The sequence below is a fragment of the Cydia pomonella genome, chromosome 16, assembly GCF_033807575.1.
Source record: "Cydia pomonella isolate Wapato2018A chromosome 16, ilCydPomo1, whole genome shotgun sequence".
Lineage (NCBI taxonomy): Eukaryota > Metazoa > Arthropoda > Insecta > Lepidoptera > Tortricidae > Cydia > Cydia pomonella.
The window spans coordinates 9196999-9269087 of record NC_084718.1 but is presented as its reverse complement, the minus strand read 5'-3'; the positions used below and the strand labels follow the sequence as shown (position 1 = coordinate 9269087).

At 37.4% G+C, this 72089-nt stretch overlaps 1 protein-coding gene and 1 long non-coding RNA gene across 4 annotated transcripts; both read left to right on the top strand.

The window, feature by feature from the left end:
* The first annotated feature begins 14367 nt into the window (after nt 1–14367).
* On the top strand, nt 14368–68022 carry LOC133526128 (uncharacterized). Of its 2 annotated transcripts, none has more exons than XR_009800690.1 (2): nt 14368–15807; nt 66872–68022. It is a non-coding gene; the product is annotated as an uncharacterized LOC133526128 (long non-coding RNA). The 2 variants fall into 2 exon arrangements; XR_009800691.1 differs by lacking the exon at nt 14368–15807 and adding an exon at nt 15818–18856.
* LOC133526727 (uncharacterized) lies at nt 38823–44526 on the top strand. Of its 2 annotated transcripts, none has more exons than XM_061863450.1 (2): nt 38823–43753; nt 44049–44239. In XM_061863450.1, the coding sequence occupies exons 1-2, from the start codon at nt 40115–40117 to the stop codon at nt 44091–44093; spliced, it is 3684 nt and encodes a 1227-aa protein (XP_061719434.1). In that variant the 5' UTR covers nt 38823–40114; the 3' UTR covers nt 44094–44239. The 2 variants fall into 2 exon arrangements, with proteins under 2 accessions (XP_061719434.1, XP_061719435.1); XM_061863451.1 differs by having other exon boundaries at nt 38829–40481; nt 44049–44526.
* Nucleotides 68023–72089: the final 4067 nt, after the last annotated feature.

Genomic DNA, 72089 nt, shown 5'->3' with positions numbered 1-72089 from the left:
GTATAGGTAATGTAGAGACATAGGCCATTTAGAAAATAAAAGATTCGATTGAAAGTTCTGTTTCAATGATTAGGCTAAATGGCTGTTTAACTCTAGTTTATGTTCCAGAACTTTGTGACATACTTTTACTTATTAACATGCTCGTAATTTAATAGATTACAATTACTACTACTACATAGTTGAATGTCGATGTTGCACAGTTGCATCGCCAATGGACTTGACTCAGAGATCGTAAATATTTAAGAGTTTGGCGACTGTGCGTTGCACTGTGGCTGTGGGCTGAAATTCAACTCTTATTAACATAGAAACCAAAGTTGTTATTCTCTTTTTTATTGAAATAGGTTTTTGGCATTTGGCACAATATGGCATTAAGAGTGTCGAGCTATGATTTTTTTTTTCAATAACAATGTATGGAGCAGGAACAAAAAATCAATATAATTCAAGAACCGCAAAATATACCGTAATATCCTCGCAAATGGTTATACCACGAATTATTTGTGATTTTTTGGCATACTTAATATTTCTATAACGGGTGCAGTTTAAATAAAACCATTTAATATTTTGTATGGAAAGGACACAAAAACCTAAGTTGTAATTTTACTATGTTTTGGTTGAAATGGGTTTATTATGCATTGTAACTTCTGAATTTCAAACGATTTGGTACAAATAGTTTCAAGTTATAATTATTTAACAAAACAGCAGCTGTTATATTAATAAGAATAAGAATAAGAATAATATTTATTTCAAGAATTTGGCATTACAAGACCAGCAGTACATTGATCCCCACACTAGGCTCAGCCTGTCACGTGGGAATCTCAGAGAAGTATCGAAATGGTGCCGTTCTCATTTTAACAGAATACATTATTTTTAAAGCTAAATTAAATTAGATTTTTTTATTATATGACTATCAAACTAAGCACAAAAACAGTTAAAAAGGTCTCAGTAAGTTGTATGTAAGTGAAAGTGTTTATGTGAGGGTATGTGTGTATGTATGTGAGTATGTATGTATGAATATGTGCGTGTGTATAACTACGAAATGTGAGAGAAAACAAAATAAAAGAAATGTAGCTGTACAAGCTATTCATCTTTCGGGAGCAGACGCAATTGAATATTGTCGTCTACTACAGTCATTTCAAAATATCCTCTGACTCATCATAGTTCCAAGAAAGTAGTAGGGGTTGGATATGCCTTTTTGCTTCAGTTAAGTTACAGTGCCTTATGTCGCAGATTTTTACTAATTTATTGTATAAATGCGGAAAGAGATAAGCCGAGAATCTCATAGCAAAAGCAGTTTTAACAGGGGGCTTGGGAATTTTGTACACTCTTTTTAGTATCATGTCTTGTAGATTAGGCTGACGACTGACCATATTGTGTATGTAAAAGGAGTACGATGTAAAAAGCACGCAGTAAAAACAATCTGCGAACACTTAAGACGTGCGCTTTAATAAAAAGTTCAGAAGTAGAATACCGTCGGGGGAGTCCTAGGCAGATTTTCAGAACTGCTCTTTGTGCTCGCTCTAAAGTGATTAAAGTTGATTTAGCAGAACCACCCCAAGCGAGTATACATAAATAGTATTCCAAAAAATCACAATTAATTCGTTGTATAACCATCTGCGAGGATATTACGAATACGTTTGCGGTTCTCGAGAGATCTTGAATTTTTTTAAACTTCACCATCCATTTATAAAAAAAAAGCATAACTTGATAATTTTCATGTTAAGTCGTCTACAAGTTAGCATATAAATAATCGTAAATATCCATTTCAATAAAAAAAACTTAATATTACAACTGGTTTTGTGTCTTTTCCATAGAAACATTAAACGAAGCAAATCGCAACCGTTACAGAAATATGATGTATGCCAAAAAATCACAAAAAATACGAGGATATTACGGTATTTGTTGGGGTTCTTTCATTATATATATTTTTTGTTTCTGCTTACATTATTCAGAAAAAAACATAACTCTACTTTGTTCATCACAAATCGATTGAAATTCATAGTTATGGGCAAGACCCATAAATTATAAATAAAACTTTAAAATGTCAATTTCGGTTTTTACCACAATTTCATAGAAACAATTAACGATAAAAAACGCACCCATCACGGAAATATGTAGTATGCCAAAAATAAAATCACAAATAATTCGTAGTATAACCATCTGCGACGATATTACGGTTTGTTTTGCGGTTTTTGAATGAAATTGTTTTTTTTTCTGCTATATTCCTTTAAAAAAAAAACATAACTCGACACTCTTAATGCCCAATTGTCTTACATTGAAAAGTTACTATAACAATGCTGGGCAAAAGTTATTTCAATTGAAAATAACAACTTTGATTTCTATATCAATGAGATCCGGATTTAAGCCCACAGTGCGTTGCTGTAGGATGCAGGGTAACGAAAACAATTGAAATTAAATGAAAAGGTGGTTTCGTGTTTTTTTTTCTACTGACCAAACGCTCCTTTTAAAGTTTTGAAATTTAAAACTGCCCTTGAAAATATAGCCTAGTTTCCATGGGAATTATTTCGTCGTTAGGTCAAGGAATTTAATGTCAGTATTATTTGTTATAATATGAACTCATACTCATTCATTTATTTAATTAGTGTTTTTAATTTTATTACCAAGGACAAGAACATTGACAGGTTAAGAAACGATCCTTTATTTTTGTCTTTGAATATATAAATATTACAAATTACATATAATAATGTCCATATTCTGTCTTGATTATATTACAAAAAAGAGGTAAAAATAATGTGTAGTTGCGCAAATCGCGCAAAATGCTACCAGTGTAGGTGCAAAGTTACAGGCATATAAAGTGATTACGAATCACGCTGTACCTATACCAATTGTGTCGCTTAACTTCAAACTCAGATAAATCCATTCGACCCTCTCAGCAAATATCTACCTTATTACCTTTTCATAATACCAAAATCATTTACCTGAGTTTGAAGCTAAGCGACTCAATTAATCTATACAGAAAAGGTCATATTATTTGTAATGTTTATATTGAAAGACAAAATTAAAGGATCGTTTATAAACTCGTAAACGTTCTTTTTTTCTTTTTTTTATGTTAGCATAGTCAGCAAACGAGCAGACGAGCCGCCTAATGGGAAGCGGTTATCGTCGCCCATGGACATAAGCAACACCATGGGAGCCACTTAAGCATCGCCGACCCTTGAGAACCCTAAATACCCGCTTCTTGAAGAATTGCGCAGCGCAAAGGAAATACCTCAGGAGGCAAGTCATTCCACATTCCGCACGTTCTAGGAAGAAACGAGCGAGATGCCGCTTATTCTTGGTGTGCCATGTATCTAAGAAGTGAGGATGAGCTGTGCTCCTTTGGCGGGAGTTGCGATGATAAAAACGTGACGATGGCATCTTTTCCTTGATTATAAAATTAAAATCACTAAGTAGTAAAATAAATGAATGAGTTATGTTTACCATGCGATAAAAAACTCCTATGCCTTATCACTGTCAAACAATTAATTGACAGATTTAAGTGCTGTAGGGCTAAGATGGTCGGCTCTTTATCATTTGTCACCATGCCTGTCACGTTCTAACAAGTATGTAAGTGTGAAAGTGACGGGAATAGTGATAAGCAATAAAAATGGAACCATGGTGCCACTGCTGGAGTAGAAAAACATAATTGTATTCTACTATAAAATTACTTGACATACTGCATACTTATAAGGCACCTGTGCTTAAATGTAAGCTACATTCAAATTCTCATGGCTGATTTTTATGTATGTTTTAGAAAATATTGTTAAAAATTGATAATCAACATTGCCAGACCATTTTCGCCGGCAGTAACTTTACCCAGACACTTTAAAGCTGTCAACATGATATTGTAACTTTACTAATAGTCTCAATCTTGATTTTTATACATGATACTCAGGGAACTATTACTAACCACATCGTAAGTAGCCAGACCAATTGGAGGAGCCCAACCATCCCCCAGACCCACATAAAGTTTCACACAGACACACATATAAACTGATGTTGTTGTTTATCATTTTTTAACAACATTTTCTTAAAGATACATAAAAATGCCATGAGAATATTAAGGAAACTTAGTATTATTATTACCAACCTTTAGCACTTTGTACCGCATAAATGGCCGTCGGGCTAATATAGCAAGTATGCAGACATTAAAAGTACATACTAACACTATATTCCCCTTTCTCTCTTGCTCAATTTACTGACAGTGACATTAAGAAGAACGTAATAGCCATCTCGTCTAATGCCGTTGGAGTCGATAACCTGAGCCGAAACATGATGCTTCCTCTCATTGACGTCATAGCTCCTATTATCACCTGTATCCTCAATAGCTCCATTTCTTCTAATGTTTTTCCATCGCTTTAGAAAGATGCCGACATTATTCCTTTGCCTAAAAAGTCCAGTCCCTCCTCCTTCTCAGACTACCGTCCTATTTCCATTCTTCCTTTCCTCTCAAAAGTCCTAGAGCGTCTAATACATCAGCAGTTTACTTCTTTTTTGAACAGATATGCGCTCATGAACCCATACCAATCCGGTTTCCGTTCAGGCCACAGCACAACTACCGCTCTTGTAAAAATTACTGAAGATATCTGGGCTGGTATGGATAATCGTAAGATCACGGTATTATCGCTTTTGGATTTCATTAATGCTTTCAACACGGTTGACTTCGATATCTTGCTAGGCATATTGCGTTCACTTAATGTATCTCCTGCGATAGTTGACTGGTTTCACAGTTATTTAGTAGGGCGTCGGCAGCGTATACAGGTGGATTCCTCTCGATCTTCGTGGTGCAACACGCTTGCTGGTGTCCCACAGGGCGGCGTGTTGTCTCCTCTTCTTTTCTCTATCTTTATAAACTCTATCACTTCTAATATTTTGTGCTCCTACCACCTTTACGCTGACGACCTTCAAATATACTCTCAGGGCTCTGTTGCCGATCTACCACAGACTATCTGCGCCATTAACACTGACTTGGAGAGCATCTTAGATTGGAGTAAGCGTTACGGTCTCAAGGTAAACCCTACTAAAACTCAGATTATGGTAGTAGGTAGCTCAAAGGTTACTGCCCGGATTGATTTTGGCTCTCTACCTGCCATTGTGTTTGACGGTATTCAGATTCCCTTCTCTCTCCAGGTAAGGAATCTCGGTGTCATGATGGACCAGTCTCTCTTGGGCACCTCAGGTGAGTGAGGTTAGTAGGAAGATGTTTGCTGCAATTGCATCGCTCCGCAGACTTCGAAATTTCTTGCATTACGCCACTAAAATTGCGCTAGCTCTATCTCTCTTACTGCCCATATTAGATTATGCTGACATTTGCTATCTTGACCTTACGCAGGATCAGCTGAATAAGCTTGAGCGCCTCCAGAATCTCTGTATAAGGTTTATATTTGGCTTGCGCAAATATGACCATGTGTCTCAGTTTCGTTCTCAGCTCAAGTGGCTTCCTATTCGTCTTCGCCGTGACTCTCATGTTCTTGCCCTCCTTTATGGCATTCTCTTTAACCCCGCTACACCACCTTATCTCAAAGAGCGTTTCAAGTATCTCTCTTCTATCAGATGTTCTCAGACTCATATTCTTGCTCCTCCCTTATCTACTTCAAAATTTTATAAGAGCTCTTTTACCTTCCGGGCTGTTCGGTTATTGAATGCTTTGCCTGTAGAATTAAGATTAGCTAAATCTCTCCCCATTTTCAAAAATCAGCTGAAACTATACTTTCTATCTCTACCTTAAGTTGCCATTTTATATACTGTATATGTGTAAGTATAAATATATATATATATATATATATATATATTGTATTATATTATATTGTATATTTATTAGTATATTAGGTATTGTTTTAATACTTATATAAGTAGTATGTGTGTTTGTGTTTAATAGTCTCCTTATTTAGCTCCTTGCACTACCTGTTGACTTTTGTATGAGTTCTAAATTTCCTGCTACCTAAAGGTTGTCTGGTAGAGATCGCTTTTTAGCGATAAGACCGCTTGTTGTTACCTGGTTCTATTTTCCTTTAAAATTCATTTGTAGTTTTACATGTATGTAAAATGTATAATTGTTGGAGCAATAAAGAATATTTACTTACTTACTTACTATATATTTTATTCGTGAGAAAATAAGTAAGGTCTGGCGGCTCTTGGATCTTGGACTACTATGGCCTACACTTCTTATTTATAGTAATGTTTATTTTAATCTACCTCTCTGTTTTACATTATTTATTCTGTTGGCTTTCTTCTAATGACGTGTGATAAATTTAGGACAGTTTAAGACTATAAATAGTGGACGGACGGACAAACAACCGTCCGTCCTCACGCCGCGCTCGACGCAGCTATTTTCATTTGCGGTTTCCAACGGAAATTTCGTTAAGGGAATTGATTTCGTGCTTGACCGTAAGCGTAAAAGGGAAAAAACTTACGTAATCTGTTTTTATATTTATTTTAGATACGAGTATTTCACACATTGTATTGTTATTGTTGATTATCATTTTTAAACAATATTTTCTAAAACATACCAAATAATATAATGCCATGATAATATTAAGGAAACTTAGTATTATTTTTACCAACATTTAGCACCTTGTACCGCATAAATGGCCGTCGGCCCAATATAGCAAGTATGCAGACATTAAAAGCACATACTAACACTATACGAGTATTATCCCATACATTTTATTCGTGAGAAAATAAGTAAGATCTGGCGGCTCTTGAATCTTGGACTACTATGGCCTACACTTCTTATTTATGGTAATGTTTATTTTAATCTACCTGTTTTACATTATTTATTCGGTTGGCTTTCTTCTAATGACGTGTAATAAATTTAGAACAGTTTAATGACTATAAATAGCGGACGGACGGACGGACAACCGTCCTCACGCCGCGCTCGACGCAGCTATTTTCATTTGCGGTTTCGAACGGAAATTTCGTTAAGGGAATTGATTTCGTGCTTGACTGTAAGCGTAAAAGGGAAAAAACTTACGTAATCTGTTTTTATATTTATTTTAGGTATTTCACACATTGTATGCGGGTTATGATTGATTTAGGTGGGCTACGCGATTTTTTTTGTTCAAGCATTAAAATCACAAGAACCTACAACTGAGACTGCCTCACATTAATTTAACATAATGGATCTCCATCAAATAAATATATTTATACTTAGTTAAAGGCTTTTACAAAAGCAATTGTTAGCACTAATAACTTAATAACGTTAAGATAATAAAACCTTTATAAGTAATAATAATAATAAGAATTAAGTGTATATTTTCCTGGGGTTATTCCTCCAGAATATATATACTCGTGTTAATTACATAATTTATAAAGACGTCTAGATGAGAAGCATAATAGGTAAATATACCCACCTAAAGTTAGTTTTTACACAGTTTCACGACACAATCAGGTATTTTCAATTCAATTCATTTATTTTAGGTCAAAATAGGCCCATATAGTTTGTGAGTAATTACGTTATACTAGTTTAAATTACACAATTAATTTAAAAAAGAATTTGGAATGGCATTACGTGACGCCTTACCACTATTACATTTTGTAAGTAGCCACACCAATTGGAGGGTCCCAACCCAATCCCCCAGACCCACATAAAGTTTATATGTGTGTCTATATGAATCTACTACTATTACTATAAAAAAAAATACTGAGAATATAAGTAAAGTTACAATATTTTTTGACAGCTTTAAAGCGTCTGGTAAAAGCATGGTAAAAGTTACCTCCTGAGGAAATGGCCTGGCAATGTTGATGATCAATTTTTAGGGTTCCGTACCTCAAAAGGAAAAAAACGGAACCCTTATATAAGAACGATCATATGATCACTCGTGCGTCTGTCTGTCCGTCTGTCACAGCCTATTTGCTCCGAAACTACCGAGTGGCGGCGGCTCCATACAACTCGATTCCCACCGGCTTGCCTAAAAATTATTGCTACATAAAGCAACGTATAAATCATCATTAAAATTAAAAATATATCCATAATGAAAACAATACGTATTACATTACCTTGGAATTGATAACATAAAGGAAAAGATACTAAAGCTTCACTAATTATTAAATTTCAACTTGTTAGCTATAGCGAGCGCGCGAAGTGAAGCTAAGCTTGACTATTCATTCATGAAACACTACACAGATACGTCAACTCACGCACACGCTCATAAAGTTTGCTATAGAGAATCCGTGCGAATTAGCTTCAAAGCATCTCGGTCTTGCATCGAGTTATTCATTTAAATAAAAACCTTAAGTCTAAACATATAAGGTTTATATTGGAAAAATGCACGCACATATTCATAAAGTCCGCAAGTACTGAGGGGCCTATCGCGAACACCGAAGAACAAAATTGCGGGCAAGTTTCTCTTTTACTCCAATCATGGCGTAATTAGGGTGACATAGAAAGATGCTCGTAATTTGCGAACTTCGGCGTTCGTGGTACAGAGGCACACGGCAACATGCTGCTTCATTTGAATTTAAACCTTAAATACAAAAGACTTATATTGGAGTGTAATATTTCACAATTTTGAATTGAGTGGCGTTTGCCGCGCGTATGGTTAATATTGCTATACAAGAACATTGAATTGAATAAATTGGTATAATTATATTGTATTTTGCTATTGTTAGTACCAAAGATAGTAAAAACCTTTTAAACAAAAAGATGAATTTTATTACAAAATCCAAGATTATTATGTAGTTTCAAGCTTAATAATTCGATAACGTGCGTTTATTCAAAAAAAGTACTGTTTGTAGGTTTGTAGTAATAGGTTCTAGAATTCGTGGGTGAAAATGGAATAATGTTACGATAACACTCCCGGTTATTATTAGAGTTTTCAATGTTTTTATATGATTTTACGTAGTTTTGTGTATACATTTCTACATATAAAGTTACTAAACCAGTGAAATTGTGTGTATACATATAATACACTAGCGCACGCTTCACTTTTATATCATGAAAAAAAGTACATACTTAATGTTAAGTTAGGCGTTTTTTTTTGTTCCGAGTTGCCTAGCCAAAATTTCCACGCGCCGCGACTGAGTACCTACTGGACCAATTTGTTTGAACTTGGTACACATATGTAAATCTGTGATCCAAAGACGGACATGTAACTTAAATAAATAAATCTCAAACATAGGAGCCACTATTGGGGGGTAAACGAGAAAATTAAAAAAAAAGTTTTGCAAAGTATATCTTGTTACATGTCAAATGAAAGGGCTTATTATAATTTTAAAATAATTAGCTTCGAAGTTATTCAAGAAAAAAGGCAAAAAATGACCATTTGGTATGCATACATAAAACATGCATGTCGACAGAGCAGTAAAATAAAAACTACAAGAAAAAATATTTTTAAGGTACCTCCCATAGGTAATGGGGTTTTTTCGCTTCAACCGTATGGGGTATCGTTGGATAGGTCTTTCAAAATGAAAAAGTGTCCATTTTTTGATAAAATGAATATTTTCGGAAATAATCGCTGCGAAAGAGAAAAAATATGTCTCCCTCTCTAACTTTTGAACCATGGATTCAAAAAATATGGAAAAAATTGTAATATAAAAGATTAACAAATAGTGTCAATGAAAACTATAGCGAGCATGATCGGTCCAGCCGTTTTTGATTTACTGCAAAAAGTTTACGTTAGTAAAAATACGTACAATACAAAGCGCTGCGAAGGTACTCCCTTATGCTTGTACTGTGCATGATCCTTACTAATAGCCCATAGCCTCTATTTAGCCTATTCTGACATAATGGTAACTATAGAACCCTATACTGAGCACATTCTGGCCTTGGCCGATTTTTTAATAACTAACGTAAAAAACATAACAAAAACGAGAACGATTGCATATTTTATTATTATTCGCTGAATCTCACTAGTTTATTAGTGATCGCCTGTACATTAACGTCATTTAACCTCGTTATATCTATGTATAGCAACCTGATAGCAACCTTGAAGTCAATGAACTTAAAAATAGGGTTTAACCAAATATAAGGTGTCCATTGTCCTGTAAAATCGCACACGCGCCCTAGGCTACGCGTTATATTTTTATCTCTGCGAACATAAGGATCTCTTTCGAAAATGAGCAATCTTTGTGCAGATTATTAAGGGCTCTCTTTAAAATGTATTTTATTTTTCTACTTTGTTTTCTTTCCTTAGTCATAATTTATTACTCGTGAAACTTTTCATGTCAGCGAAAGTATTTTTTTATCAGGGTTTTGTATGTGAAATATACAAAATCATTTATAACTAATGCCTAAATATTTATTTAACACGTGATACTACTACAGGTGCTTATACATATCCGCATAATATATCTCTACTATAATTTTAATTTTATTTTGTTATATTCATAGTTATATTGTAGCTTAATTTCTTTTGAAATATTTTAATTGTCTTTTAGATATTTTTTAATTTTTATTAAGGCGCGGTGTATAGTAAAATGCGCTATTTTTAAATCGATATTTACAGGCTTGTACAAGGATTTCATCGATTATTTTCTAGTATGTATAACTTCAGTCTTTGAACTAGCCGTATGCTTGTCAGAAACACGATGGCTCATCTTTTTCTCGATAGATTTTTGCTTTGAAAATATGCTTAAAACTGTATTTATTTCGATATTTTAGAAGTACTATGATGAATATCAATGTGAAATTTACTTCATTCAATAGCTTTTAAGTAACTCTAACATTTTGCTTGTCAGTTTATCGATGCGTTAAATTTTTCATTCATAATTATGAATTCAACATTTTGTCTACTAAACGTTACCCTGCGCGGCAATACCGTCAGTACGCCAGTACGCCCGTGACCACTGTCAGCGTCGGACCTGTGCTAGTTTAGCGGACGTTACATAAAATGGATAATCACACTATTAATACACAAATATGTTATACACACAATGTTTTCATCACTCTTACGAAGAAAAAACTAATTTTTAAGCTAATTGATTCTTAAATACGGTGACATTTCAGACATCCATCCTACATATTATCTTTTTTGACAAGTTTTACACACGCACCTGTCCGGCATACAGCCACGATTAACCAAATGATGAAATAGTGCCTTGCACCCGAGTTGAACACTCTACTTTTTATTTTTAATACGAGGAAGGTAAAATACATGTACATTTTAAAAAACACTGCTAAGTATAAAATTCAGTAGTACTTATTTCGTGAGGGGTACCTACTTTTAATTATCAATTTAGGTAAAATTATATTTTAAATGGCTATTACAGTAATAATCAAATTGAATACCTATTTTTAAACGTAAACAAATAAAATTAATCCGCTTGTTTAATTTATATAAGTCATTGGAACAGCTTCATTTTTAACACATACAGGATGCAGGAGATATACTGGATTTAAATATGTGGGATTTAAATAGTGCTTAGTGAAAGGTACCATTTCACGTTTTTGTGGAAGTGCTCAAATGGCTGTAATAGTTTATGTTATAAGTGTTGAATTTGTTTGGTATTTCTAGTTTATTAACTTTCATATGGTATACACTTAAGACTTTATTTACAACATTTATCAATTATTTTATTTTGTAAGGTGAGCAGGAGTGATATTTACCCTTCTAATTCCATTCAAAATTTTGCAAGTACTCGGTTCGGAAGTTCGTATATATTTGTACCTCTCGCCAATATTTTTATTTCACTGGTTAATTATTCTGTAAATTCAAGAATGTCACTAAATTCCATTTTTGATAATGTTAAACATAAAGTCCTTTGTAAAAGTTTGGTATAATACTTTTATACCATGCTATTTCTGTTTTGTATGAAATGAAAACTGGTGACATTTTATTTCTTTTTTCAAGTATAAATTTCGATGACACTCTGCCGTCAATTTCAGGTCTCAGCCAATTTTACCTTCTTCTTTAAAACCTTGGACCTTGTTATGTCTTTGTGATATGCTTTTACTATTTTTCCTGCCAATACAAAATATAAGTGGAAAAATCGATCGAAAGTTTCGCAAAATATATTTTCTTCATTTTTGCATTAGGGTGCTTATGTGTAATATGTATATATTAAAATAGTTTATTTTGAAATGAATCACTAGTCAAGGCCTATAGTATATCCCTTCAAGTGGCAGAAGCCAAAACGTAAAAAGTAGTCACGTGGCGGGGCCCCGTCGGGTGTTCAGCGCGGATTTAGAGAATATTACAAATTCAACTATTTAAGCTTATCTATGTATAAAAGTATATATTTAAGCATATATCGTTAGAATAAGCACTAAATACGCTATTCGAATAGAACAATTAAATTATTGTCTTCTTCTTCTTGGTCCCTCAATGCTGAGGATCGTGACATCATGTCCTTCTGTTGAAGTTGTCCTTGTTGTTGTTAAATTATTGTAATGTTTATGCATTTCGCCACATGCACCTAACTAATCAAACCTAGCAACAGTGACAGTTTTCCATTTTCCTTATTAAAAATTACTACCACCACAAAACAAAGTTATGATTGGAGGTAATTGTTAATTAATTTTCTACGTAGGGCTTAAAATTCAAAGGTTAAGTCATAAAAAGTGCCCGTGAGGAAACGGATTTTTTTTTACCACGTATTCCTGAGGTCATAAGAAGAATTTCATGTACAAGTTTAAGTCAATTCCGCAAAAAAAATTGTTTTTCTTTTACTTTTTGTATGTTTTTAAACATATTAAGTTCATGTTCTTGGAAAATTTATGGATTAATATAAATTGGTACATTTTTTTTCGTAAAAATTAGTCTATTCAAATGGTACCTTGTCACTTTGATATCTGTCAAGAAGGTAGTTTAGACTAGGTCCCAAAGTGGCGACTGGCGACATAGCCATCAAAAAGGCGTTATGCACTAAAACACAACGAAAAATATTTTTTTAAATTGGTATTAACTCTGAAACTAGGCGAATTAAAAAAGTTTATATGACATTTTTGCCTCTAAATACGATCCGGAATATACTGTTAAAATCTTTCCGTTTCCTCGAGGGTACCGTGTATTTACAAAATAACCTCTTTAAAAATCAAGACAGAACTCGACCTAGGCGTTCGATCCCGGATGAACGGTCCTTAGCAACCAAGCGTTAACAAGCGTGTGTATGTATGATTTCCTTGTCTAACTTGCTAGCTACTTTTGGGCGCTAGAAGAGCGTAAATATACTTCAAAGCCTTTAATTTTGCCACTAAATATGGTAACACCTCACTAACCACCCTCTGTTGGCCGACAGCTTTCTGGCTATCACATCGACCCGTGAGTGGTGGGCCACCACTTGAAGGAATAAATAACATAGTTGACGATAAAATAATTTTGTTCATCGGAAAGTTTAGTATGTTAATTAACTTTACGGAACAGGTCTTAACTGTACTTCTTTCCAAAGGAAAATAATACTCATTGAGACAATTCTAACAACCTCAAACGCAATTTGGTTGCGATATTTTGACACAGAGTTCCTATGGCCACCTCCTCTCTCATGCATCAGATCAGCTCGATGGTACCATAATATTTCATTGTCACCCTACTTACATATGTATGCAGATTTTCAACTTCATCTGAAACCTCAGTGGGTCAAATATACTTGTAATATTTGATTACAGACAGACTAGACAGACAACAGACTGATTCCTTATTAGACATTAATTAAAGTCAGTCAATTAAACTCATTACTATATAACTTCGAAGTAGTAGTAGTAGTATAAGTGCATTTTTGCCATTATAAACTTTAAATAATAAATAATAATAGCAGTTTTCTCGACTTTTGCATTTAAAATTTATAATCGTCTTCATTGTCGTCAATTCAAAAAATAATATAGAAATAGTCGTTACAGTTAGAGTCATGGTCCTTTTTTGAGAAGATAGCATAATTTATCTACTTTTTCGAGCTACATATGCTTGTGCATACCTTATGCTTATGTTTTCAGTTATCTCAATACCAGCAAAAACATGCTACCTTTTTACGTTCACTTCCACAAATTACTTAGCTTTGCTAGTATTCTTCCTTTTTTCACTACTTGCCCGAAATTGACTTCTATTGCATTTTTAAGGTCAACTAAGTTTTGAATAGGTAATTAGGTATCTATATATGATTTAAAGCAGACAGTTGTAACTTTTTTCTGAATTAGTAAGTAATATTATTTCGACACAAAACGATTTGGTATCATTTTACTAGGTTCTCAATTTGCCGCGGTATACTCTAGTATTATATATAATTATCAAATTTTTAATTTCATTAAGTTTAAATCATAATCAATATAAATTTCCGGAAAAGATCCCAGAACTAACAAACCAGAATACGGATGGCGTCAGAATAAGGACGTAGGCTTGCTGCGAGCGCGGCGCGCGGGGCGCCCGCCTGCCTGCTTTACCACTTCGTCTGCTTCACCCCCTCAAAAACCTAAAATCTGTCTATAAGAGCGCCTTAAATATATTAACTAAATACGGCTCAAGCCACCCTGAAGCACTATTAACCTTCAGGGAGGAAAAAAATCTTCTCCTCGGCTTCCGCAGCGCCCGCAGCGGCACATAAAGATAAAAGAGATTATCTTTCGCCATTCCACAACGACTCAAGTCTTGGTTTCTGGTATATAGACTTAGAAGTCCACGATTCCCTTACAATGAAATCGTGAATAATAAATACTTATTTTAGGTAATCTCAAAAACAACCCCTCAGATCAGGAATTTATTTTAGAGTGATAATTAATAGTAACAATTATTGCAATGGTTTTATAAAATAGACGGGTATCCGTGTGCGTATCATGAAATAATAGTACATTATTGCATAGGCCGGGAAAAGGCAATTCATGGATGAGGTCCGAAGCAGAGTCCGACAAAGAAGACGAATCCGCGAATTACTATTCCTGCCGAGTCATATATTGCTCTTTTCTCCAAACATGCGAGGAAATAAGGTAAAATAATCATTATTTATGCATCAAGTATTACTCAAATCGAATCGTCATATCAAAAACGTCAAAAACAATTTCCCCTTTAAATCAGTTTTTAAAAATAAAAGGCACATTTTATTCTGCCATTCAGTACCATTCAACATAATTGTGCAATATATACTGTAACCTTAAAAAATATAAAAGTTATATAGGTAGTTTTTGAATGTATTACGCAGAATTCTTCTTCAGGTCTTGTAAGAACGAGACGTGTAAGGTCGTTTATCTTACTAATTACAATGATAACTTCCCGTTCGCTAAAATAGGACAACAATGGTCTGATTTTTTTTAAACACCGTTTGTCCATAAAGAAGATCTTCCCGTACTTACTGTTTTTGCTACAATAAGGTGAATTTCCAAGAAAAAGATTATTACTGTCCCATAATTAAAACCGGTATTTTTTCTGGACACTAATTTAAATCGAACAGATTTAGTGTTAGAGAAGTCTGCAACGATTTTGATAGCCATACGCAGTGCAAGTGTTATTCATACGTCATAATTTCATTGAAGTTTGACGTTTAATATACAACACTTGCACTGCATGCGAGGGCTATAAATTGTTGCATTATAACGTAATATCACGTTTACATAGCACCACTGAATAAGACGTTTAGCCACTTCATAGCTATTCACAACGCTTATACAAATTACCATATGAAAAACAATATAACTCTGACCTCCGAATAGGTATTATTTTTACAAATCTTAAAATCTAGATACAAGCTTACAGTCAATACAAAAGGTTTCTTGAATTACCCTACAGGGTTACCTATACACTTTAATGTATAGCGTAAGATTGTATATTGTGACTCGTTACGTTAATACAAGCGTTGAGGCTGCGCAGTAGGGCGGGCGGGCGCCGCCGCGAACACTCCACCGCCCAAGCCTCGCCGCGCGCCCGTGTTCACCCAAAATCCAAACACCAAGTGAGTCTAGTATTATTAACTTAATATCGATCAAAACCTCATCATAAAGTGTCAATTAACGACTAACTGCCGTCGAGCAAGTGATTAACAGTTCAATTAAACATTATTTAATCGATATCGTTTATAAACGCCATTGATTGTTTACATGTGGGTTTTACTTAACTGTTTTAAAGTAACATTCAGATATGTCTTTTTTTCTTTTGTTTTGTGTTTATGTACAGATTAGTTGATAAAATAACTATAAAAATAATCATTTGTGTTGCCTTGGAAATTAGTATAATAATAATTATTTGTGTGTTAATTAGTATGAAATTTTGTCACTTAAATCTGTTATTTATTTTAAAGTTTAAGAGTAGGTAGACTAGGTAGTAAATTTATTACCCATGTTGATGGTTTGCTTTTATGAAAAATATGCTATGGATAATAATCTCATTAATAACCAAAACATTTAGGCATATGCTTTTAAATATTACTTTATTCCCAGTGCCTTTCAGTATGACAAAAAAAGTGTATAGCTAGTTCATACGTCGGTGTCGGTACCCAATCTCAATACCTAATGTACCTATTGATATAAACAACACATATATTTTTTTAACTAAAGTGAATGTGGCTATAATGGGTTTGTGTTTATTGTACAGTCATCTGCATTAATATGTTACTCTTCAAAGGCCGCAAAAATATGGAACACGCTCGTATGGCTCTACAAATAAGATCGTGTCAGAGGGCCTACCATGTTCGACCGACGTGTTGCCTCCCTGTCACACTTACGTACGAATTTACAAGTGCGACAGAAAGGCAACACGTCGAACGTAGTTTGCGGTAGGCCCTCTGATATATTTGCGACCTTCGTTGTGTAACATATTATTGCATGTAACTGTACCTACATTATGACAATCATGTTCATGTTTTTTTTAGTTTTCATCAGTTAACAGTTATTAACTTTGAATTAAAAGTATGGGAATCTGTTAACAAAGGATAACCATTGTTTCGAGTCTCTAAAAGCTGTGGATCAAAGGTGAAAAGGTTCAAAAGATTGCTTGGGAACATGGGAACACGCCCGGTTACATAATTTTGAAAAGTCGATAGGTCCGCTGCAGGATGAATGAGACCCGGCGTGTCGGAGGATCGTAACGGGGTCAATGGCCGCGCTTAGCCAATTCAGCACGAATTTCGCGATATCCTTGGAAGGCTTTTCAGTTTGGCGCCCATTCAATTTAAGGAGCTCCGTGTGCTATTTTAGGAATTTCTGGGTTATATAGATCAGAAATTACGTCATAGTAACGAAGCTTTCTAACAATCCTTTGCCATAAAAGATACCTGCGTAATAATTGTTAGAAAATAAACTATATGTTTTTACATTTGTTACAAATTGCTTGTTCGTGATTTGCATATGCTTGCCTAACATATTATTGGACTGGTTTTCTTGGCATTGTTATAATATATTTTTAAAAACTCTATTATTTTATTAGCAATTTATCACTAGTAGACTATAATGACCAGAGCTCGAACAAATCATGCGGATGACGCAAAAGTGGCGTAATTTTGCACACAGGTGATGTTTGTATTTAAACCACCGCCGTGTGACATGTCGCATTTTTAAACATTTTAGGCAAATAGCGAAATCTTAGGTTTGCCGTTTGCTTCCGTTGCTATACTTACTGTTTTTGCATATTCACCATCAATGCATTTCTTAATATTTGCTGCTATCATAAAATTTGTAAGGTTCATATTAGATTCACTTTGCCCCTTTTTTCCACGTTTCCGACATGTTTGGTTGTCTCCAAATGTACTTCCTAGAACGGAAAATTGCAACAATATTCTATTAAAGATGACATTTTATAGCGTCTTTTTATACAATAAGTAGTAAAAATAAATCCTACCTACATATAATCATATACATATAACAGCTAAACAATAACAAAGTCAGTTTATTGTTCCTTGGATTGACAATGTCAGTCAAAGACGTATCATTTGATAAAGAGGTTGATAAATAATGTGGTAATTGTTTATGGGTGATTCTCGGAGCGTTTCAACCGCTTACAGTCTCCTGTTCGCATTAACCTTTCTTGTTCAAAATAACCAAAACTGATCTGACTGACAGCGGTTGAAATGCTCTGAGAAACACCTATGAAAAATAAAATACTATTTGAAATCACCTATGAGTGGCTTGACGTCATCGGCATGATTTGTTCGAGCCCTGCTAATGACGTTGACGTTTGCATTGCCACCAAAGAGCATATAATCACTAGGTTCGTTCTTGCCACCAGCGTATGAAAGGTGCAGGTAAGGAATCTCCATATACCAAAAAGTGTCATCAAAAAACCTTAAATAGGTGGCGCTTCAATACCTAGAGTACTTGAACAAAAAATCAAATCATAGACAGCGCAATTCACTCCGTCAATAACGCCTAGGTTCTTAGCTACTCTAGCGCTACTCTAGAGAGATTTGGAACTATTATTTATAGCTGACAGCTGGACACTTTTGCAACAGTTCTACCATAAGAGATGCCACTCCTCTTAATTCCACACTCCATACACCAGCGGCTGTAGCACGGTCGCATTTTTATCACATGTCACTATGCGTGTCAAGTTGTAACAAGTATGTAACTGCGAAAGTGACAGAAATAGTGACAAGTGATAAAAACGACCGTGCTGCAGCCGCTGGTCTTAATCTGACCAAAGAGTATAAGTAAGTATATTAGAATCTGGTCCAAAGAATAACCAACCTATTTCTTTGTTTTTGTGTTCTTAATTAAAAAACTATAATAAGTTGTGTCGTTATCTGTACCGCAAAAAATGCACCACGTAATTCGTGCTCAGCGCTCGAAATGTCACTCCAAATAGGATTCCGACCAAGCGCACGGTTCATAGAGATGTAATACTAAATACTACAGTTGCTGGTCGCTAGTAGAGACGCACAGTCGTTCCGTACGCACGCGCTGAAACATTCCCTGACTAACCATAGTGCACGATTTCAGTCGCCGTGAATTTAAAAAAAAACTTTGATTAGTGTTTGACATTTTGTTGTACATCTGGTTATATAAAATCACGTAAGTAGCTTACAGTTTACAATTATTTTTATTATATTCAAATTGTGGTTTAACGTTTTGTTTATATCAGCATCAATATTGAGTCAAACTTAGATTTTTTCGTAGATGTTATGTTTTTCGAAATATTTCAAAGTGCTTATTTATTTTTACCGTTTCATAGTTATTTTGATGTGTCCTAAATCCTAATACTAACCATAGATACTAACTTAAAATTCGACATCTGTTGCCAACAGGAAAACATACCTGTAGAATAATATATAGCCATAGTCCACCATAACAAGTGTGTCACCAACCCAACTGATTACCACCGGCTCGTCGGCCTTGTACTGATAGCACAAATTAGACATGATTGGAAATAAGGCCACAGATTTGTTACGTTTTTGAAATAGTCAGCCAGCCAAGCTGATCTACATTATCTCTCTATAAAAATGTTAGTAGTAATGACTATATCAATGATTGCTAGTTTGCTACGTAATTAACTCATTTGTGAAGTATGTTTAACAGGTAGATTCTTAAAAAAAAAATCGGACAGACAGACGGACATGACGAATCTATAAGGGTTCCGTTTTTTGCCATTTGGCTACGTAACCCTAAAAAGTTAACTATTATAGAATTACGGCAAAAAATATATACAAATATTCGATTCACTTGCGTTTTTTAAGGTAGGCCAGACGCTTAGCATTCTGGCGGTATTTATTTTCTGCAGATATTTTTTTGTTTTAGGACCTTTCAAGAACTTTTCTTTTCCTAACTTCATTAAACATGATAGGTAGACAGGTTAAAACTTTCACAAAGTATTTATTGGGGCATCCTTTGCTGGTAGGTATAATAATAAAATTTAAAACATAAGATGTTGCTAAATGTGCAAAATACGTCGTTCTAGTGTATGAACACCCCTGTTCATTCACTGGAATCAGCGGGTTCTGAACTCTAGGTATAGATACAGGTTTAAAAATAACTAATTATTAAATTCAATTAAAACTAAAGGTAACGACAATAATAAGAGCTATGTTTCTTCGTATATGTTGTATTTCTGCAAAGAAAAATATACATACCTGCTGTATAATAACAATAAACAAACCCGGTCAAGTGAATAAGGTTCTGTCCTAACGAAATACAATAAAACGTACAATTTATATTATAAAACGTATGTAGGTATATATTTATCATTTAATATAATATACCAGCATTAAATGTTTCTTTATTCAAAAACAGAAAGTTCAAGCGTTTTAATTAAGGATATAACAGTGTCACTACGGAGCTCCCACGGTCCAAGCGAGTTGCCCCACGCCACACCGCTGATAACATCGGCCCTCCGAACCTTACGCCACTGTCAAACAAGACCTACTTTCTTATCAAATGTTTCCTAAATCATACTAAATGTTTCCCAACACATGAAAACTGGGTTTTTATGAAAAACATCCAGAATTTTTCCAATTAATGATGAATATAATCATCTTAACTCCTACCCAGCTCCAAAAGTAGAGTCTAGAATTATTATGTCTCACGTTTTCTCAAAAAATTTGTATCAAATATGTAACAGTATAAACTATTCATATTCACAAATGGTATTGCTCCTTATATGAGCTAGTCTATCAGCTATCTTATGTTCTGCGAGTTGATTTTGTCGTAATATGTATCCGCTAAATAATTCTCTTTGTAAGTATCTTTCATCTTCGTGGGGATTACTCCCGCCCGCTGTTCAAACAGCACTTTACCTTCCGAACAAATGTATTATGCATCTTCGATTGCCTCACTGCCTAATATAAGTACTGTAACAAACGTCGTTGTACAATATCGTCGAGAGATATATATTACACCACAGTGACCAGTAATATCATGGTAGTATACCTAATTGCATACCGATAACTACTCTGTATAATCTTAATAAAGCTTAAAATCGAATATCAGATTTCGAGATAGAGCCTAAACTGTTTACGGATACAACATTACATCACTTTATCTCACACCTTCCATAATGCACTGGCATTACAAATGATGCTCTCAAACTGTAATAAAATTATTTAAACGACCTTTAAAGTATAATGCTGGATTAAATTTATAAATTATAACCGAAAAAATAATCCAAGAAAAAATAAGAAATTGCATATGTTACCCAAAAGTGGAAACAAAAGATGACCGACCCTAGATGACCGTTTAACTTTAAAATCAAAATAATTCAATCCTGACGTTTTTAGTACAATTTTTACTATAGCTCTAATCCTTCCCCGTATGCGGCCGTGAGCGGTCGCCGCGTACATGTTTCGTGCCAGAATCGTTTGTATGAAAATAAGATGGCCGCTTCAAAATGTAAACCTTATACCTATTACGTAATGAAATAGTAGGTACATATACTTATTGACATGACTTTTCTTCGTATCTAGATTTTAGACTATTTTTCGAATCTTTACATTATTCAGAATTTTATTTTTTAATTAATATATGAGAAATGGATGGTTTCAATATCATGCCCATACCAATAGATGAACAGTGTTCAACTTATACGCAAGGCCTAGTTTTTTTATGCCTTCACTAGTTCTCTGCAAAAAAAATAGATAATCTTCTGCTGATCGTTGATTTTTAGCCAAAAATTAACGTAACCTTTATATCTAACACCGTTATTTTAAAGTTTGTTTTAGACGGTTCAATTACTTCTACTTATCCCCAAAACTTGAAACAAGAAAATGTACTAGTTCAACTATTAGATTTTATTCCTAAAACTGAACAAGGATTGGCCTACTTGATTTGTTAGTTCATTTATTCACATCATGACCAAAACTTGTATTTTGGTTCATGTTATAGGAGTGATCTAATATGATTTATTTATAAAAATATACAATTTCACTTACGTTCACGCATTTTTTAACTAATTTAATTACTAGTGATATTGCTTTCTCTAGGCAACATAAAGTCATTGATTTCTATGAAAAGCTCTCTTTTGATCACTATAAGATCATTTTATATTATATGTTACATTTTTATACTGAATCCTATCATTTATACTGGCCCAAATTGTTCATAATTAAAAAGGGCAAATTGTACATCTTCTGGGGAAATTGGCCTATTCAATAATTAATTGATTTTATAAAAGTACTAGATAATAATAAGGGGGTTTGGAATCTTCTTCCTCGCGTTGTCCCGGCATTTTGACACGGCTCATGAGAGCCTGGGGTCCGCTTGGCAACTAATCCCAAGATTTGGCGTAGGCACTAGTTTTTACGAAAGCGACTGCCATCTGACCTTCCAACCCAGGGTAAACTAGGCCTTGTTAGGATTAGTCCGGTTTCCTCACGATGTTTTCCTTCACCGAAAAGCGACTGGTAAATATCAAATGATATTTCGGACATAAGCTCCGAAAAACTCATTGGTACGAGCCGGGGTTTGAACCCGCGACCTCCGGATTGCAAGTCGCACGCTCTTACCGCTAGGCCACCAGCGCTTCGGGGGGTTCGGAGTCGTTTAATCTAATCTCTATTATATGCTGAATCATATTAAAAATAAAAGTTATTGCAAATGCGTTCTAACATATAGAAAAAAAACTAAATTTTGGGTAGCCGGTTCATTGTTCATTTATTGGTGCCAAAATTTCCTCATTCGATTACATAACAGTCTAGATAGGTAAAATTTATTTGCAGTCCATTAGAAAAAAGTAAGTACGTTCATAGGTGCACAGATAATTGGGTACCTACCTTAGTGTTGTTAAAAGACTAGTCTTGAAGACTTTGAAACCTTAAAGACTCTCAAACCTTGGAGGTTCGAGCTTTGAAGGGCTTTGAAGAAGCGTTAGAGCTCAAAAACAGTTCGGAACCTTAACGACTCAAGTTTTTTATGAGCTCTTAAGAGTAAGTCTTTAAGACTCAGGCTTCATAGAAAGATCAAGCTTTAAAAACTCGGTCCTGTATTGAAAGCTCAAACCTCCCGAACCTCGAAGGCCTTAGTCGAGCGTTAAGAGCTCAATCAATGAGCGTTCTAGGCAGAAAGTATTAGTGTGTTTTTTATTAAGAATATTATAAACCTAACTACGTTGCCACTTTGTAGATAGTCATGTCTGGGTGTAGTGATTAATAGATCGCAAAAAAACTGATGTCACTCGTAAAATTGATCAGCAGTCACAAAAAAAATCTTTAACTTTTCATTTAGAGGTACCTATTGTTTATCCACTCTAATTGATATTTTACAAACAAAAATGCGATAGTTTTCCTTTTTTTTTCCCTATCTCACAAAAATTGATACAATATTTTTTAATTCTAATGACCCCAGGATTACACTATTAAAATCTCTCGGGTTCCTCACGAGCAGTATATAACTATCAAAAATGGCATAGATTGAACTAATTTGTTAAAAGCTTTTTACGACTTAAATGCTCCAAACCTTATAGACTTGAAACCTTCAAAGCTTAGGAGGCTTTAAACTTAAAGCTTGAGGCCTAAAGACTCGAGATTTCTGTGATCGTAAGCAGCAACGTGAACTTAGGTATTAATTGAGGCTATACGGTTGAGGCTTTAAGGTTCGAGGCATCTAGACTCAGCAGTCGTGACTCAAGTCTCTCAGCAGTCGCGACTCGAGTCTTGTAGTTTACGCCCCGAAGCTTAAATTCACAACACATACCTGCGTGACAAGGTGACTGTTTGAGTGGTGACAAAAATCAATGTAAGACAATAATTACAAAATCATTACAAGTATTTTACAGTTTCAGCAATTTATTACCAAATTTCATGGAATTTTTAACCGATTCAATTCATACCTATTATTTAGAATCGATCTTACACAGTTGTCAAGTTTTAAGGTGCCGTAATTTGTAGGTTCAGAAAGCGGACTTTATGAAAAATCGTACCGGTTTTTTAGATCACAATACTGTTGCCAAAAATGTAATTAGCAATCTTGAGGAATTTCTCTAGGGACCTACTAGGGACGATTCGAATCCAGTTTTTTCGACTTTCGCTCGATAGAAAAATATCACGAACATAGGTCTAAAACGCAATTTATGCATAAAAGCTAAAAATATTAAAATTGCTTCTAAAATGCGCAATTTGATTTTTGAGAGGACTCATCGATTGTTTTTTTTATGTTTAAACTTAAAATAAATTAAAATTCAAAAACATGATATCCGCGGTATTGAGCACGCACATCCATCTCGCTCACATTTACGCTCAGTGAGAGTGAGAGAAGAACACGAACCTACGAGGGCTTAAATAAAAAACCGGCCAAGTGTGAGTCGGACTCGCAAAGGAAGGGTTACGTACCATTATCTATAAAAACGGTCACCCATCCAAGTACTGACACCGCCCGACGTTGCTTAACTGCGGTGATTGGATGAGAACCTCGAGATTGCAAAGAAATATTTATTTTATTCTGTTTTTAGTATTTTTTGTTATAGCGGCAACAGATGAACATAATCTGTAGAAATTTCAACGACGGACGGACGGACGGACGGACAGCGGAATCTCAGTTTCTCAGTTTGACCCTTTGGGTACGGAACCCTAAAAATACAAGTACATGTTAGTTTTATTTACACATTGGAGCTTCGATTAGGTCACGGCCGACAATGCCAGGCTCTTGATTTCCTTGGCCTTTCCGTATTCGATCATAGATTACGTTGCCAGCGACAAAGACCCGTCTTCTAACTAAATTGCCGGAGAAATCTTGGCGGCGATGCAATCTCGATCGCAGTTGCTACCTATTCTATTCAATAGGTGAATATGATTTAAATTAACTAAGTCCCTAAACAATGCAATTTACGCAGCTTAATTGCAACAATGTACATACCTACGTACATAAAAATGTAATTGAAACACAAGGCAAATTTATATTTCGTGTGTATTAAGGTTATTTGAATGTAGTTGAATGAAAATTGAATGTTTGTTATCGGCATAGTTGCTTATCTCGTCACGGGGAGCCAATCAGCTGACAGGAAATTAGTTGTTAGATGGAGTAAAGGCCGAGCTGGATCTAAGTGCAATACTGATTACAGGCCATGAACACGCACCTTGGCCGTAATTTCTTACTGCATAACTGCATTTATTTAACAAAATATATATTACCCTTTTCGTCCTGGTGGTCAAGGTCATCTACCTATACTAATCACCTACACAAAAAAACCTACAGTTTTCCTTTTTATTAGCCATAAGCAAAGTAGGTATACAATACTCACTAGGAGGAGAACGATAACTCCAAACAAAAAAATGTCCCTTTCAAAAGTTCGTTTATACTAGTGGCGCTCTCGTTGTATCTCAAAAATTTACAACCGGTTTAGCCTGGCGGGTTTTGGTAGGTCGTGATCCAGTTCTAGCTAGTGGTTCTGGGTTCGAATCTCGGCGACGGAGTTTTTTTTGTATTTTTTGTTTTTGTTGGGGTGAGGTTTTTAAATTAGCATTTCACAAATAGAAAAATATTATGTCACATATTAAACAAAATCACAGACATCTTTTGTCCTAAGAGATGATTTATATATTTTGAAGTTATTTCAATATAAAAGGTAACAACAGTTATTATCATGTTATAAATATTTTTATTCCTATTCTTCTTTCTTTTCTTTTATTTTTATTACATGTAACACATGGACACATATTTTCATTAGTAGAACTTACAAACTAAGGGGTTAGTAGGTACAACAAACACTAATTTAAAATAAAACAACACTGATGGGGGAATGCAATCCCTCACAGTGCGACAAGTAGGGACAGTCGACCCTATCCGCTATCATTCGTAGGATGCTGTTGGGACTGCCACGCACCCGGCGCACCAGGGATGCTGCGCGTGAACGCATGGTAGTATAAAAACAGTCCACGCGCGCCGTCACGAACATCCCTGATGCGCTACAGAAACGGGGCAGCCCCATCAGCACCCGGAACGCATTGTTGTACTGGACCCTAAGGGCCCCGTATGCCCGTTGCGTATACTGTGCCCACAAATTGCAAGTGTAGAGGGAAGTGCAAAATGCCCTAAACAGTGTGACTTTAACCTCTTTTGAGCACTTTGCAAATCTGCGGGCGATCATATTCGCCCGGACCGACAGGGCCCTTCGTTCCCTCTCCATATCCAGGTCGTCCTTGAGGTCGGTCGCGAGAACATGGCCTCGGTACTTAAAATGGTCCACTCTATCTATGGGGGTACCATTGAGGCAAATAGCAGGAATATCCATTGTCTTCTTGCGACCGCACTCAAACACCATGAACTGACTCTTGGTTGCGTTATATTTAAGACCATGATTTGAGACATACGTTTCGCAAATTCGCAACAGTTTACGCAGCCCACACACCGACGCGCTCAGCAGCACCATGTCGTCCGCATAGCTTATGTTGTTGACACAAACTCCATCCACATGACAGCCGACATGGGTTCTACTGAGCGCCTCGATTAGTCCATTAACATACAGGTTGAAGAGCGTAGGTGAAGTCAACCCCCCCTGTCTCACCCCGCACTCCAACCTGTACTCATCAGATAGCACGTCTGCCCATCTAACGCAGTTGACCTGGTTTCCATACCAATACTTAAATATTCTAATGGTTTCCTGCGGTACACTGGTATTCTCCAGCTTCTTCCACAGTATATCATAGGAAACCAGGTCAAAAGCCTTAGACAGGTCAAGGAAACAGGCCACCACCGGGGTTTTACTTTTGGCATAATACCTGACAGTGTGCTTAAGACATAGGATCGCAGACTCAGTAGATAACTGTGGTCGGAAACCTAGTTGGTTATCATGCAGTTTCACATGGCTATTTAACTGGGAGTTAAGCACACTATCAAGTATTTTTGCCATGACTGTTGCCAACGAAATGGGTCTGTAGTTACTCCTATCTGCCAGGTCTCCGGTCCTGTTTTTAACAATAGGTACGACGATCGTCCGCATTAGATTATCTGGCAGATAAGAATGCCTGATACACAAGGTATAAAACATTGCCAACACTCTCGATATGTGGGGACCAGCATGTTGGAGGTGCTCAACAGAGAGACCGTCGTATCCCGGGGATTTACCTCCAGACATTGATTTTATAATTTTAGCAATGTCCTTAGCAGTAAGGCTAGGACCCACACTCTCTATCTCAGCCTCACTATTTAACCCCTCCAACTTCGTTGGGCCTAAAGCCGATTTTATAACGAAATGGTCCTTAAAGAGGTTAGCAATGCTTTTTGGGTCGCTAACGCCCTCAACGCTAGCCGGGTGACTAGTCAAAGGTTTTAATTTGTTTGTGGCCTTCCAAAAGGAGCGGAAATCCTTCTTTGAATGATGAGAGGTAATAATGTCCATCTTTATTTGATCTTCGTGATCTTGGCACCATTTCAAGCGCGATTTAAAGACCTTGCGACTTTCACGCATCTCATTAAAAAGAGTACCACTTTCAGGCTTTCCAGCCATTATCCAATCACAATACCTTTGTCTAGCCACCCGGTGAGCGGCACTAACATGTTTGTTCCAACCTACAATCCGTTTCTTAGCCCTCGGTTGCCTGTCTCCCCGACCGACAGTTGCTGCACTCTTAAGCGCATCAACGATTTCCTCATATAGCCGGTCCAAAACTTTTTATGTCCCTGTTCCTGACAGTACCTATCGGCACAGGACTCTAATTCTATTGGAAAATTAATTAAACGCAGTCTTTGATGACATTCGTCGCGATAAACAACAATTTGCTCCGTCGTTCTCTCCCCCCATATTACATTTTTATCTACGTGAACCTGTCTTGTTATTCTAGAGAGTCTAGAGACTATAACATTAAGGTCACATTCCAAAAATATAGGAAAATGGTCCGACCACGTAACACAATTGTTATTTACATAAACATTGCGAACGGAGGGCACCGCCGACTGCGATAGTACAAAGTGATCCAACCATCTCCTACATAAATGCACATCACTAAAAAAAGTGTAAGTATCTGACGTAATCCCCAACTTATCCACGTCCATACAGCACCATTTTTGTTCGTCGCAATGATTAATCAGCTCACTATAGAAACGTTCGTGCGGATGAGCGTTAAAATCGCCCATTATGTATACTGATTCTATCCCACACTCATCAATTATCGCACTCACCGCTCCCAGGCAGTCCGTGAATTCGCCCAAGTTGTCACTGCAGTCCGTAGGCATGTATACACTGACCACTAATATCGGTTGATTGTCATTTGTCATAATTTTGATCGCGCACAAACGAGCATTATCGCACTGCACAACAGAAACATTTTGAAACACCGATTTACGAAATAAGAGGCCAACCCCGCCGTACGGGCGACCGACCATCATGCCCTCGCTGGTATTCATGGCAGACGTACCAGTTGCGCAGAAATCTTCATCAATTGTATTCAGGAATACAGTATCTTCCGGCAGCGGCGTAGCGTATGTGTTTGCCGCCCGGGGCCGATCAGAAATTTGCCGCCCCAAATTACGACCAACATCACTTAGACAAGTCATAAGTTCAGTCACAAAGATTTTAACTGATAAAAAAGTTATAGGTACAGTTTTTACAGTTTATTCTATTTAATTTTCGAAGGAAATGGTTTAAATTTATATTTTTACTTTATTAGGAACACTAAACAGATATCGTACAATATCATGAAAAACATACAATTGCATATGATGGCTTAAAAATTAGCACGAGATTCAAAACAACACAGCATGCTTTACAAGTAAGCGCAAATGTATAAAAAATCATGAAAAAAATACGCGGCCTCTTTAAGGTGATTTTGATCCCTATTTATTAATTTTTCTGTTTTACATGGTTGAATCGTACATAAAACAAATGTTGGGTCTTTTATCTTTCCTTAGATACTTAAATCATGTGTATTGGACTGGCAAAATTGCAACTGTACATGTTTTACCAAACCTACTCGTTGAATGGCAGTCAAAAATAAGCATGTTACTGAAAAGTACCCTAAGTATGAAGGTATTAGCTGAAGTATAAACTTGTCGAAGAACTAAATGCTGGTGATAAAATAGCGTTATAATAAAGTAGGTTCATATAAATAAACAATTGTACCTATTTTATTTATGCGACACTGATTTTTACTCCCTTTTGTGAAGTATATTTTTTCACAATCCAGCCGCGTATTCGCGTCTAACGACAATCCCAAAGTAAACAAGTAGTAAATAAAGTCGCGATCTCAATTTTAAAACAATTATAATACGTTTTGATCATATAAAACAAGCTTTCAAATCATGGCTAACTTTTTTATCAAAAACTTTGTATTACATATTATCAGTCAAAACCTTTGTGACATAACTTATGACCTGACTAGACAAAGTTGGGTAAAAGTGGTAAAATACAAAAATATGTTCAAAAACCAAAACTCGACTACTGAAAATCTGGCTCATAAAAGCATGAAAAAAGAAAAAAAAAATCATCTGAAGTAATCACGGAGAAAATATTGCATATTTACATCTTTTAAATAAAGAAATACAATTTAATATAATTTACTAATTTTTGAATACAATGTGGGAACGAGTAACCCCACAGACTTTAACCACGTATTTCTGACGTCATATGGAGTTTTGATCAAATTCGACAAAAATGTGTGTGTATTTGCACACGACACGTTATTTTTTTTACATCTTGGTAAAAAAAAAACATTACAGCGAATGTAATAGTTATTTGCTTTACAAGGGGGCAACGTTGTTGTTTAACCACTCGTACTAATATTGATACCCGAGCAAGCGAAAGATTCAAAAATTGAAGTTCGAGCAGTGGAATCGTGACCGTTGCGAGGGTTTCAAGGTTAAACAGACTTTGCCTCCGAGTAAACACAACATTTTTCACCACACCAATCAATGCGAGGAAAATACTAACTATGAAATTAAATACCAAAAAAATCAAACCAAATCAAATTCAAATGAACGTAATAATACATTTATCATTGGAAATGATAATTTAAAAGTAAACAACACTAGGTAACAACTCACAATTTGCATCTGATTACTTTGCCTCACATGCATGTGGATAAAATTCAACTTTCTCATTCGTTTTTGAACAATCAAGAGAGCCTTTACCCGTTGGTGTGGTGAAAAGATTTTTTTTATTATTTACTGATAATTTTTAAGGTAAATTATTATTTCAGATGAGAATGTTTTCTTGTTTCATACGTTTTAGAGCGCAATTTTCAGTAGTCTGCTTTTATATTTGAAAGTTTTTTATTTAATTAATTTTGGGGTTATAATTTCATAATCGATTATTTAAAATCATTTTACATTATTGGGGCCTACCGCAAAAACCGAAATTCGCAAATTGCGATCATTCTCTTTTACTCTCAGTAAGACGTAATTAGAGTACAGAGAAAAATGCCCGCAATTGACGAACTTCGATTTTCGCGGTTGTAGCCCAGCGAACAATCGTGTATGCTCGGCGGTGTAAGCACTCCGGCAGCGATTGACTGCCGTGCGCTCTCGCGGTGCATTGGTTCGTTTCGTGGCACGATTTGAAAATATGGATTTCTTAATTTTATGTTTTTTTATATACCGTATTTTGCCGCCCCCTCTCATGTGCCGCCCGGGGCTATGGCCCCCCTAGCCCCCCCCTCGCTACGCCTCTGTCTTCCGGAGTTAGCCAAGTTTCTTGCAAAGCGACAATATGGCAGGATCGGCACAATTCCTTAACAGTACCTATTGAGCGCTTTACGTTTTTGCAGTTAAAGCTAGCAAATTTATATACACCGTGTTTTTTTTTATTTGCGTTAATTTCAAGGGTGCATTCCTGAGCTTAAATTAAGTAACTTTCTCAAAGACACCGGTATTCTAATTAACTCCATTTCGGAGATAATCCATATTTTATTTTTATCTTATAAAGCCCTTACGAGTGTGTACACTTACCTTAGGGCCCGTTCACATATTGATTAGTGTTTAGTACGGGTTAATACATTTGCTACTAAACGTAAGTACTATCTCGGACGATCGATGTTCGAAATGACATTGACATGTCACAGTTTTCAATTGTTTGAAAACTGTGACATGTCAATGTCATTTCAAACATGTCATGTTTGATAAATGTAAAGCCCGTGCAACAACAACGCTATATGCAACATTTAATTACTTTTTATAACAAAAAAAATGTAAACGAAAATATTTAAAAAAATTTTTTTTAGAAAAATTAACTATGTCATGTAGTTTCCTTAAACGTACTTACCAATACCCCGAAGTTAACGGAATTCAATAAAAACACGGTGTATATTAGGATCAAAAGAGCTTGATTCGTTCGAAAAACATACAATAGGTAGAAAAAAAAGTCATGTTCTATACAAAATGTATCTGACAGGCTTGTTAAACTAACTCTGACACTTGCATATAATATCTACATAACTGTATGAATTTCAATGAGACCACAGGTCGGTAATTTCGGTTCATTATTGTTGTGGCTACCAAATAATCGCCTATTTATTAGCGCATTTATTATTAGCGCGCTATTTTAATTCCCAGATTACCTTGATAACAATAAATAGAAGTCATTAAAAATCTTCATTGGTTTTACTCCATAATTGCAATTAATGTAAATTGTAATCATATCACATATGTTTATCAGGCCAAAAAACAAAAAATACATGGATATATGACAGCTAAAGTTGTTATTTACATCTATCCGATTGTTGGACACTTTCTGCACTACAGCTCAATGCAGCGGTCTTGTTGATGGTCACCTGGAAACTAGTCGGAATTATACGCCTTTTGATTTTGAGCCTTTCAAAGGAAATTATATGACGGACAAGGATTATTTTCTCATGTTCACCCTCTAAAACAAAACAGTCACATTTTAAACAATACTATAACCTATGTCCCTGTCCCTAATTACTACCCTCGCTAATTACTACCCTCGCTAATTGCTACCAGAGTTCTAAATTGTCAGCTAAAACAATGTAAGATTTTACATATACTTATGATGAATTTTGATTGTAATTTTGGACGCGATATAGCGTCCGTGGGACTTAAGGGAGTGGTAAGATTAAATGTATGTATTTGAATTTAGCAATAGTACGCTTATTTTTATTTATAGATTAAAATATTTCTTACCTTGAAATAATTGTTGTTGTTTAGTTTAGTACCTACAATGGATTAAACTTTGACTGAGTCTGTGCGGAGACTCTGTGCGGTGAATTTTTAATTTTGAACATTTATCAATAATTCTATTTCAATAACATAAATCGTAATTTAATCATTTTATATGAAAACTGATAGTTCTTGATAGTCCTTGACAGCATTGACATTGCAGACTTGCCTTATGGAGGGTAGACGTGCCTCTGACCTCCATACATATTATGAACATAGACAAAGACAAACTGAAATAGGTAATAATTTATATAAAATAATAATAATTTACATATGGTAGTGTGAGAAATAAAAATATTTGATAACAATAATTTTATTTGTTCCCAAAGTTGTATAGACAAAGCCAGATAGGAGCAATGTTGCTGTAGCAAAATATTTTTATGTTAATTACTAAAAACTATGTCCCCAGCATCAGACCACACATGCGCAATTATAAAGCGTCATGTCTTTCTAAGGAAGTCGACGGGCCTTGGCCATAAGTCATAAACTACTGCAGTAGTTACGCATTTATTATAATAATCTGTGGCACAAGAATATCAAACCATATAAAATATGATTAGTGACGAACCATTAAAATGATATTTAAAAAAAAAAATTAAATAAGAGTATTATACATTTAAACCTTATCTCCAAAATCTTTTCGTTACTTCATAGATCCTTAATGAAAAACCAAACCAGACCAAAAAAGCATTGTTTGATCGTAGTTACCTAGCTAGGTCATACACATAGAGTCAGACCAAGCTAAATTGGCAGCGATTTTAATAGCTCAGCCTGTGCAAGTATTAAGTAAACGTAATAATACTAATAATTTCGTAGAATGTTGACGTTTAAAAAACACCTGCACTATCTAGGCTGTCAAAATCGCTGCCAAGCTGCTGGTCTGACTCTACCTACTTAAACCTTCCTATAATTTCTTCCAGAGCAAATAAAATCCTTATTCCAATAAGTCTAACCGGCTTTAAGACCGAAGAGCCATATTACAACTTCATACTACGACTAATTTAATATAACTTAACATGTATTTGATTTGTTGTCGTTTGCTTCTTGGCCTATTTTACGACGCACAGTGAGTTGACGTGCGTGTCAACCAGGGACTGAAAAACCGCAAAAGACCGGTAACCTAAAATAAAGGTATCAATTGAATAGGTATCCAAAGCTAAGGGTACCCGAATAAAATTGCAAAAGACCGATACCTAAGATAAGGGTATCAATTGAAAAGGTATCCAAAGCTAACGGTACCCGAATAAAATCGCACAAGACCGATACCTAAACTAAGGGTATCAATTGAAAAGCTATACAACTGTAACGGTACCCGAATAAAATCGCAAACGACCGATACCTACACAAAGGGTATCAATTGAATAGGTATCCAAAGCTAACGGTACCCGAATAAAATCGCACAAGACCGATGCCTAAACTAAGGGTATCAATTGAAAAGCTATACAACTGTAACGGTACCCGAATAAATAAAATGTAATAGGTACATTTTTCAAACGGTACCGCTACAGTTGAAAGGGTACCGTAAGGTACCGTTTCAAGTAGACTTCTACTTTGGAATCCAAGATGGCGGCTGTGCACTCGTCATAAAAGTCGTCATGGATATCGTTTTGTAAGTTTTAGGGAGTGCAGATTTCGAAAATGATGACCATTTTGGAATCCAAGATGGCGGCCGTGCATTCTGTCATAAAAGTCGTCATGGATGTCGTTTTATAGGTTTTCGAGGGTGCAGATTTCGAAAATGATGACCATTTTGGAATCCAAGATGGCGGCCGTGCATTCTGTCATAAAAGTCGTCATGGATATCGTTTTATAGGTTTTAGGGGGTGCAGATTTCGAAAATGATGACCATTTTGGAATCCAAGATGGCGGCCGTGCACTCTGTCATAAAAGTCGTCATGGATATCGTTTTATAGGTTTTAGGGAGTGCAGATTTCGAAAATGATGACCATTTTGGAATCCAAGATGGCGGCCGTGCATTCTGTCATAAAAGTCGTCATGGATATCGTTTTATAGGTTTTCGAGGGTGCAGATTTCGAAAATGATGACCATTTTGGAATCCAAGATGGCGGCCGTGCATTCTGTCATAAAAGTCGTCATGGATATCGTTTTATAGGTTTTAGGGGGTGCAGATTTCGAAAATGATGACCATTTTGGAATCCAAGATGGCGGCCGTGCACTCTGTCATAAAAGTCGTCATGGATATCGTTTTATGGGTTTTAGGGAGTGCAGATTTCGAAAATGGTGACCATTTTGGAATCAAACATGGCGGCGGTGCACTATGTCATTAAAGTCGTCATGGATATCGTTTTATAGGTTTTAGGGAGTGCAGATTTCGAAAATGATGACCATTTTGGAATCCAAGATGGCGGCCGTGCATTCTGTCATAAAAGTCGTCATGGATGTCGTTTTATAGGTTTTCGAGGGTGCAGATTTCGAAAATGATGACCATTTTGGAATCCAAGATGGCGGCCGTGCATTCTGTCATAAAAGTCGTCATGGATATCGTTTTATAGGTTTTAGGGGGTGCAGATTTCGAAAATGATGACCATTTTGGAATCCAAGATGGCGGCCGTGCACTCTGTCATAAAAGTCGTCATGGATATCGTTTTATAGGTTTTAGGGAGTGCAGATTTCGAAAATGATGACCATTTTGGAATCCAAGATGGCGGCCGTGCATTCTGTCATAAAAGTCGTCATGGATATCGTTTTATAGGTTTTAGGGGGTGCAGATTTCGAAAATGATGACCATTTTGGAATCCAAGATGGCGGCCGTGCACTCTGTCATAAAAGTCGTCATGGATATCGTTTTATAGGTTTTAGGGAGTGCAGATTTCGAAAATAATGACCATTTTGGAAACCAAGATGGCGGCCATGCACTCTGTCATAAAAGTCGTCATGGATATCGTTTTATAGGTTTTCGAGGCTGCAGATTTCGAAAATGATGAGCATTTTGGAATCCAAGATGGCGGCCGTGCATTCTGTCATAAAAGTCGTCATGGACATCGTTTTATAGGTTTTAGGGGGTGCAGATTTCGAAAATGATGACCATTTTGGAATCCAAGATGGCGGCCGTGCACTCTGTCATAAAAGTCGTCATGGATATCGTTTTATAGGTTTTAGGGAGTGCAGATTTCGAAAATGATGACCATTTTGGAATCCAAGAAGGCGGCCGTGCATTCTGTCATAAAAGTCGTCATGGATATCGTTTTATAGGTTTTCGAGGGTGCAGATTTCGAAAATGATGACCATTTTGGAATCCAAGATGGCGGCCGTGCACTCTGTCATAAAAGTCGTCATGGATATCGTTTTATAGGTGTTCGAGGGTGCAGATTTCGAAAATGATGACCATTTTGGAATCCAAGATAGCGGCCGTGCATTCTGTCATAAAAGTCGTCATGGATATCGTTTTATAGGTTTTAGGGGGTGCAGATTTCGAAAATTATGACCATTTTGGAATCCAAGATGGCGGCCGTGCACTCTGTCATAAAAGTCGTCATGGATATCGTTTTATAGGTTTTCGAGGGTGCAGATTTCGAAAATGATGACCATTTTGGAATCCAAGATGGCGGCCGTGCATTCTGTCATAAAAGTCGTCATGGATATCGTTTTATAGGTTTTAGGGGGTGCAGATTTCGAAAATGATGACCATTTTGGAATCCAAGATGGCGGCCGTGCACTCTGTCATAAAAGTCGTCATGGATATCGTTTTATAGGTTTTAGGGAGTGCAGATTTCGAAAATGGTGACCATTTTGGAATCAAACATGGCGGCGGTGCACTATGTCATTAAAGTCGTCATGGATATCGTTTTATAGGTTTTAGGGAGTGCAGATTTCGAAAATGATGACCATTTTGGAATCCAAGATGGCGGCCGTGCATTCTGTCATAAAAGTCGTCATGGATGTCGTTTTATAGGTTTTCGAGGGTGCAGATTTCGAAAATGATGACCATTTTGGAATCCAAGATGGCGGCCGTGCATTCTGTCATAAAAGTCGTCATGGATATCGTTTTATAGGTTTTCGAGGCTGCAGATTTCGAAAATGATGAGCATTTTGGAATCCAAGATGGCGGCCGTGCACTCTGTCATAAAAGTCGTCATGGATATCGTTTCATAGGTTTTAGGGAGTGCAGATTTCGAAAATGATGACCATTTTGGAATCCAAGATGGCGGCCGCACGGTGGGCTGAAAATCGGCCTTCATAGAAATAGAAACCGAAGTATTAATTTTGAACTTTTTTTATTGGAATAGCTTTTGTTGGGTTTTATTGTGTCCAAAAATTAATCTTAGCTAATTTGGTTGGAAAAATAATTAATTATATTTTTTTTTCAAAATCTTTGTATGGCGCGTATCAAAAAAATCGATATTTCTCCGAAAAATTGCACCCCGTAGGAAAAGTCAATGCCGCCAACCTTCTAGGCACCTTGCCACAAGGCACCGAGCTGGAGCCAATTTTTTTGAATTTTTTTCCTTTTTAGCTTTATGTAGTTTTGTTTAAGATATATTTTAATGTGGTTTTTATTTTTTATTTTTCAATAGTATATTCTTAGACGCTACTTACGATAGATTAATTTTGGGACATAATAAAACCCAACAAAAGCTATTCCAATAAAAAAAAATTCAAATTTAAGACTTCGGTTTCTCTTTCTATGAAGGCCGATTTTCAGCCCACCGTGCGCCGTTTTGTCACCTAACTAGTGACGGACGGACGGTCATTTTTTGGTAGGTACATGGAGATTGTATTCCTTACGTCCGACTTCCATATTTAAATTGTATCAATTTTATAGTGACATCTGGTGGCGTAGTTTGCATAATCGGAAGTCGACTGTAACCGCCAGAGGACACCCTGGAGTCAGCTCTCAGCGATAACTCAGTTTAATATTTATTTACGGAGCCTGCTGGTTCGGAAATCCAATTCCTCCCACGGTGGGACGTAGTTGGAGCGTCAAACAAACACCACTTAATTAGATTCCTATTTATTTTGCACTAGCACACACTTAGTCTAGACCCTAGGCACCAAACTTAAGCACTAAAACACTAACACTATAGGCACTTTCACTATAACGTTATTCTAGTACTTGCTAAGGTAAAATAACTAAGCCGTCCACGTAACTAGCACTAAAACCACTATTACCACTAATACTGATCACAACTTTAGGGCACTTTCACTTTTTCCTCACTTTTCGTCTTCCTTTTCTTGTTTTCCGATCGCTTGAACTGAACTAACTAACTGTACTAACTGTCCGCAGGCCGTATCTCGCCTGCTTATATAGGGCGAATACGAGGTCTCGAAAGTAACTCCAGATAATTCGAGAACGGCCTCGTTACGTGGACTTCTCTTTCTTGTGCTATCTCTTTCTCGCATTGGGCGCAGGGACCGGAAAACCCATTCATTTGGCTTACCCGTTCGAATGGGTAACCCCTTCATATGATAAGCTAATCGTTTGGGTAACCCGTTCAACCGGTTACCCAACAATAATGATTAACCCGTATTATTCAGATTAACCTAATCGTAACAAGTGGTTACCGCTTACAGGAGCTGATTCGGTTTGTGTTTTGCGTGTACTAACCGGTAACCTTTCGGTTTAGGGTAAGCCTTACCCCTCTCCCGCGCCATTCCCCCACCGCTGCGGCACCGCGGCAGAGATGGGCATTACGTAATTGATTCGATAGTTATATTGTAACTACCGACGTAAAAGTACTTTTCGTTAATGTTGACTTACTATATAGATGCTTATTTGTATCCGGTTTTAGTAAGATGGCGGCCACACACTTTGTCATAAAAATCATCATTTTTAGGTTTTAGGGAGTTCTGATTTCGAAAATGATGATGATTTTGAAATCCAAGATGGCGGCCATGCAGTAAGTCATAAAAGTCGTCATGTAAATCGGTTTTTAGGTTTATGGGAGTGCAGATTTAGAAAAAGATTACCATTTTGGAGTCCAAGATGGTGACCATGTACTATGTCATAAAAATCGTCATGGATGTCGTTATATAGGTTTTAGGGAGCGCAGATTTCGAAAATCATGACTATTTTGGAATCCAAGATGGCGGCCATGCAATTTGTCATAAAAGTCGTCATGGATGGAGTCCAAGATGGTGACCATGTATTATGTCATAAAAATCGTCATGGACACCGTTTTATAGATTTTAGGGAGTGCGGATTTCGAAAATCATGACTATTTTGGAATCCAAGATGGCAGCCATGCAATTTTTCATAAAAGTCGTCATGGATGTCGTTTTATACGTTTTAGGGAGTGCGGATTTCGAAAACGATGACCATTTTGGAGTCCAAGATGGCGGCCATGCAATTTGTCATAAAAGTCTTCATGGATGTCGTTTTATAGGTTTTAGGGGGTGCGGATTTCGAAAATCATGACTATTTTGGAATCCAAGATGGCGGCCATGCAATTTGTCATAAAAGTCGTCATGGATGGAGTCCAAGATGGTGACCATGTATTATGTCATAAAAATCGTCATTGATGTCGTTTTATAGGTTTTAGGGAGTGCGGATTTCGAAAATCATGACTATTTTGGAATCCAAGATGGCAGCCATGCAATTTTTCATAAAAGTCGTCATGGATGTCGTTTTATACGTTTTAGGGAGTGCGGATTTCGAAAATGATGACCATTTTGGAGTCCAAGATGGCGGCCTTGCAATTTGTCATAAAAGTCTTCATGGATGTCGTTTCATACGTTTTAGGGAGTGCAGATTCCGAAAAAGATGACCATTTTGGAGTCCAAGATGGTGACCATGTACAATGACATAAAAATCGTCATGGATGTCGTTATATAAGTTTTAGGGAGTGCAGATTTTGAAAATCATGACTATTTTGGAATCCAAGGTGGCGGCCATGCAATTTGTCATAAAAGTCGTCATGGATGGAGTCCAAGATGGTGACCATGTACTACGTCATAAAAATCGTCATGGATGTTGTTAACGCGCCCCACTCGCGGACTCGCTGATCGGGTCCCCGCCTCCCGCGCTCGCTCCCCGCGGGCCGCCACCGCCGGCCCGTCGCCTCATCGCGCGCCGGCGATTCATTCCTCCAGCGCTCTCGGCCAGAGCGCGCGCGCACACCGCTAATCAGTGCTCGCGATACACGTACCTATTTTTTATGTAATTTAATCGCTCAGACCAATATACGGTTTTAAAGTACAATTTGGTGTCGTCTTCATCATTTACGAACCTTCGTCAACAAGTTTCGAGCCGGATTCGACGTAAAGCAACTTTAAAGACGCCGTTTCGACGAGGTCCATCAAACACAAAGAAGATAGCACGCCTGGCCGAGACTACAATCGCCATTTTTATAACATCGGAGTGAATCACCGCGAGCCAACCTAAGCTACAACTACTACAATAAAGCGAAATTTGTGAAGTCATCGTCCTGCCCGAGAATAAAGAAACGAGACATTCAAAACCAGAAAAGGGTTCCACAAACCAAGAACGGCTCCACATACCAGGAAAAGGGTTTGCAGTGTTTATTTGTGAGTCGTTCCTATTTTATTTCTTATTGCGCAGGTATAATTTGACCACCTTTATTTGGTACTTATTTCTTTAATTTTCAATTTAATTCTCTTCTAGCTACTAAAATCACATTCCTGTTTCACGTCACCCAACTCTTAATCAGTCTACATCTTAGTTAAATCGTAATATTTTTTTAATATTCCTTTTTAATTTACAAGCTTTCTTATCAAGGTTAACATTCCCGTTCATATTTTGGATATTTTTATTACAGTTTCCGTAAAATTAGCTTAAAATTAGTAACCACATTTCAAGGCCTAATTAATTGTATTGCAACCATTTGTGCCAACCGTGTGCCATCATTGCTATATTTTAATATTTACTTGGAATATTTCAGAAATCTACACGTGTTCGTATTTGTACCTACACGTAACCAAGCCGTGCCGGGGCCGGAGCTACAGCGTGCACGTGCACGTGTACACCTGCTTCCGTCAGTGTTCGCGCTTGCTTGCCTGCCTGCCTCCGCCACGCCACGCCACGCCATTGCCTCTCGCACACGTGCTATTTGCAAAATTTCAAAATTTACGTATCGCTTCACACACTATATTATTTCACATTTTTTTTAATTTAAGCACTTGCTAATCACATTTTCCTATTGCAGCTGGAAATTTGAATTCTATCGCCATTTCTATAACTTTTAACTAAATTTTCACTTTCTATCACAAATCTTTTGTTTTCTTTAAAAATTTGATTTTTTCAATACTTCACGCATTGCCAAAATGGATTTAAAAAATCTCAAAAAAACACGTGCCTCTTTCAAATCAAAGCTTACCATATTTAAATCATATTTAGAGCCTCTTTTGTCATGCCATACGCTAAATAATTTGCAAAATCATGAGCTGAATACCAGATTCATTAAAATCCAAGATATGTACAATGATTTTGATTCCGTTCAAACTGATATAGAAAATTTGACGGAAATTCCAGGTGACGAACACACAGAACGGGAAAATTTCGAGACAAGCTACTTCGGTGCCTTGGCTGCTGCGCAGGAACTGCTCAGCAGGCACACCGCGGCTGGTGCTGCTTCTGCGGCGCCTGAGGACAATCTGGTAACGGGTTCCAATGTCGTTACTGCACTCACAGGTGGGCCAAATATTAAATTACCTACAATTCATTTACCTACCTTTTCTGGGCGCTATCAGGACTGGTTAGAATACCATGATACCTACAAATCTCTCATACACGATAATCAATCAATTCCAATCATCCACAAATTTCATTATTTGCGAAGTTCATTGAAAGACGGTGCTTCACTCGTAATTAAATCACTAGAGTTCTCGTCTGATAACTATAAGGTCGCATGGGATTTGCTTTGTGAACGTTACACAAACGATAGAATATTGGTAAATAATCACTTAAATGCATTATTTAACATAAACCCCGTGCTTCAAGAATCTTCAAGGGCCTTACGAAATACCATAGATTTAATCAATAAAAATCTCAGGGCTTTGAAGACTCTTAATTTACCCACAGAGCACTGGGACATCCTCATAATCCACATGGTAACTAGCAAACTCGATTCAGCCACTTTGCGCGATTGGGAAACCGAGCGCAATAATATTAAAAAACTACCAACATTAACGGAATTTACCACTTTCTTAAGAAATCGCGCAGATTTGCTAGAAACCATGGAGGAGGCACAAACACTAAATAAACCACGTCGACACAGCGACATTACTCACAATCGTCCTAAATCATTTCTTGTAAACCATGCTCAAAATCAGACTCAGTATAAATATAAGTGTCCTGTTTGCAAAAATAATCACTCAATTTATCAATGTACTAAGTTTAAAACAATGCCAGTTGAATCCCGCATTAATAAAGTGAATCAATTGAATCTTTGCACAAATTGTTTGCGATCAGGACATGACGAACAACGTTGCAGGCTGAGCTCATGCCGGCTTTGCACACAAAGACACAATACCATGCTACATATGAACAATCAAGCAAAGGCAGACCCTAAGTCTTCCACATCCAAACCTAATGATTGTGTAGCATCACCAACTCTAAAAGAGCATACACAAGCTCCACAACAAATTACAAACAGTGCTGCTTTATGCTCCACGTTCGGTAGCCATCGTGTACCGTTATCTACAGCTGTCATCAACGTCAGCGACTATGATGGCCACACACACCAAGTTAGAGTTCTCTTGGACAACGGAAGTATATCTAGTTTCATTACCAAAGATCTTCAAGCAAAATTAAAATTACCTACTTATTCCACTAGCATATCCGTCACAGGGTTAGAAAAGAAAAGATCAAGCATCACCGAACATTGTGATGTAACCATAACTTCACGTACGCAAGACTACACAGCAGAAGTCAATTGCTTCGTTGTCCAAGAGATCACTGATATGATTCCATTCACCAAACTAAATTGTGATTCGTTCACTATTCCCCCTCACATCCACCTAGCGGACCCGAACTTTCACGAGCCATCCGAGGTGCAGATGCTGCTGGGTGCAGAACTCTTTTGGGAGTGCATTACATATAATCACATATCCCTGGGCAAGAAAAAACCCGTCCTAGTTGAAACAACACTCGGATGGCTTGTTGCAGGTTCTATACATACACAAAATTCTAAACAAAAGCAACCCTATACAGTCCATTGCAATCTAATCAATAACATTGAGCTCGATGCAAAACTAGACAAGTTTTTTGAACTAGAATCAGTTCCATCCACTCAACAAATCCACACTAAAGGTGAGAGTGAATGCGAACGCATATTTACACAATCAACAACCCGCCACCCAGATGGTAAGTTTGTTGTCACAATACCATTAAAAGAATCTCCTGAATGTTTGGGCGATTCTAAAGCACAAGCATTACTTCGATTTCAAGCATTAGAGCATAAATTCAAGCGCACCAGATGTCTTGTACAGTTGGGTCAAGAATGCGCAGAAAAAAATGTAAGTGAAACAATCTTACACGATTTCTATATAGATGACTACATCTCAGGAAATGATGACAAAGCCACTCTGTTAGAAACATGCAGAGGCGTCATTAAAACACTAGAAAGTGCTCATTTTCACTTAAGAAAGTGGCGTTCAAATACACCATCATTACTTGATAATTTAGTTGCAGAAAACAGTAGCGATGAACTATTTAAATTGGACACAGAAAATCACTCGAAAACCTTAGGTTTACTTTGGTCATGTCAATCTGATGAGCTGCTGTTCTCTGTAGCTGAAAATCTAAAACCCAAACCCACAACCTTGAACCCTGCCGACATAGGTAGTAGGGGTCAGAGCGCATCAAACCTCAAAAATTCACTTTTGTGGTGGGAAGGACCGCCCTTCCTTCATGAAACGGAAATACAATGGCCTACTCAACCTCAAAACTTACCTTTAGAAAATTTGCCTGAAGTCAAAATACAATGTCACGTTTCAACTGAACAATGCGAGGATAATTTTACCTCTAAATACTCAAACTTTTGTAAATTGCAACGTATTGTAGCATACATGAATAGATTCGTTCATAACTGTAAAAATATAACAAACAAGAATACAGGTCCATTAAAGGTGTCAGAGCTTAATCTGTCATTACAAATGTTGTGCAAACAAGTGCAGACTGACAAATTTAGCGAGCAACTCTCGCGTTTGCTAAATAAGCGCCCACTTTCTCACAAAGATACTCTGTTGAAATTTAATCCATTTGTAGATACTTTCGGAATTATGCGAGTAGGCGGTAGACTTGCAAGTTCATATTACGATTATAACACAAAACACCCTATTTTATTACATGCATCGCATCACATCACTAAAATATTAGTACACCATTACCATCGAATGTTGATGCACACTGGACCACAGCTGATGCTAGTAACATTACGTCACAGGTATTGGATAATTAACGGCCGTAACCTTTGCAGACAGACTTCACAAAGCTGCATTACATGTTTAAGATATTCGGGTAAAACTCATCAGCCAATTATGGGCAACTTGCCACTGCAAAGGGTACAGTCCGAATATGTATTTGCTAACACATCCTGTGACTACGCTGGGCCAATCCTGATAGCGAGCAGAAAGGGTCGTGGTTGTCAAATGAAGAAAGCATATATAGTTGTTTTTGTTTATTTGGCAGTGAGGGCCGTACACTTGGAGCTCGTCACTGATTTGACAGCCATGGGCTTTATTGCCGCTTTAAATAGATTCATAGCCCGCAGAGGCAAACCAGCCACCATTTTGTCAGATAATGGTACTTGTTTCATAGGGGCTTGTAACGAATTAGCAAAGTTCCTTAAAAATAATTCTGAAGAAATAACGTCATATTCAGCTTCAAAGGAAATAGAATTCAAATTTTGTCCTGCTTATAGCCCACATTTTAATGGTTTGGCGGAGGGCGCAGTTAAGCAGGTAAAACATCATTTAAAACGAGTTACCTCAATGGCTCACATAGATTATGAAGAGATGGTTACATTTTTGGTTCAAGTTGAAGCTTTGCTTAATTCTAGGCCGTTAACCCCTATTTCATCTGATCCCTCAGATCTTACTCCTCTCACCCCTGCGCATTTTTTGATAGGCCGAACGCTCACTATGATACCTGCTCCCTTGGTGCAAGACTCGCCGATACATACCCTAACGAGATATCAGAGAATAGAAGCACTAAAAGCGCATTTTTGGAATCGGTATTATAAGGAATTCATTTCAGAACTGCAGGTCCGAAACAAATGGCGCAGGGATGGAGGCCAGCTGAAGCTTGGCGAGATGGTTCTCGTCAAAGACGACCGCTTGCCCCCCAGCAGATGGCTGCTTGGGCGAGTCACCGCAGTCTACCCGGGCAACGACGGAGTCAGCCGCGTCGCTGACGTCACCACCACCACAGGGACGCTGAGAAGGGCCTACAACAGGCTCTGCCCGCTCCCACTGACATTGGACCAGGATGGTCCAAGGGGGCCAGCTTGTTAACGCGCCCCACTCGCGGACTCGCTGATCGGGTCCCCGCCTCCCGCGCTCGCTCCCCGCGGGCCGCCACCGCCGGCCCGTCGCCTCATCGCGCGCCGGCGATTCATTCCTCCAGCGCTCTCGGCCAGAGCGCGCGCGCACACCGCTAATCAGTGCTCGCGATACACGTACCTATTTTTTATGTAATTTAATCGCTCAGACCAATATACGGTTTTAAAGTACAATTTGGTGTCGTCTTCATCATTTACGAACCTTCGTCAACAGATGTCGTTTTATACGTTTTAGGGAGTGCGGATTTCGAAAATGATGACCATTTTGGAGTCCAAGATGGCGGCCTTGCAATTTGTCATAAAAGTCTTCATGGATGTCGTTTCATACGTTTTAGGGAGTGCAGATGCCATGCAATTTGTCATAAAAGTCGTCATGGATGGAGTCCAAGATGGCGGCCATGCAATTTGTCATAAAAGTCGTCATGGATGTCGTTTTATACGTTTTAGGGAGTGCGGATTTCGAAAATGATGACCATTTCGAAGTCCAAGATGGCGGCCATGCAATTTGTCATAAAAATCTTTATTGATGTCGTTTTATAGGTTTTAGGGAGTGCGGATTTCGAAAACCATGACTATTTTGGAATCCAAGATGGCGGCCATGCAATTTGTCATAAAAGTTGTCATGGATGTCGTTTTATACGTTTTAGGAAGTGCAGATTTCGAAAAAGATTACCATTTTGCAGTCCAAGATGGTGACCATGTACAATGTCATAAAAATCGTCATGGATGTCATTATATAGGTTTTAGGGAGTGCAGATTTCGAAAATGATGACTATTTTCGAATCCAAGGTGGAGGCCATGCAATTTGTCATAAAAGTCGTCATAGATATCGTTTAATAGGTTTTAGGGAGTGCGGATTTCGAAAATGATGACCATTTTGAAATCAAAGGTGGCGGCCACACATTTTGTCATAAAAGTCATCATGGAAGTAATTTTTTAGGTTTTAGGGAGTGCGGATTTCGAAAATCATGACTATTTTGGAATCCGAGATGGCGGCCTTGTTTTTTGTCATAATAGTCGTCATGGATATCGTTTTATAGGTTTTAGGGAGTGCGGGTTTTGAAAATGATGACTATTTTGGAATTCCAAGATGACGGCCACGTACTATTTAATAAAAGTCATCATGAATGGCGTTTTATAGGTTTTAGAGAGTGCGGATTTCGAAAAAGATGATCATTTTGGAATTCATGATGCCGACCATGAAATATGTCAAAAAAAATAGTCATGGATGTCGTTGTATAGGTTTTACGGAGTGCGGATTTCGAAAATCATGACTATTTTGGAATCCAAGTTGGCGACCATGCAATTTGTCATAAAAGTCGTCATGGATGTCGTTTTATAGGTTTTAGGGAATGTGGTTTTCAAAAATGATGAACCTCAACCATGTGTATCGTAAAAAACTCGTCATGACATTTAAAATGAGCTTAAACTCGATAGCATTATGGGAAGTCATCGATGAGTTCCACTGACAACTTCCGATTTCACTATCAGACCTTCGTCACCATGTGTATCGTAAAGAACTCTTCAAGACATTTTAAATGAGCCCAAACTCAATAGCATTACTAGTAGTTATCGATGAGTTCCATCAACACCTTCCGATTCCACCATGAGACCCTCGCCACAATGTGTATCGTAAAGAACTCGTGAAGACCTTTAAAATGAGCCCAAACTCGATAGCATTACTTGTAGTTATCGATGAGTTCCATCAACACCTTCCGATTCCACCATCAGACCCTCGCCACCATGTGTATCGTAAAGAACTCGTCAAGATATTTAAAATGAGCCCAAACTCGATAGCATTACTAGTAGTTATCGATGAGTTCCATCAACACCTTCCGATTCCACCATCAGACCCTCGCCACCATGTGTATCGTAAAGAACTCGTCAAGACCTTTAAAATGAGCCCAAACTCGATAGCATTACTAGTAGTTATCGATGAGTTCCACTGACACCTTCCGATTCCACCATCAGACCCTCGCCACCATGTGTATCGTAAAGAACTCGTCAAGATATTTAAAATGAGCCCAAACTCGATAGCATTACTAGTAGTTATCGATGAGTTCCATCTACACCTTCCGATTCCACCATCAGACCCTCTCCCCCATGTGTATCGTAAAGAACTCGTCAAGACCTTTAAAATGAGCCCTAACTCGATATCATTATTAGTAGTTATCGATGAGTTCCATCGACACCTTCCGATTCCACCATCAGACCCTCTCCACCATGTGTATCGTAAAGAACTCGTCAAGACCTTTAAAATGAGCCCGAACTCGATAAAATTATTAGAAGCCATTGATGAGTTCCACTGATACAGGAGATGTGCACAGACAGCTAACGATAAAGAAAGTGACTATAATAGGAGTAATAGGTACTAAACAAAAATATACCAAAATCAATGCAACGCCTTACCATATTAGGTAATTTGCCTTAAACTTTAGCATGTGTTTTGAAATCTACGTTGTGCGCTACTTGACTTAACGTACACTTTTGTTTGAATTAGCAATATTAGGTCGGCAAATTACAAAGCCTTTGACAAATACCGACTGCCGCCGCGCCGCGCCGCGCACTCGCAGGTGCACGTAGGGAATGGAACCGCCGTGTTTCGCGTCGGGCGCTACGTTAATAGACCATATGCAGTTCACGTAAAAGTTAAAACAGCTTGTTCGTATTTAATCAGCGCTTGAAGCGGTAACCCTTTCCCGGGTTTTTAATATCGGTAAGCGCTAACCTGAATTAATTCAAATAAAAGGATTAGTTTCTTAACCGGTAAGCCAATCAAAAGCTTACCGAAATGAAGCGGTTTTTGGAACACAGCTTTAAAATAACCCGGGTTTTTGAACGGGTTAGGGTAAGCGGGTCCGGTCCCTGATTGGGCGTAGAACTTTCCCCGTATTTAACCACCTTTTCGGGTTTATCTCGGGAACCCTGAGGTTTTCAGTGATGAACCGTACCTTTTTAGAAAGCATTTACGATGATCTACCCTATTATACTAGTTTCAGCTGAAAATATTCATAAATATAAGAATTATCTCTATCGATAGTCCAACTCCATACAAAAATAACTTTAAGTCTTAATATCTCGATAATTCTAGGCCCAATGCTTACAATGCTTGTGTCTACGGATAGCTAACCCTATTTCCTATCTATACAGGTCACTACGATCCCTGGGGAAAGCCTAACTTGGGAGAAATTAGGTGAAATTGGGTCGCCTCGGCCCGAACACATAAATACCGCGCACCGAGGTCCGCGCCGCTCAGTACGGTTCCGGCTTCCGCAGCGATCGCACCGCCCGCTCACCCGCGGTGATGACGTCACGTAACAAGCTGACACAAAACGCTATTTTCATAGCGACTACAATTTTATCCTGTTTCTAGTCAATCGACCGATAAGTCAATCATACAAAGTGTGCTTGTGCCAACTTATTTCTATCCTATAGCTAGGCACCCTATAGCTATTTTATTTAGTTTTACGCGTTAGGCAATTCTTTCCGGCCCGGGTCTGTACCGTCCGAGCATTCGTCTCGGCAGGGGTCCATGCTGTCCGTAACATCGACTTTAAGCAAAAGTTAGAGATGTCTCGATTCAATTAATATAAATCGCCTCCATCTTAACTAATGTTAACTACATTTCTAAGTGTCGCCCCATAAGTAAGACTGACACCGACAAGGCCAGAGTCGAAACGCGAGTGCAAGACATTCACCATGAAATTCGAAGATTCAGATAAAGTGAAAAGTAAAAGTAAGTTATGTTATATTTATAAAATAGGTCCTCTGGGATCCTCAGATATCGATTTTCATCTCAATCTGAGCTTAAATGCCGAAATCAAAAATGGCGTGCGTTTTCTAAAAAATTGACCTCGGAATCATAATAAAGGTCCTCTGGGATACTCAGATATCGATTTTCATCTCAATCTGAGCTTAAATGCCGAAATCAAAAATGGCGTGCGTTTTCTACAAATTTGACCTCAGAATCATAATAAAGGTCCTCTGGGATCCTCAGATATCGATTTTCATCTCAATCTGAGCTTAAATGCCGAAATCAAAAATGGCGTGCGTTTTAAAAGGTCCTCTGGGATACTCAGATATCGATTTTCATCTCAATCTGAGCTTAAATGCTGAAATCAAAAATGGCGTGCGTTTTCTAAAAATTTGACCTCAGAATCATAATAAAGGTCCTCTGGGATCCTCAGATATCGATTTTCATCTCAATCTGAGCTTAAATGCCGAAATCAAAAATGGCGTGCGTTTTCTAAAAAATTGACCTCGGAATCATAATAAAGGTCCTCTGGGATACTCAGATATCGATTTTCATCTCAATCTGAGCTTAAATGCTGAAATCAAAAATGGCGTGCGTTTTCTAAAAATTTGACCACAGAATCATAATAAAGGTCCTCTGGGATCCTCAGATATCGATTTGCATCTGAATCTGAGCTTAAATGCCGAAATCAAAAATGGCGTGCGTTTTCTAAAAAATTGACCTCGGAATCATAATAAAGGTCCTCTGGGATACTCAGATATCGATTTTCATCTCAATCTGAGCTTAAATGCCGAAATCAAAAATGGCGTGCGTTTTCTAAAAATTTGACCTCAGAATCATAATAAAGGTCCTCTGGGATCCTCAGATATCGATTTGCATCTGAATCTGAGCTTAAATGCCGAAATCAAAAATGGCGTGCGTTTTCTAAAAAATTGACCTCGGAATCATAATAAAGGTCCTCTGGGATACTCAGATATCGATTTTCATCTCAATCTGAGCTTAAATGCCGAAATCAAAAATGGCGTGCGTTTTCTAAAAAATTGACCTCGGAATCATAATAAAGGTCCTCTGGGATACTCAGATATCGATTTCATCTCAATCTGAGCTTAAATGCCGAAATCAAAAATGGCGTGCGTTTTCTAAAAAATTGACCTCGGAATCATAATAAAGGTCCTCTGGGATCCTCAGATATCGATTTTCATCTCAATCTGAGCTTAAATGCCGAAATCAAAAATGGCGTGCGTTTTCTAATAAATTGACCTCGGAATCATAATAAAGGTCCTCTGGGATCCTCAGATATCGATTTTCATCTCAATCTGAGCTTAAATGCCGAAATCAAAAATGGCGTGCGTTTTCTACAAATTTGACCTCAGAATCATAATAAAGGTCCTCTGGGATCCTCAGATATCGATTTTCATCTCAATCTGAGCTTAAATGCCGAAATCAAAAATGGCGTGCGTTTTCTACAAATTTGACCTCAGAATCATAATAAAGGTCCTCTGGGATCCTCAGATATCGATTTTCATCTCAATCTGAGCTTAAATGCCGAAATCAAAAATGGCGTGCGTTTTCTAAAAAATTGACCTCGGAATCATAATAAAGGTCCTCTGGGATACTCAGATATCGATTTTCATCTCAATCTGAGCTTAAATGCTGAAATCAAAAATGGCGTGCGTTTTCTAAAAATTTGACCACAGAATCATAATAAAGGTCCTCTGGGATCCTCAGATATCGATTTGCATCTGAATCTGAGCTTAAATGCCGAAATCAAAAATGGTGTGCGTTTTCTAAAAATTTGACCTCAGAATCATAATAAAGGTCCTCTGGGATCCTCAGATATCGATTTGCATCTGAATCTGAGCTTAAATGCCAGAATCAAAAATGGCGTGCGTTTTCTACAAATTTGACCTCAGAATCATAATAAAGGTCCTCTGGGATCCTCAGATATCGATTTTCATCTCAATCTGAGCTTAAATGCTGAAATTTAAAATGGCGTGCGTTTTCAAAAAAATTGACCTCGGAATCGTAATAAAGGTCGTCTGGGATCCTCAGATATCGATTTTCATCTCAATCTGAGCTTAAATGCCGAAATCAAAAATGGCGTGCGTTTTCTAAAAAATTGACCTCGGAATCATAATAAAGGTCCTCTGGGATACTCAGATATCGATTTTCATCTCAATCTGAGCTTAAATGCCGAAATCAAAAATGGCGTGCGTTTTCTAAAAAATTGACCTCGGAATCATAATAAAGGTCCTCTGGGATCCTCAGATATCGATTTTCATCTCAATCTGAGCTTAAATGCCGAAATCAAAAATGGCGTGCGTTTTCTACAAATTTGACCTCAGAATCATAATAAAGGTCCTCTGGGATCCTCAGATATCGATTTGCATCTGAATCTGAGCTTAAATGCCAGAATCAAAAATGGCGTGCGTTTTCTACAAATTTGACCTCAGAATCATAATAAAGGTCCTCTGGGATCCTCAGATATCGATTTTCATCTCAATCTGAGCTTAAATGCCGAAATCAAAAATGGCGTGCGTTTTCTAAAAATTTGACCTCAGAATCATAATAAAGGTCCTCTGGGATCCTCAGATATCGATTTTCATCTCAATCTGAGCTTAAATGCTGAAATCATAAAATGGCGTGTGTTTTCTAAAAATTTGACCTCGGAATCATAATAAAGGTCCTCTGGGATCCTCAGATATCGATTTTCATCTCAATCTGAGCTTAAATGCCGAAATCAAAAATGGCGTGCGTTTTCTAAAAAATTGACCTCGGAATCATAATAAAGGTCCACTGGGATCCTCAGATATCGATTTTCATCTCAATCTGAGCTTAAATGCCGAAATCAAAAATGGCGTGCGTTTTCTACAAATTTGACCTCAGAATCATAATAAAGGTCCTCTGGGATCCTCAGATATCGATTTTCATCTCAATCTGAGCTTAAATGCCGAAATCAAAAATGGCGTGCGTTTTCTACAAATTTGACCTCAGAATCATAATAAAGATCCTCTGGGATCCTCAGATATCGATTTTCATCTTAATCTGAGCTTAAATGCCCAAATCCAAGATGGCGGGCGATCATTCAAATTGAGTGACCGGTTTATATTGGGGTATCCGATCGCGTGGCAAGATACTTTTACTTAAGGGTACCGTTTGGACGGAAGCTTGTTTGGGTACCCAAAGTATTGATATCGCTTTCGGAATGCTATTTTAACGGTCGGGTACCCTTTCAAAATTGTTTTAAAGTCTAAGGGTATCGTTTGGACGGAAGCTTGTTTGGATACCTAAAGTATTGATACCGCTTCCGTAATGCTATTTCAACGGTCGGGTATCGTTTCAAAATTGTTTTAAAGGTACTTTTATTTAACGGTACCGTTTGGACGGAAGCTTATTTGGATACCCAAAGCGTTGATATCGGTACCGAAATGCTAGTTTAACGGTCGGGTACCCTTTAAAAAGACCGGTCAAAACCGTTTTTAAGGGTACCTTTTCAGTCCCTGGTGTCAACTGCATGAAATTACCGCGCCCTGCTTACTCGCCTTTGAAGGAAGCCAGCCACGCTTCGGTAAAGTTTGGCTATACTATACCGAATTTTCCCACTCTCTGACGACGACTCTGATGACGGCTAGATAATGGCCGCTCCACATCCTAAAGATATTAAGGATAGTGGACAACTGCTTTTCCATACAAACGTAGTCCCCATTGTCCTCTCTGGATATTGACATTATGGAGAATATTGCACACAATGTACTAATTGTATAATTATTAAGGCGCTCTTATAGACGGATTTTAGGTTTTTGAGGGGGTGAAGCAGACGAAGTGGTAGAACAGGCAGGCGGGCGCCCCGCGCGCCGCGCCCGTAGCATGCCTACGTCCTTATTCTGACGCCATCCGTATTCTGGTTTGATAGTTCTGGGATTTTTTTCGGAATTTATATTGATTATGATTTATACTCAATGAAATTAAAAATTAGATAATTATATACAATACTAATACAATACTAGAGTATACCGCGGAAAACTGAGAACCTAGTAAAATGATACCAAATAATTTTGTGACGAAAAGATAGTACTTACTAATTCAAACAACCTATTCAAAAGTTAGTTGACCAAAAAATGAAATAGAAGTCAATTTTGGACAAGAAGTGAAAAAAGGAAGAATACTAACAAAGCTAAGTCATTTGTGACTGTGAACGTGGAAAGGTAGAATTTTTTGCAGGTATTGAGATAACACAAAACTCTGAGTAAAAACATCACAACCTATCAGAGGAACTCTGTGTAAAAACATCGCATCCTAATTGCGTTCGAGGTTGTTAGAATTGTCTCTATGAGTATTAGTTTCCTGTGGAACGAAGTACATTTAAGACCTGTTCCGTAAAGTTTTTTACAAGAACACATTAATATTCAAAACATTCCGATGAAAAAAATATTTTATCTATAACTATGTTATTTACCCCTTCAAATGGCGGCCCACCACTTACGGGTCGATGCGAAAGCCAGTAAGCTGTCGGCCACCAGAGTGGTCAGTGAGGTGTTGCCATATTTAGTGGCAAAATTGAAGGCTTTGAAGTATATTTACGATCTTCTAGCGCCCAAAAGTAGCTAGCAAGTTAGACAAGGAAAACATACATACACACGCTAGGTAACGCTTAGTTGCTAAGGACCGTTCACCCGGGAGTGGTCGCCTAAGTCGAGTTCTGTCTTGATTTTTAAAGAGGTTGTTTTGTAAAATAATTTTATGGCAGGTCCTTTTTTATGACTTAACCTTTAAATGTTAAGCCCTAAGTAGAAAATTAATTAGCAATTACCTCCAATCATAACTTTGTTTTGTGGTGGTAGTATTTATTAATAAGGAAACTGGAAAACTGTCACTGTTGCTAGGTTTGATTAGTTAGGTGCGTGTGGCGAAATGCATAAACATTACAATAATTTAATTGTAATGTTGTGACATTTATTTTATTTAATGCTTATTCTAACGATATATGTTTCAATAGACTTTTATACATAGATAAGCTTAAATAGTTGAATTTGCAATATTCTCTAAATCCGCGCTGAACACCGAACGGGGCTCCACCACTTGACTACTTTTCACGTTTTGGCTGCCGCCACTTGAAGGAATATATTATAGGCCTTAACTAGTGATTCATTTCAAAATAAACCATTTAAATACATACATATTACACATAATACAAAAATGAAGAAAATATCTTTTGCGAAACCTTTGATCGATTTTCCACTAATATTTTATATTCTCAGGAAAAATAGTAAAAGCATATCACACAGACATGACAAGGTCCAAGGTTTCAAAGAAGAAGGTAAAATCATTGCTGAGACCTGAAATTAGCGGCAGAATGTCATCGAAATTTATACTAGAAAAAAGAAATAAAATGTCACCAGTTTTCATACTAAATAGAAATAGCATGGTATAAAAGTACTTATTCAAACCCATTTAATTTTACCAAACTTTTACAAAGGGTTATATGTTTAGCATTAACAATAATGGAATTTAGTGACATTCTTGAATTTACAGAATAATTAACCAGTGAAATAAAAACATTGGCGAGAGGTACAAATATATTCGAAAATTTTGTACGGGACTCGGGGTAAATATCGCTCCTGCTCACCTTACAAAATCAAATAATTGATAAATGTTGTAAATAAAGTCTTATATGTATACCATGATACATTAAAATATGAAAGTTAATAAACCAGAAATACCAACCAAATTCAGCATTAGTTCTTGTATAAAAACTTAACGGAACAGGCTATATAACACAAAACTATTACGCATCCACAAAAACGCATGTAACTCGGAAACTAAAAGTCGTGAAATGGTACCTTTCACTAAGCACTCCCGCATATTTAAATCCAGTATATCTCCTGCATCCTGTATGTGTTAAAATTGAAGCTGTTCCAATATAATGACTGATATAAATTAAACAAGCGGATTAATTTATTTGTTTAGGTTTAAAAATAGGTATTCAATTAGATTATTACTGCAATCGCCATTTATAATATTTTTTCATTTCTCATGCTCTGAAAGTGGGTCTTTGTTGTTTTCAAAAGAGCGCAGAAAAGTTAATGCTCTAGAGAGAGTTTAGAGCACTGTACGTTCTTAGTACGTTTGTTTCTTTTTTTACGATAAGCATTTCAAATTTTGGTTTTAAATGGATTTGATGTACCATTTCCATTGTGATAATTAACTCCCCATTCCATAAATAATTATGTTTACCTAAATTTATAATTAAAAGTAGTCCTGACGAAATACTACTGAAGTTTATGCTTAGCCGTGTTATTTTAAATGCACATGTATTTTACTTTCCTCGTATTAAAAATGAAAGGTTGAGTGTTTAACTTGGGTACAAGGCACCATTTCATCCTTTGGTTAATCATGGCTGAATGCCGGACGATGCGTGTGTAAAACTTGTCAAAAAAGATAATATGACGAACGGATGTCTGAAATGTCACCGTATTTAAGAATCAAGTAGCTTAAACATTAGTTTTTTCTTCGTAAGTGTGATGAAAACATTGTGTGTAGGTATAACATATTTGTGTATTTACATATACATATACATATTATACATACATATAATCACGCCTATTTCCCGAAGGGGTAGGCAGAGACCACGGATTTCCACTTGCTACGATCCTCATACCTCTTTCGCTTCCTTCACTTTCATGACATTCCTCATACATGCTCGTCGGTTTAGGGTGCTCTTGACCTGGCCTTTTTTCAGGATTTCCCCGATTTGATCAGAGAAAGTCCGCCGAGGTCTACCCCTTCCAGCTCCCTCTTCTACTTCTCCCTTATACACTCTCTTTGTTAACCTTCTTTCACTCATTCTTTCCACGTGTCCAAACCATCTCAACATACCTTTCTCAATTGTCACTACATCTTCGTTCAGTCCACACTTTTCCCTTATCACGCTGTTCCTAATTCTATCTTGTATTTTACACCACACACACTTCTCAACGCTCTCATTTCCACTGCATTCACTTGACTCTGATGTTTCTTCTGCCATACCCAACTTTCGCTACCATACTACCATTTGTGTATTTATAGCGTGATTATCCATTTTATGTAACGTCCGCTAAACTAGCACAAGTCCGACGCTGACAGTGGTCACGGGCGTACTAAACTATCGAATGAAGTAAATTTCATATTGATATTCGTCATAGTACTTCTAAAATATCGAAAGAGACACAATTTTAAGCATATTTTCAAAGCAATAATCTATCGAGAAAAAGATGAGACGTCGTGTTTCTGACAAGCAGAAGGCTAGTTCAAGGACTGAAGTTATACATACTAGAAAATAATCGATGAAATCTTTGTACAATCCTGTAAAAATCGATTTAAAAAATAGCGCATTTTACTATAAACCGCGCCTTAACGTTCACTATACCCCTCTTATGACTTTTTTTTTTGTTAATTGAAATTAAAATCAAGCATCAATCAAAATAAAATTAAGGGGTATACCCCTTGGCTGGAGTTAGATATGTACATCAAATTGGGTAAACATATTTTCTATAATGTTAATATCCGAAAGGGAAAATAGGGACTATATTTGTGTGGAGAAGCGGTCACGTGACTTCATCCTTTTGGCGAGTGGCGATAAATTAAAACACGACCGAAGGGAGTGTTTTAAATCGACACGAGTTGCGAATTACCTATTCGCACATGTATCGTACAACGTTTTACAGTACATATGGCCCTTTAAATGTTCGACACAGTAACGTAATATGCTACTTCTCGCACTAGTGCTATAAAGTAGCCCCATATGTACTGTAAAAGATATTAAATCAAAACATAATTGGTATTTTTATGTGGCTATGCCCTCCTAAAGCGATGTTGTTCCAGCAATTAACCTTGGTCACAACCTGGACATTAACCTTCGCATCATGACCCTATAAACAATTATCGCAATAATCTGTAGGCGTATTAGACAAACTTGATATTGACACAAGGGTAAAGAAAGACGCAAAATAAAATTACAATAAAATCAAAACATAAAAATTGAGGTAAACATAGTTATAGCAAACTGCGGCATCGCCCTAGTTTGGATTTGGGTCACTCCCGACGCGACGCTGCTGCTCAGATTGCAGACAGCACAGGATATGTGAGAGTTGTGTAATAGGTATATGTGCTAGTTTTAAATTAAACGTGTTAAATAATAGTACATTACGATACAAGTGCGAAAAATAAGAAATTCGTAACGAGTGGTGATAAATTAAAACACGACCGAAGGGTACATGTGCAAATAGGTAATTCGCAACTATTGTTGCATTAAATTAAATGTTGATTTAAAACACTCCCTTCGACCGTGTTTTAATTTATCGCCATTCGTTGCGAATTTCCTATTTTTGTACGGGACTCGGGGTAAATATCGCTCCTGCTCACCTTACAAAATCAAATAATTGATAAATGTTGTAAATAAAGTCTTATATGTATACCATGATACATTAAAATATGAAAGTTAATAAACCAGAAATACCAACCAAATTCAGCATTAGTTCTTGTATAAAAACTTAACGGAACAGGCTATATAACACAAAACTATTACGCATCCACAAAAACGCATGTAACTCGGAAACTAAAAGTCGTGAAATGGTACCTTTCACTAAGCACTCCCGCATATTTAAATCCAGTATATCTCCTGCATCCTGTATGTGTTAAAATTGAAGCTGTTCCAATATAATGACTGATATAAATTAAACAAGCGGATTAATTTATTTGTTTAGGTTTAAAAATAGGTATTCAATTAGATTATTACTGCAATCGCCATTTATAATATTTTTTCATTTCTCATGCTCTGAAAGTGGGTCTTTGTTGTTTTCAAAAGAGCGCAGAAAAGTTAATGCTCTAGAGAGAGTTTAGAGCACTGTACGTTCTTAGTACGTTTGTTTCTTTTTTTACGATAAGCATTTCAAATTTTGGTTTTAAATGGATTTGATGTACCATTTCCATTGTGATAATTAACTCCCCATTCCATAAATAATTATGTTTACCTAAATTTATAATTAAAAGTAGTCCTGACGAAATACTACTGAAGTTTATGCTTAGCCGTGTTATTTTAAATGCACATGTATTTTACTTTCCTCGTATTAAAAATGAAAGGTTGAGTGTTTAACTTGGGTACAAGGCACCATTTCATCCTTTGGTTAATCATGGCTGAATGCCGGACGATGCGTGTGTAAAACTTGTCAAAAAAGATAATATGACGAACGGATGTCTGAAATGTCACCGTATTTAAGAATCAAGTAGCTTAAACATTAGTTTTTTCTTCGTAAGTGTGATGAAAACATTGTGTGTAGGTATAACATATTTGTGTATTTACATATACATATACATATTATACATACATATAATCACGCCTATTTCCCGAAGGGGTAGGCAGAGACCACGGATTTCCACTTGCTACGATCCTGACATACCTCTTTCGCTTCCTTCACTTTCATGACATTCCTCATACATGCTCGTCGGTTTAGGGTGCTCTTGACCTGGCCTTTTTTCAGGATTTCCCCGATTTGATCAGAGAAAGTCCGCCGAGGTCTACCCCTTCCAGCTCCCTCTTCTACTTCTCCCTTATACACTCTCTTTGTTAACCTTCTTTCACTCATTCTTTCCACGTGTCCAAACCATCTCAACATACCTTTCTCAATTTTTGTCACTACATCTTCGTTCAGTCCACACTTTTCCCTTATCACGCTGTTCCTAATTCTATCTTGTAATTTTACACCACACACACTTCTCAACGCTCTCATTTCCACTGCATTCACTTGACTCTGATGTTTCTTCTGCCATACCCAACTTTCGCTACCATACTACCATTTGTGTATTTATAGCGTGATTACCCATTTTATGTAACGTCCGCTAAACTAGCACAAGTCCGACGCTGACAGTGGTCACGGGCGTACTAAACTATCGAATGAAGTAAATTTCATATTGATATTCGTCATAGTACTTCTAAAATATCGAAAGAGACACAATTTTAAGCATATTTTCAAAGCAATAATCTATCGAGAAAAAGATGAGACGTCGTGATTCTGACAAGCAGAAGGCTAGTTCAAGGACTGAAGTTATACATACTAGAAAATAATCGATGAAATCTTTGTACAATCCTGTAAAAATCGATTTAAAAAATAGCGCATTTTACTATAAACCGCGCCTTAACGTTCACTATACCCCTCTTATGACTTATTTTTTTGTTAATTAAAATTAAAATCAAGCATCAATCAAAATAAAATTAAGGGGTATACCCCTTGGCTGGAGTTAGATATGTACATCAAATTGGGTAAACATATTTTCTATAATGTTAATATCCGAAAGGGAAAATAGGGACTATATTTGTGTGGAGAAGCGGTCACGTGACTTCATCCTTTTGGCGAGTGGCGATAAATTAAAACACGACCGAAGGGAGTGAATCGACACGAGTTGCGAATTACCTATTCGCACATGTATGTACAACGTTTTACAGTACATGGCCCTAAATGTTCGACACAGTAACGTAATATGCTACTTCTCGCACTAGTGCTATAAAGTAGCCCCATATGTACTGTAAAAGATATTAAATCAAAACATAATTGGTATTTTTATGTGGCTATGCCCTCCTAAAGCGATGTTGTTCCAGCAATTAACCTTGGTCACAACCTGGACATTAACCTTCGCATCATGACCCTATAAACAATTATCGCAATAATCTGTAGGCGTATTAGACAAACTTGATATTGACACAAGGGTAAAGAAAGACGCAAAATAAAATTACAATAAAATCAAAACATAAAAATTGAGGTAAACATAGTTATAGCAAACTGCGGCATCGCCCTAGTTTGGATTTGGGTCACTCCCGACGCGACGCTGCTGCTCAGATTGCAGACAGCACAGGATATGTGAGAGTTGTGTAATAGGTATATGTGCTAGTTTTAAATTAAACGTGTTAAATAATAGTACATTACGATACAAGTGCGAAAAATAAGAAATTCGTAACGAGTGGTGATAAATTAAAACACGACCGAAGGGTACATGTGCAAATAGGTAATTCGCAACTATTGTTGCATTAAATTAAATGTTGATTTAAAACACTCCCTTCGACCGTGTTTTAATTTATCGCCATTCGTTGCGAATTTCCTATTTTTCGCACTTGTATCGTAATGTACTAATATATTAATTTAAACAGTACTGTCATGTATATGTCATATCAGTAGGTTCGCATAATCGTAGTCGGTCCCAAAATTCAGTCACTGGCACATTATTATTAAATTTAGAATATGATTTTAAGAAAATTTTATTGAATTAAATTTTTGAATGTTTGACAATTATTTTAAAACAAAAAACAGTCATTCGCTGCAATTTCTCACGATGGAGTGGACATTGAAAGAAAACTGAATAGCTGATTTAGCATTGCACCGCTGTGGGCGCTCGCCAAGTACCATTTTCAAGTTGCTCAAAAATTTAAATATAACGCTTATGTTTGTGTACCATACTACTGTTAGGTACAATGAAGTCTCCAGTGTTGAGGACAAGAAAATAATTGCCCGGCCTCGCTCCGTACGAGCACCAGCAGTGATCAAAACGATCAAGGCGCAGATCATAGCAAGAAATCCTGTTCGAAAACAGAAGTTGACGGCTTTGCAGATGGGTGTCAGTAGAAAAACCGTCAAAAAGGTTTAAAACGAAGATCTTAGTCTACAAGCATACAAAAAAAGAGTGGGCACTTACTTAATGCCCGTCTAAAAACAATAAGGCTTAAAAGATCCCGGAAGTTGTTAAAGCGGTACGCGAAAAATTTACACCGTGATATCCTCTTTAGAGACGAAAAGATTTTAGATATTGAAGAGAAGTACAATAAACAGAATGATAGAGTGTACTCTAGGAGCTCTGAAGAAACAGGAAAAAGAGTTACGCTGGTGCAACTTGGGCATCATCCATCATCAGTGATGGCCTGGTTGGGTGTATCTTATTACGGGCCAACTGAGGTTCATTTTTGCGAAAACGGGGTCAAAATCAGTGCGAAAGTGTACCAAGAGACGGTTTTGGATAAGCTTGTCAAAGATCTGCCCAACACGCTGTTTTCAGGCCATAATTTTGTGTTCCAGCAGGATTCTGCACCAGCACAAAAAGCCAAGACCACTCAAGCCTGGTTTGACCTTGTTTGAAAAAATCGACTTTATAAGACACGAAGATTGGCCTTCCTCCAGTCCGGACCTTAATCCTTTGGACTATAAAATTTGGCAGGTCTTAGAGGGGAAGGTCTGTGCTAAACCCCATAAAAATGTGGAGCCTGAAGTCATCTTTAAGAAAAGCAGTCGCTGAAATAGACATGAAAATGGCGCGTGCTGTGATAGACGACTGACCGCGCCGATTAAGGGCCTGTATTAAATACAAGAGAGGTCATTTTTAATCATTTTCAGTAATTTTAATTCTTTATTTACTTTAAATTGCCAAATTGGTATATAATTTATTAAAAACTGATTGGTACTTTTGTTTTTATAATTATTTTCATTTGTGACAGTGGGTAGGTATTTGCTATGTGCGCGACTGTCACGCAACCTAGCGTCCGCAAGTCTAGGGGAAAACGTCAATTCACTACATCTTATAAAACTACTCCAAAACTAAAAACTACTGACCGGATTTTTATACGACTTTCATCTATCAATAGAGTGATTCTTGAGGAAGGCTTAGGTATATAACTTTTTAAGGGTTTGTGTAAATTGTTTGAAATATAACGATGTTGTCAGAAAATTGGGGTTGTTTCTCATTCATAGGTCTACAAAAAAGTCCGCGATGTTAAATGTCTATCTTTTAAGGATAACTTACGATACCCATTCTTAACTTCTGGAAAAATCACGTAATATGTGGCATTTGCTATTTACACGGATACATTATTAACCATTATCAAACTAAATAAGTTAGTTATATTAAGCATTTCATATAGATTACAATGGTCCCTTACACCATACAATTTAAATGAATATTTCAGGAGAAATCGTAAATTAAAGTAATAATGTATTCGATGTAGGTAATTATATGGTCAGCAATTGGGCGCTTCGTACGGGTATATTTATTTAGAAGAACATTAATTAACCAAAGCTGATGAAATTCTGCTAATTGTTTCAGCAGATTTCGTTGTAAATTAGCGAAAAACCTGCCAACACGTACATTTGATTGTACATATCCAAATTATCTGCACCCAAAAAAAACGACACAATAAATGATACCTATATACAGCGTTAGTAGTAAAGCTTCAGATGAATTGTACCTTAGTGTAGTGTTTTAACTAATTCATAAATTAAATATTAAATCAACCTGTGTTTGTAGAAACATTTAGTAGCTCCACCTACGCGACGACTCCATTGTTGAAGTCACGCTCGCCGCGGCAATGAAACTTGAATCCGTCAGTTGGTCACAACACTGGTCAGTGACCATATATCATGGTTTATAGAACGTGGCCTTTCGCGAATAAGTGTTACGTTCAATGCACTAACAGGTATTGCCATGAGTGCACCATGTTTGTAATGTACCTAGTTGGTTACTAAATTCTGTTACTGCAATAATCTTTATCTACATAAAATATACGAACGAAAGTTGAATAAACTATATATTAAAATGAAGTACACAAAATGAGGAATTACATATGACAATATCATTCAAAATGGCCTCCTCTAGCCTTGGCACAGGCCCTCAAACGACGAGGCCAGACATCAATAGCGGCACGCACGATTATCATGTCTAATTCCGTCACTGTCTTAACTATGGCCCGCTTGAGGGAGTCAAGATTTGTGTGGGGTTTAGCACAGGTTTTGTCCTCAATAACCTGCCATATGGCATAATCCAGGGGTTAAGGTTTTAGCGACAACTTCAGCTGTTATGTCGCGTACTGGTATCATGAGTGATGCATCAGACCACAGCGTAGGAGGATTGGTCCAACAGAAAGTTGATAATGTTTGGAAACCGCTGGCATTTTTCTCGAAGGCACTGAGTCCGACGCAACGCCGCTACAGTGTGTATGATCGCGAACTCCTAGCGATTTACATGGCTGTAAAGCACTTCAGACGACTTATAGAAGGCAATGACGTCATCGTCTACACGGACCACAGACCACTTACGCACGCACTTACGCGAGCACCGAGCAGCAGCGACACTCCGAGACGCGAGCGCCAACTGCACTTCATTAGCCAATTTTGTTCGAGCATCCAGTATATCCCAGGCGACAAAAACAACATCGCTGACGCCTTATCAAGAATCGAAGAAATACAATGTCCGTCCGCAATAGATTTCGACAAATTAGCCACCGACCAGCGTACCGATGAAGAACTAACAAAATTGAAAACTCAAGAAAATCTGAAGTTCACTGAAGTCACACTACCAGCCATCAATCGACCAATCACGTGTGAGCTCTCAACTGGCACACCGCGACTGTACCTACCTATCGCTTATCGTTATGCGGCCTACAAAGCGCAACACGATATAAGCCACTCAGGTGTACGCGCAACGAGGAGACTTATGGCATCTAAGTTCTTTTGGCCAGCAATGAACAGAGACGTCGCACTTTGGACTCGAGCATGCATTGGATGTCAACGAGCTAAAATACATCGTCACGTGATTCCACCTATCGGAGAGTTCCCGCCATCTCAGCGTTTCGAGCATCTGCATATCGATATCGTGGGACCCCTAAGAATATCAAATGATTATCGATATTGCGTCACAATGATCGACCGCTGCACGAAGTGGCCCGAGGCAATACCAGTACGCGACATAACAGCTGAAGTTGTCGCTAAAGTCCTGTACGAGCACTGGATTACGAGATTTGGATGCCCGCTACGCATCACGTCAGATCAAGGTCGTACCTTCGAGTCAAACCTTTTCAACGCTCTCCTGAAGAAGCTTGGGACCACAAGAATACGTACCACTGCCTACCACCCTCAGGCGAATTCTCAAGTGGAGAGGCTACACCGCACTTTGAAAGCCGCTCTTATGGCAAGGGGCGAAAGTTCAAGATGGTCCGAAGAGCTGCCTACAGTTTTATTTGGATTACGAGCCGCATTACGCAGCGATAACAACCTAAGTCCTGCATTGATGACGTATGGATCCCCACTACGCATGCCAGCTGATTTCTTCATACCTACAAAGTCGACGATTGAAGATGCAGAGTTTGTACGACGTTTGTCAGAGATAATGTCATCACTTGTTCCTGTAACCCGGACGCACGCCACGCAATGGAGACCTTTCGTGCATAAGGACCTTGCGTCGTGCACTCACGTATTCGTGCGTAATGACACCGTGCGACCCCCGCTCACACCACCATATGATGGCCCGTTCGAAGTCCTCAAACGCTACGACAAGTATTTCAAGATACAAATGCCACAACGAACTACTGTCGTCACTATAGAGCGTCTGAAGCCAGCCTACATCTACAATGAAGACGTCACAAGCGACAGCCGAACTCCTGCATCTAGCCCAAACACTCAGACGTATGTGACGAGACCGGGCAGAGTCACGAAACGTATTCGCTTTGCTTGAGAGGGAGTGCTATGGGACATGCGCTCGCATCGACGGCCGGACGCAACTGAGGCGCGCGCAGGCGGCGCGCACGTATTTATGCAGCGGTTGGAGCGAGATGGAAGACAGGGCGTGCTACTCTCGCAAGCGACATTCTCTGCGGTAGTCCTGAATTGCTGTATTTTTTACTACCCACTTCATGCAACCGGCGATTGTGAGCGGGATAGAAGATATGCCATCGCACTCTAGAGAGGTGCGATTTACGTCAAAGGGTAGATTGGATTCTGTAGTTAAGATCCGGGCTGGAGGTCGGCCAGTCTTCGTGGGCAATAAAGTCAATTTTGTTCCTTCGAAACCAGGCTTGAGTTGATTTTGCCTTATGTGCAGGAGCTGAGTCCTGTTGAAAGACCTATGGCTGGTTTTGAAATAGGGTGTGGTTTAAGGGCTTCACTATTGGTTCGAGAACGGTTTTCTGGTAAACTTTGGCCCCAGTTTTCACACCTTTTTCACAGAAATGAACCTGTGTTAGCCCTGAGTATGACACACCCAGCCAAATCATCACATAAGAGGGATGATGGCCTCGTTGCACTCTCGGAATAGCCGCAATCGCCTCTTGACTGTTTTTTGCATACACTCTGTCATTCTGGCGGTTACAACATTCTTCAATGGTAATTTTTTTTTCATCTGTAAATAGTATTTGCGGTTGCCATTTTGTGCGTACCGCTTCAATAGCACGCGACTTCTCTCTAGCCTCAGTCTTTAATCGTCCATTAAGCAAATGACCTTTTTGTCTGCGGTAAGCGTGTAGTCCAAGGTCTTCATTGATAACTTTTTTTAGGGAGCTTCTCTTCACAGACATCTGTATTGCCAACAACTTTTGCTTCCGGACGGGGTTTCTTGCAATTCTCGCCTTCACTGCATTTATTAGAGCTGGGGTCCGAACGGTGCGTGGTCTTCCAGACCTCTTGCGGTCATCGAAGCTCTAAGTACTATTGTATCTATTAATTGTGCGATAAACAAATTGTTTGTTGATTCTTAGGTTTTCAAGCAACTTCAAAATCATGTTTAGCGGGTACCCACATTTGTGCAACGCAATTACTGCGATACGATTCTCTTTTAGGCCCCAATTCATTATAGATACGACGAGATAAGCGTTATGTGTGGTATATAATTATAGCTCACAAATCCACCACATTATGTCATTTTTAGAGTTCCGTAGCCAAATGGCAAAAAACGGAACCCTTATAGATTCGTCATGTCCGTCTGTCTGTCCGATAATGTCACAGCCACTTTTTTCCGAAACTATAAGAGCTATACTGCTCAAACTTAGTAAATAGATGTATTACACAAAAACATTTTTACACAAAAATAGAAAAAAAAACAATACATTTTGGGGATTCCCCATACTTAGAACTGAAACTCAAAAAATCTTATTTCATCAAACCCATACGTGTGGGGTATCTATAGAAAGGTCTTTAAAAATGATATTGAGGTTTCTAATATCATTTATTTTCTAAACTGAATAGTTTGCGCGAGAGATACTTCCAAATTAGTAAAATGTGTCCCCCCCCCCCCGTAACTTCTAAAATAACAGAATGGAAAATCTAAAAAAAATATATGATATACATTGCCATTCAAACTTCCACCGAAAATTGGTTTGAACGAGATCTAGTAAGTAGTTGTTTTTTAATACGTCATAAAAAAAATTCATCAAACCCATACGTGTGGGGTATCTATGGATAGGTCTTTAAAAATGATATTTAGGTTCCTAATATAATTTTTTTCTAAACTGAATAGTTTGCGCGAGAGACGCTTCCAAAGTGAAAAAATGTGTGCCCCCCCCCCCCCCCTGTAACTTCTAAAATAACAAAATGAAAAATCTAAAATAAATATATGATATATTACCATGCAAACTTCCACCGAAAATTGGTTTGAACGAGATCTAGTAAGTAGTTTTTTTAATACGTCATAAATGGTACGGAATCCTTCATGGGCGAGTCCGACTCGCACTTGGCCGCTTTTTATTTTTTCAGTAGCATTTGTTTTAACGGAAATAAAGAGTTTGCAAATCGAGTAACAGAACTTAGCAACCAACTAGGTAAGCCTTTGTGCCAGAAAGACGTAGGTAGGTAGATTAGATAGTTTAAAGTTACGATGAAACACACAACAGAAACATACATAAACGGATATAAGTTATTATAATCCCTTCGCGTAATCTTGTAAAAAAAAATTGCACATATATATAATTTCATTCGAACTTCTATTTATTCATACGTTCAAGAGAAGTCGATCCAGTTCGGACTTTTGTGTAGTAGATATTCAAGCAAATCTAATGCTGATGACCGTGTATCGGAGCGTAGCGAACTCGTGATATTGTCAATCAGCTGGAAAGTATTGATGATTGCCTAAGAGCCTCTGAACTAAGTATGGTACTTCAAGTGCTGATAAGCGCTACGCTTGGAGAGCTATTATACTTAAGGTGGTATATATTATAAGTAAGGTAAGGTGACCTCGAAATACGTAGTAGGTAATAAAACACCAGGATCCACACTCATTATGCACTCGGAGAATTAGATATGTACAGCCCTGTCTGTTGTTATTATGGAACACGCGTATAGACTTATAGAAACATAAACCACAAGTTCGATAACCCTCACTTAAAGTTTATAGACTAGAGCTTTCCACGCTACAAGCTTGCACAATAGGTGTGCAGAGGTATACATTTGCCATTTGCTACGGCTCTGCCTGCGTGTGATAAATTATTAATTTGTAGGCATTTTAATTACCTACGGTACGACATCAGGTCGCTACAATAAAGTTCTCCCATACTAAGTGAAATGTATTATAAACAGTAATACTGTAAACTGCTGATACAAAAGTGAAAATAATATTTCAGCGATAAGCAGTGTAGCAAGTCGTTTCGGAATCATAAGCAAATTGTTAGTCTGTGCGGAAAGAGAAGAGTCGAATGTATGGGGCCCAATCTTCGAGCAACACCGGCTTCCGACACGGGTGTTGCTCGAAGGGCCCAATACATTCCATGACTCTTCTCTTTCCGAACACACTCTACCTTCGTTATATTTTTTAAATTTAACTTTAAAAAAGTAAAAATATATATATAGGAATATATCTGTACATTGAAAAGTTTATTTGTTATTTTGACTGATTTTGAGTAGAAACTTTATGCGTTATGTTAACGTGTGTGTAAGTTATTTTGTAAGTTTTGTGACGAGTTATTATGTTTATTCAGTCAATTTTACTTTCCAGAATGACTTCGCCGGCCATCACGAAGTCGCCTGACAACCAGAAGGGAACCAAGTCTCCGACACACTCCGCGGGCGCCGCCGCCACCGAGCGGCCGGCCTCGCGCGCCGAGTCATCCTCCACCTCCGCCGCGCCACCACCGTCCGAGCCCTTCAGCTGGCTGCGGATCTTCAAGCTGGCAGACCTTATGATGAAACAGGGCTGCTAGACAATACTACTGAAGTTTATGTCCTTTCTAACGGATTTACCAGGCGCAACTTTTTAATTCATCGTCGAGGAGAATAATTCAATATGATGCATCAATTCATTCCAGTGTATTAAAATACTCAAAATAGTACCTTCAGATTGGGTAATTCAAGTCAGGATATTAACTATCAATTAAATAGCAATAAATGTAGGAAGTAGAGTAGGTATATCATTAGCACGAACAAGTTCTCAGTTTCCATAAATACTAGAGCTCTTTGTTAATGATTAATATGATAAAATATCGTTACTTCCTTGGCAGTTCGCACGCAATGATATACTTAAGGGGGTTTAAGTAAGTATGTACAAGGACTTTTTTGTTTCATATGATGTGGCTAGTCCTTTTAGATGTAGGTTCATCGCGCAATTATGTAGCATAGACGGAATAATAAATAGTATTTAATAGTGTCAAAATTCTCGAAATACCCATTAATGTTAACTTCTGAGCAGCTTGTATGTTTGACGCTAATTTTAACCTCGTGTGTATGGATGGCACATCAAAATTAATAACATACCTACTCTTTGGTCTTGAGCTTTCGACTATGTTCCTGTTGTTCATAATTGCTATTCATTTATATGTATTATAGTGTAATAGAATGAAACGATTAACAAGTATGTGTAAGCTAACTGTACAGATTTTTAAGTTACAAAAGTGTGGGAGAGAAAGGGCCACTTTGAACGTCATTATTTCATAGGAATAATGTTTATGGTGGCGCTCCACACGTTGTCACTTGCCAAATCAGTGCAAAGTTAGCTTGGACTGACTAAGTTCCATATTGTGTTTGAAATATTTTAAAGTAATATTTATAAATTTATTTATACTGACATTATATTATCACTGAAAAATGTTACGAAATCAATTGTTTAAATTATAATCGTATAAGATCGTTTAAATAAATTACTCGAAGTTGCTTGTTCTTTCTTCCACTTTGTCTCGCCACGCATAGGTAACATAAACATAGATAACAGACGTAAGGCGCGAATGGTATCGTCTTGGCTCGTCACAATCGTTTTTTGTCAAGTCCTTAAATTCGTCCCCTTCTGATTTCGTCACCCATTCTTCATTCGTCACTTTCGTGGGTCGTTCCATATCATATTTGGTAATCTTTGTTGTTTGTCTATTTCTTATTCCGGCTCATTTCGCTATTCATCAACATCTTCTTTGGGCATGTTCGATGTTAGTCTATGTTGTTTTTAGACTCGCTCGTTATTTATCCTGTCGTTTTTTATATTATTCCAAGTTGGTATTTCTCTTATTTTGCCTCTTTTGGAATTTATATATTTCTTAGTTGGACACATTCTCTATTAACCTCGTTCGAAATCATTAGGGCTGTTTCCGAGATTGCCGAAATATATATTTTGACAAATATGTTCCGAAATGTATGTATTTATCAGGAAATGAAGACAAGACAAAGTTTCTTGTTTATGGCTCCCTACATTACTTCTTACCCCAGGCTAGGAAAAGACAAACAACAAATATGACCAAAGATGACAAAGACTGCCAGTGAAAGTGACGAATGCAGAATCAGATGAATTAAGAACTTGTCAAAAACCAAATAGGACCAACAACGAATTTACGAATAACGAGTGAGTCTGAAAACAACATAGACTTACATCGAACATGCCCAGAGATGTTGACTAATATTGTTGACGAATACCGAAATGAGACGGAATAAGAAATAGACGACCCACAAAAGTGACGAAAGAAAAATGAGTGACGAAAGGAGAACGGGACGAATTTAAGAACTTGACAAAAAACGATTGAGACGAACGAAGACGCAAGTCTCGGGGAAAACGTCAATTCACTACATCTTATAAAACTACTCCAAAAATAAAAACTATTGAACGGATTCTCATACGACTTTCATCTATCAATAGAGTGATTCTTGAGGAAGGTTATAGGTATACAGTCTGTTACCGGCAGGTGGGCTTTTTTTAAAGTAGGGTAAAGTAACAAAGTTCTCTAACTTAACTATTACCTAAATTTAATTAATAAACTAAAATTCAGACTTTAACTTTCTAACAAAACTTTAACTGCCAGCAATGTACAGCGCAGTAAATTGACAAGTACCAATGACAGCCCTTCATACTTTGTTTATTTAATTGCGACGTTTATTTCAAGAGTTAGCGATACCAGTATTACTACCCTTAAGATAATTAAAGGCACTTGTCTCATTGATAAACACTTTATTACCAACTAAATGAAACTTAAATACAAACCCCATATTTTAATGTTTATTTTTGTAAAAACAAATTGCAGTAACGAGTCTTATTAACAAATCCCTGGGGAGTCATTTTTAATAACATGCATTTTTGCACCTTTAAAAACTTGAAGGGATGTTTCCTATGCTTTTTTTAAAATCTTGTGCACAGTTTTGTTACTCATACCAAGCAATACGAGTACTTGACGTTGGTACCTGTCTGAAGTGCTCGAGAATCCTTTTTAGGGTTCCGTAGCCAAATGGCAAAAAACGGAACCCTTATAGATTCGTCATGTCCGTCTGTCTGTCCGTTTATGTCACAGCCACTTTTTTCCGAAACTATAAGAACTATACTGTTCAAACTTGGTAAGTAGATGTATTATATGAACCGCATTAAGATTTTCACACAAAAATAGAAAAAAACAATAAATTTTGGGGGTTCCCCATACTTAGAACTGAAACTCAAAAAAAATTTTTTCATCAAACCCATACGTGTGGGTATCTATGGATAGGTCTTCAGAAATGATATTGAGGTTCCTAATATCATTTTTTTCTAAACTGAATAGTTTGCGCGAGAGACACTTCCAAAGTGGTAAAATGTGTGTGCCCCCCCCCCCCCCCCCCCCCTGTAACTTCTAAAATGAGGGAATGATAAACCTAAAAAATATATATGATGTACATTACCATGCAAACTTCCACCGAAAATTGGTTTGAACGAGATCTAGTATTTATTTTTAATAGGTCATAAAATAAAATAAAAATAATCCATCTAACCCATAAGTGTGGGGTATTTATGATCTTCAAAAATGATATTGAGGTTTCTAATATCATTTTTTTCTAAACTGAATAGATTGCGCGCGAGACACTTCCAAAATAGTAAAATGTGTGTCCACCCACCCCCCCCCACCCCTGTAACTTCTAAAATAACAGAATGATAAAACTAAAAAAAATATATGATATATCTACATAACCATGCAAACTTCCACCGAAAATTGGTTTGAACGAGATCTAGTAAGTAGATTTTTTTTAATACGTCATAAATTGTACGGAACCCTTCATGGGCGAGTCCGACTCGCACATGGCCGCTTTTTTCAACTTGCACTGGCACGATCCCATTCATGGCCCTTTCAGGCTTACCTTACCGGGCGATTGGCCTGTTCTCACAAACTCGCTGAAGAGACGCGGTTATCAATCGAGCATTGTGTGGATGTCGTCAATTTGGGAAGCGTTTCCGATAAAGCCTTAAGCCTTGAGCTGCATTTCCACTTGTTTCAACTACTCTCGGGCATCGTAAAGCCTACTACTAGCAAGGCATTTTAAAGAAAATCAAATACCAGTTTTGCTAATTTTTTTGGTTTGTTTTGACAACCCGACGTCAACACTTGAAATTGTCATGTCAAAGTTTATAAAAAACCTGTTTAATTAATGTATTATGTTAAGTATGTAAAACCTCCAAACATGAAGGCAATGATAAGGACGACAATATTTTTTGATAGTTGTCTCAGTTTTTACCCACGTACCACGACATGCCTTATACCAAGTGCATTAACGATATGAGTAACAACGATTACGTAGTACACCCACTAAATTGACTGTGCGGATTTCAGAAATTTTATTGAGCAGTTAATTCTCATAATTATGATTTGCTAATACACGCAAACTATTGCTAATGAACCGTATTAGTATCAGGTGTAATAAATGCCCGCATGACGGTAACACACTGTATAACTTGTTAAGGTTTTGTGTAAATTGATTAAAATATAACGATGTTGTCGGAATAAATCACGAGGAGCTTAAATCGAAAACGCTGCCTAATCCGTTTGAGCTATAACAACACAATGTATGGTGGGGTTGTCTCTCTTTAATGGGTCTACAAAAAAGTCCGCGATGTTGATTGTCTATCTTTTAAGGATAAGTTACTATATCCATTCTGAACTTCTAAAAACCGGCCAAGAGCATGTCGGGCCACGCTCAGTGTAGGGTTCCGTAGTTACTCTTCCGTCACAATAAGCTAAACTGGAGCTTAAAGTGTAATAAATGGTACCTTTCACCCGAGTTAAACAAATAGGCAAATTTGCATAATCAGTACCTAATTAAAGTAAGTCTTTTTACTATGAAGGGAAAACATTTTGCGATAACCCAAAAACAGCTAAACTGATCATGTCCGCTATAGTTTTCATTTAATGTCTTTCTTAAGCTCTACTTTCACGATTTTTTTCATATTTTTTGGACCTATGGTTCAAAAGTTAGAGGGGGGGGGGGACACATTTTTTTTTTCTTTCGGAGCGATTATCTCCGAATATATTCACTTTATCAAAAAACGTTTCTTGAAAACCCCTATTAGTTTTGAAAGACCTTTCCAACGATACCCCACACTCTAGGGTTGAAGCGAAACAAAAAATTCACCCCCACTTTACGTGTAGGGGAGGTACCCTAAAAAAAATTAAATTTTTAGATTTTATTGTACGACTTTGTCGGCTTTATTGATTTATATATCCATGCCAAATTTCAGCTTTCTAGCACTAACGACCACGGAGCAAAGCCTCGGACAGACAGACAGACAGACAGACAGACAGACAGACAGACAGACAGACAGACAGACGGACATGGCAAAACTATAAGGGTTCCGTTTTATGCCATTTGGCTACGGAACCCTAAAAAAGATCACACAGTACGTGGCATTTTCAAAGCTATGTACACGGATACAGCATTAATAATTATCAAATTAAATACGTTAGTCATTTCATACAGATTACAATGGAGGAGTGTCTTTTCAA

Coding starts and splice junctions, on each gene's coding strand:
- LOC133526727 (XM_061863450.1), top strand. CDS start 40,115: ATGGATTTAAAAAATCTCAAAAAAACACGTGCCTCTTTCAAATCAAAG. Junction 43,754..44,048: donor CGGAGGGCGCAGTTAAGCAG/GTAAAACATCAT, acceptor AATTCATTTCAG/AACTGCAGGTCCGAAACAAA.